Raw genomic sequence first — 70158 nt, 5'->3', positions numbered from 1 at the left:
CTTACTATTTGCTCCAGCAATCAAATGGTATTTACTCAAAGGACCTGAAATCTTATATCCCCACAAAAACTTGCAGACACATGTTTATAGTAGCTTTATTCATAATTGGCAACACTTGGAAGCCCAAAATGTCCTTCAGTAGGTGATGGATAGATAGATAGCTACCATTCACGGCTAAAAATAGATGAGATATCAAGCCACTAAAAAACATGGTGGTGGTGGGGGACCTTAAATGCATATGACTAAGTGACAGAAGCCAATCTGAAAAGGCTACGGACTGTATGATTCCAACTATAGGACATCTGGAAAAGGCAAAAACTGTAGAAACAGTAAAAAGTCCAGTGGTTGCCCAGGGTGGTGGGTGGAGGGATGAAGAGGTGGCACATAGGAAGTTTTTAGGGCAATAAAACTACTCTGTGTGGAGCTTCCCTGGTGGCGCAGTGGTTGAAAGTCCGCCTGCCGATGCAGGGGACACGAGTTCGTGCCCCGGTCCGGGAAGATCCCACGTGCCATGGAGCGGCTGGGCCCGTGAGCCATGGCCGCTGAGCCTGCGCGTCCGGAGCCTGTGCTCCGCAACGGGAGAGGCCACAACAGTGAGAGGCCCGTGTACCGCAAAAAAAAAAAAAACCAAAAAAACCAAAAAAAAAACTACTCTGTGTGATTCTGTAAGGATGGACACAAGTCATTATACATTTGTCCAAACCTATAGCGAGCCCAAGAGTGAACTCCGACGTAAACTGTGGCCTTTGGATGATGACGATATATCAGTGTAGCTCATTGACTGTGACAAAGGTACCACCCTGGCGGGGATGCTGAAGCTGGGGAAGCTGAGCATTCTGGGGGGAGGAGGTATATGGGAACTCTCTGTGCCTTCCCCTCAGTTTTTCCGTCTTTTTTAAAGTCTTTTTTAAAAAAATCGATAAAGGGTCCACTGAAGGCAGGCGGTGTGGTGGAGGTACTGTGAATCAGAAGAGGGTGACAGTTCCGAGGAACGCCCCACGCCCTGCCCTCTGCAAACTGAAACCCATCAAAGTCTCTTACGGGAACTGGAGCAGGGGGGAGAGAGGAAGGTGGTCCAATGTGGCTCCCCGCGGTGCAGCGGCCATGGCTGGGATGATAGCCAGTCAGAGGGCCCCGGACCCCAGTTTGGGGGCCAGGAAGTGCTAAGAGGCCCCCTGAGGGGTGTGAATGGAGTGGGGGTCTCATGTCGGGTGATCTGGGCAGGAGAGTGGCCGCCAGCCGTGTGACATCCAGGACTGGGGTGTGGGTCTCCTCAGCAGCTGAGGTCCTCCCTGACAGTAGAGTCATCTAATAGCCCCCGAGAACTGAGGGGAAGGGGGACATGCCTCTCCAGGTGGCCAAGTTCAGATCCTAAGGCTGCCACGTTTAAAGCCGAGAGTAACACAGTCACGGGAATGGAGCATGGTCACTGCCCTGAGTTTCTCGTTCATTGGTTCAAAGTGGGGACCTGGCAACAGAAGTGGTTAAAGCTGGGACTTCCCTGGTGATCCTGGTTCAGACTCTGCGCTTCCACTGCACGGGGCCCAGGTTCGATCCCTGGTTGGGGAACTAAGATCCCGCATGCCATGCGCTGTGCAGCCAAAAAAAAAAAAAAATTGGTTAAAGCTCCCTGATGACTCTGAGAGCAGCCTGAGTGAGAACCTGGATCTTTTCAGCGCTCAGGGCCATGACTCCCACGTGGTGGGCTCAGAAGCATGAGGTCTGCCCTCCCCATACCCATACCTGCCAGCTTTGCCAGGGCCCATAGGTGACTTGGGGGTGCTCCAAGCGTTGGTTCAAAGCAAGCCCTTCTCCTCTGCAGGCTTCCAGTGCAGGGTGGGCCCTTCTGGAAAAATGCAGGGGGCGGGGCAGGGGCACAAGGGAAACACACCAGGTGCGCACAGGAATCTGGACTGGTAGCCAGTCCTTCCTTGTAACTTTTCACTCATTTATTCAGGTATAAGAACCTATTAGTTTCCTGTGGCAGCTGTAACAAATGCCCACAAACTGGATGGGTTAGAACAACAGAATTGTATGCTCTCAGTTCTGGAGGCCAGAAGTTTGAAATCCAGGGTCAGCAGGGCCCCCCTCCAAAGGCTCCAGGGCAGAATGGCTCCTTGCCTGTTCCAGCACTGCTGGCTGCTGGCCTTCCTTGGCTGTGGCCACGTCACACCAGCCTTCAAGGGCAGCATCTTCAAGTGACCCTGTTCCATCTTCACATCACCATCGGTCTACCTCCCTCCCATAAGGACACTTGTGAATGCATGCAGGGTCACCCAGATAAGCCAAGAGAATCCCCCATCTCAGGGTCCTTAATGTAACCACATTTGCCATATAAGGTCACAGAGTCCAAGGTTAGGGAGTGAGCATTTTAGAGGGCACCATCCTGCTGCCCACAGCCATCTAAGGCAACTCAAACCCTATCGGTGGACATACAGAGCCAGGTGAAGGAGATGGGGATGCGAGTGCAGTTTTCAACAGACCCTTGTCTGTGTGCACCCCCCTGCCAAGCGCCAGAGGGAAGTGGGCAGGGGCGGTGGTCCCCTCCACACCAGCAGCCTGGGACAGGCAGTCTGAGTGCCCCAGAGGGAGGGAAAGGGGGTGGCCTGGAGCCTGGGAACGCAGATCCTGTGTGGGCACCACTGGCTCTGCCGGAACACAGGCAGGGGCTGGCAGGTTCCTCTAGGAAAGTGTAAGCCCTCTGGCTGCTGTGTGTGAGTCCCTTCTACCCTTGAGGGCTGCTTTGTGCTGGGTCTGGGGTCTGGATTCTGATATCTGGGTTTCTTTTCCTTTGAGAGATGTGTGTGTGTGTGTGTGTGTGTGTGTGTGAGAGAGAGAGAGAGAGAGAGAGAGAGAGAGTGGTGGGGGGAAGGAGGAAGGAGAGGAATTAGGGGGAGGGAGAGAACGCAGCCGAACAGTGTTCCCACCCAGGTCTGCCCGGCTCCATTGCCTTCCTTGAGGGCACTGACCTTGTCTCTAAGTCAGGAAGCGGCAACCCCCAGAAATGCCTGCCCATGTGGACAGACCTCAGAACAGAGCTGTCAGGGGCGTCTGGCACTTTTGACAATCGCACCAGGCATATGAGAGACCATGTGGGACCTGTCCAAGGCATAGCCCAGAGCTCAGAGCTACCTACACCTGTGATCAACTTAACCCCCTTGGAGTCTTGGTTTTCTCATCTGTAAAATGGGGGTAATGATGTCGATTTCAGGGGTTACTGCAAGGATCATGTGAGGGTGTGTTTGTAAAGTACAAACCCTCAATAAATGGCACTGTTCTTATCTTTTTCTGGGAAAAGCATGTGAGGGATGACCCACATGCACTGGGCCATAATCCACCCATCACACCTCCTTTGCACATGAGTGCTCCCTCCTCCACCTGGTGGGCTCCTACTCACCCTTCAGGACCCACTATGAATGGCCCCTTCCGTAAAGCCTTTCCCGGCTACAGGGCTTCCTCGCCAGGACACCACTTTGCTCTCTACACCTCACTGTGCAGCAGTCTTCACACTAGACTGTCACCGCCTGCTTGCCCGCCGGGGTCCTGCTCACTATGGGGCCTGGGGTGGGTCCATCCACCGTCTTTGTCATGCCCAGCACGGGGCTGGTTCCCAGGAGGCTTAGCACAGGAAGGCACGGGCATGAGACCTCCTGACTGAAGGCGGGTCCGGGAGGAGTAAGCCTCCTGTGAAGATGGTCAGGAAGCGGGCAGAAGTGTCACCAGGGGTTGGGGTTTGAGGGAGCCTCTCAGTCTCCCTGGGACACGGCAGCAGGTTTGCCTTGCGTGGCTGAGAAAGGGCTTTGAACCCAAGTGGAGGGAGATTCGGAGAATTCCTGCACAGAACAGAATGTTCTTTTCTCTTCTCAGAAATCCCTTAAGCGTCTCTTTCCCAGGCCATATTTTTCACCATGAGTTATTGTCATATGTATTTTCCCACCGAAGGATGGGCCAGGCAGATCGTTGTTGGATTTCCTGCTGCAGAGACTTTGCCAGGCTACTTCTGTGAATTGCGTGTTTGACAAATGCACGTGTGGGAATTTCTGTTCTGAACTACGGCACATGTCCTGGCTGGATGGTTGGAGCCGTGGCTTTTTCAGGATGAAGCACCTGCAGGGACCGTATGACCCCAGCCCCTTCTGGAAGCTGAGGCCCAAGGAGGCTACGTGGGTTGGGAAGGACAGAACCCAGACCCAGCCTGTGGTTCCCAGCTACCCCCGGCCTGCACCCTGGGTGGCGTGTCCTGGTAACCCTGGGGTGGTCGGCACATGGGGGTGGGCTTACCCTTATGGGAAGTGGGCTGGAGCTGGAGCCTGGATGGTGTCCAGTAGGGGCTGTGAATGTCACAGATCTCCCCTCATCACCTGTGTCAGTTTCAATGCTTTGTTTGTCCCCTTAATGGTTTATTTATTTAACTGTTGCATGAGGGCCCTTGGCCTACAGCTTGGGGAATAAAATGGCACTGCGATTCAGGGTAAAAAATTCATGGCAAGTATTATTTGCCTATTGGTCAGGCTTAAAATGTAGCTATAATCTCAAGGAGGCTGGGAAGGCCCTGAGGACAGGTAGTGGGTTGAATAGCACCCCCCAAACTCAGGTCCACATGGAACCTCAGAAAGTGACCTTGTTTGGAACTCGGGTTTTTGCAGGTGTAATTAGTTAAGGACCTGGAGATGAGATCATCCTGCATGATGCAGATGGGCCCTATATCCAAAGACCAGTCCTTATAAGAGATAGAAGAGGTGGTGACAGATGTGGAGGTTGGGGTGACGTGGCCACAGCCCAGGAACTTCTGGAGCCTCCAGGAGCTGGAAGAGGCAGGAAGGATCCTCCCCTGGAGCCTTAGGAGGGAGCGGCCCTGCCAGGATCTTGATTTAGACTTCTGGCCTCCAGAACTGCGAAAGCAAACAAGTTCTAAGCCCCCAGTTCATGATAGTTTGTCTTGGCAAACAGTAAGGGCGATAGCTGTGTCCATTCTACCTGGTCTCTCGGGGCCGTTAAGCCCCGCCCTGGCTTCAGTAGCGGAGAACTAGGGCTGGTTGCCACCTGCTTCTTGCCCTGGTGGGGGGATACGGGAGGGTTGTCTGTGAAAATCCATCCAGCTGTCCCCCTAGGCCCTGTGCCCTTGGCCGCAGCGCGATGCTGCACTTCAGTGAGAAGATGTAAAACTGCTTCTCACTTCCTTGCAACTCACATGCTCCTCCTTGTCAAACATGGGCCCTTCCCTCTTCTGAGCCTCGGTTTAAACACCAGCCACACGGGAAGAGAAACAACGGCCCCCCGCCCCAGGGTGTGGGAGACCAGAAGTCTGAACTCCAAGTTCAGCGAGTGGTGATTGGAACTTGGGGGGATGTTTGTCGACTGCCTCTCGTGGGCGCCCCCAAGCTCCGACAGCCTCTGACTCAAAGCCCAGCCTCCCCTACTCCCATGGGGGCTGTTTCAGTCCAGGGACATCCAGCCCGGTGTCCCCTGCACAGAATCACAACCTCCTGCAGATAGCAGGACCGGGGGAGGGCACTCTGGCCTAACCTCAGGTTGGAGAGACACCTGCCAGCTGTGGGCCGGGGGACCAGCCACTCTCCTTTGGACCCCGGGTTCTCATCTATAAAATGGTGATGGGAGAAGGGGTGAACACGTTTCAGAGCGACAGGAAGCGGGCGGGCTCCAAACAGTGTACCTGAGAGACCTGGGTCCCATCAGTGAGGTGAGGGGTTCATGGAGCCCCTGCCAGGTGGGTGCTGGGTCTGGGGTCCCCTTGGGGCTGCTGGGAGGAACGATTCAGCACACGCTGGGGGTAAAGGCAGATGCTTCTTCCTCGAGCCATCAGATGAGGCAGACAGAAAGCAGGAAGTGGGCGCAGAAAAGGGGCTGGACATCCCGCCTAGGGACTGGAGAGGGTTCCACAAAGGGGAAGTATTCAGGGGCCTGACTCTGTGTGACAGCCAATGTCTCCAGATCTGAATGTTGTCTGTGCGTCCCCAGGATGCCGTGTGTGGATGGGTGAGTGCGCATGAGGCAGCCGCAGGTAGAGGGACGTCCAGGGCAATTCCAGGAAGAGCCACGCCGGGGCCAGGGCCAGGCCCTGGGACCAGGGCTGCAGGGAGGGCCCAGCAAGCAGCCGCCAGGTGGGAGGGTTCTGAGGTGAGCAGCTGCCGGCCAGACCCCAGGCGTCACCCCCGAGCACGGGCGGCTCTCCGGCCTTCCGTGCTGGACACCCTCCCCGTCACCTTCCAAGGACACTCCTCAGGCAGCAGGAGCTGGGCTGCAGGGGTACCGTGCGCAGCAAATATTCTTTTAGAGATAAGACTCCAGGATGGCCAAGGTGCACCACGACGGGCCCTCCTGCTGGAGGAGGGATGAACCAGTAGAACCTTTCTAGAAAGCAAGTTGGCTTTCAGTGCCAAGTCTTAAAGGAGTTTATATCCGTGACCCCGTGACTACTCCTACAGGACTTCCCTCCAAAGACACCATCACGATGCCTGCAAACATTCACGCCCGGGACATTCACGTGCGAGGAGGCGGGGTTGACTGAACAGATGACAGCACCCACCCGGCTGGGTGACACGTGGCCACCTAAAGCATGCTTTTGAGAAGGTTTAACGAAGGGGGAAGTGGCCGCTCTGTGATGTGAGCCGATAAACGTGACGCACAGCCACGATGGGAGCATCCACTACGCACACCCTGCCCTTCACTGACCCGGGCTTCCCCAGCGCCCCTTTGTCTTCCCTATATCCACCCTACGTCTGGGGGAGAAGACCCCTTCAGGGCTGCCAGCTGGCTTCCGGCTGGGCTCAGCTCCCGGGAGAGTGGGGAAGGGACAGGGATCCCCAGATCTCCCCCAGCTCCAGCCAGGGGACCCCAGAGCTTGGGAACCCCCTTCCTTCCTCTGCCCCCAGGGGTGGAGGTGGCTTCGTGCACTGTTGCAGCTTTTCTGTGCCTCCATTGCTGTCCCGTGACTAGTGCCTGTTATTCATCACCTGTTTGAAATGCCGAGACTGGTGTCTGTTTTCCCAGGAGGATTTTTTTAACATTTTATTTTGAAATAATTATTGATTTGCAAGAAGTTGCAAACATAGTACGGAGAGGTCCCATGTACCCTTCACCCAGCTGATTGCATCTTATGTAACGACGGCACAGAAACTGGCGTTAGAAGGTGTGTGTATGTGTGTGTCTGTGCCACTTTATCATGCAACCACCTTGCAGTCAAGACACAGAGCTAGTCCTCGCCCACAGCCATTTCCCTACGTCACACCCTCCTCACCATCCCTAAACCCCTGCACCCACGAATCTGCTCTTCGTCTCTGTGATTTTGTCCTTCCAAGAAGTTTACATAAATGGATCACACAGTATGTGAAGCTGTGACACAGACTTTTTCCCTCCACCTGATGTCTTGGAGGCCACCCAAGTTGTTGTGTTTGTCAGTGGGTCCCTCCTTTGTGTTGGGAGTGGCGTCCATGGTGTGGATGGGATGGACGGACACACACAGTTGACTTAGCCATTCATGTAAGTCGTCACTTTGGGCCACTACCCAGAAAGCGGCTCTGAAGGATTATGTGCAGGTTTTGTGTGAACACGAGTCTTCATTTCTCGGGGATGAACACCCAGGAATGCGATAGCTGAGTCCTACATATAGGTTTAGTTTAGGTTTCTTTTTTCGTTTAAGAAACTGCCAGATTATTTTCCAGAGTGGCTGCACCACTTTACACGTCCTGACAAGATTTTGAGCGAGGTGCACGCCTCGGAGAAAAACACAAACATGATTGTTATCTCTGGTTGCCATCGTCAAGTATAATGTTTACTCCTTATGTGTATATTTCTGTATCTTCCAAATTGTATGAAATACACACGTATTTTGTAATATACATTTGGCCGTCAGAAAAAAGTACATTCTGTGAAAATTACTGGATAAAATGAGAAATTTTTCATGAAACCCTGTTTTTTAAAATGAAGATACTACAAAGTCTGTCCGTACGATCTAAATTACATAACAAACTCACACACACATACATGCCTCAAGACTCAAGGCCAGAGCACAACACCCCACCTGTCAACCAGGGTCCACCCTGACTGCTGGGGTTGGAGTCAGTATTCATTTCCTGGACCTGCCATAATAAAGTACCATAAATGTGGTGACTTAAAAAGATAGAAATTGATTCTCTTACTGCTCCAGAGGCCAGAAGTCCAAATAAAGGAGTCTACAGGGCCGGGCTCTGTCAAGAGGCTCTCGGAAGGGGCCCGCCCCCTCCATCTTCTGAGGGCTCCAGGTGTTCCTGGGTTGTGGCCCCATCACTCCAATCTCTGCCTCCCTCTGTGTGGACATCTCCTCCTCCTCCTCTGTGTGTGTGTTTCTTACAAAGACGCTCGTCACTGGATTTAGGGCCGTCCCAGATAACCCAGGGTGAGCTCATCTCAAGACCCTTAGCTCAATTACATCTGTGAGGACACTATTTCCTTTTTTTTCTTTTTTTTTTTTTGACTTAGTTTTTGGCCCCATCAAATGGCATGCGGAATCTTAGTTCCCCGACCAAGGATCAAACCCGTGCCCCCTGCATTGGAAGTGCAGAGTCTTAACCACTGGACCACCAGGGAAGTCCTGACCCTATCTCCAAATAAGGAAGTTCACTGTCACAGGGTCTGTTGTTTTTTTTCTTTTTAATTTTTATTTTATATTGGAGTATAGTTGAATAACAACGCTGTGTTAGTTTCAGGTGTACAGCAAAGTGATTCAGTTATACACACACATGTATCTATTCTTTTTCAAATTCTTTTCCCAGTTAGGTTATTACAGAATATTGAGCAGAGTTCCCTGTGCTCTACAGTAGGTCCTCGTCCGTTACCTACTTTATATATAGTAGTGTGTGTATGTCAATCCCAAACTCAATTTATTCCTACCAGTCTGGGGGTTCAGACTTGGCTATACCTTTTTCAGTGCCACCATCCAACCTACTATGATGGGGTAGCTTTAAAAACTGTCTGCCCTGGTGGCACAGTGGTTAAGAATCTGCCTGCCAATGCAGGGGACACGGGTTCCATCCCTGGTCCGGCGGGATCCCACGTGACTTGGAGCAACTAAGCGCATGTGTCACAACTACTGAGCCCGTGTACCACAACTGCTGAGCTTGCACTCTAGAGCCCACGAGCCACAACTACTGAAGCCCTTGTGCCTAGAGGCCCTGCTCAGCAACAAGAGAAGCCATCGCAATGAGAAGCCCACGCACCGCAACCAAGAGTAGCCCCCGCTCGCCTCAACTAGAGAAAGCCCACACGCAGCAACGAAGACTCAACGCAGCCAAACATATATATGTACATATATCAATAAATAAATTTTAAAAAACACTTAAAAAAACCAGTCTGCCTATTCTTTGCTACTTTCTAAATGATCCACAATAATATTTTATTATTAGAAGCACCAGTAGGAATCACAATACTATAAGAAATGAGTTGCACAATAATAACAGTTACTTTTCCCAACTTGAGAGAGAGACAGAAACAGAGAGACAGGTGAGAAGGATGGATAACAGAGGGCCAGACCCTCCTGGGTGTGCAGACATGCCCGTCCCCCCCTACCCCCGGCCCTCCCCGCCCATGGCAGAGGGCTGGACACTGCCTGAGTGAGTGGCTGTGTCGGCGTGCCCAGGTGACATCATCACACAGGCATTTCCCCAGTGTGCAGGAACAGAGCGGGGGCCCCGTGGCCCGAGAGGACGGGGACATGGCGGGGTGATGCAGGTTGTCGGGGAGCAGCAGATGGAAGGCCGTGAGCGTGTTTACTGAGCACTGTCCGGGCAGCACTCTGGGGAGGTCACCCTTGACCCCACTGGGGAAGTTCAGCATAGTCACCCCCGCTTTACAGGTGAGGACACAGCATCTCAGACAGTTGGATCGTTGTTCACAGCTGAGAGCTGGGGAGTGGCAGAGCTGCGACTTGCACAGAGCACGTGGTCTCAAGGACAATTTCCAATGCAGACTCTGGCCAAATGCAGACTGGAAACTTGTCCCTTGGCCTGTCCCAGCAGTGTATGCAGCGGTGCTCAATAAATGTTCCTGGACCTACCTCCTCGAGGGCAGGGCTCATGTCTATTTTGTTCCTGTGCAGCCAGCAGCCGGCCTGAGGGGGAAGGACCCCTTGGGGGGGGTGGCTGAAGGGGCAGGAGCTGTAAGGCTCTGAGCCGTGAGTCCACGTCCCCACTGTGCAGCTCACTCGTGCTCTGATTTGGGCGCAGTTCATGCCCTCCCTGGGCCTCAGTTTCCCCACTTGTACAGTCCGGGTGGGTGCTTTCTGAGACCCTGCCAAGCTCTGCTCTTCTGGTCTGTGGTAGCAAAGGGAAAAGCAAGTTTTTGTCCCAGGGAAACTGACCAGCACTGCTCTCTCAGCATCCTGGCCCCTGCCCAGACCCTGCTGGAGGCCATGGGCCTCCCCCCTTCTCCTCCTCCCTTCCGGAATGAGTCCCAGGACAGGAAGTTTGGGAAGAACTCTCTTCCTGGTCCTGGGAATGCACCTTGGGGACCAGGATTGTCTGCTGGGCAGGACAGTGGCTAGAGTGTAGACGCCAACACACACCCAGGCAGAGCATGCCCACACACACTGCACCCAGCACACACACCCTGCACACGCACACACACGTACACACATATGCATGCATCAGCACACATAGGTGGGCACCTGCACACCCAAAGCAATACACACACCACATCAACACATACACACACGTGCACGCACACACATTGCACATACCTATACATGTGCACACATGTGCGCATACACACATCTCCATGAAACAACTATTAAAAGTTATACCCTCCATAGGCGTCAATGGAGAGAAAGGCAGTAAGTCAGAAAGAGAAAAATAAATATTGTATATTCACGCATATATGTGGAATCTAGAAAAATGGTACAGATGAACCGGTTTGCAGGGCAGAAATAGAGACACATATGTAGAAAACAAACCTATGGACACCAAGGAGGGAAAGCGGGGGTGTGGGGTATGGGGGGGTGAATTGGGGGATTTGGATTGACATGGATACACTAACTAATATGCATAAAGTAGGTAACTAATGAGAACCCGCTGTATAGTACAGGGAACTCACTTCACTTCGCTGTACAGTAGAAACTAACACAACCTTGTAAAACAACTATACCCCAATTAAAAAAAAAATCATCAGGGTCCCTCCACCATGGTGCACATGTTAGATAACTTCCTTCCAGATTTTGATAGAAAGATGTATAGGCATACATCCTAAGTTTTACCAAAATGGCATCATAGGGCCCCTCTGGGGTGTGACCTCTTTTGTCACCCTAGGAGGTAAAGTGACACTTTCCACTTGCTCTGAGTGGAAGTCTGCATACCAGTGCCGTGCCCCATGGCACACCATCCCTCAGACCCCCTGCCACGTGGCGTTAAGTCACGCCTGGTTTTCAGTGTCATAAATAGCGCCGTGGGAAGTATCACAGCTCAGAATTTGTGCAAAGCCTTAACTGTTCATGTCCTCGGGATACATTCCTAGGAGCCTGTTGTGAGCAGCATTTCGCCTGTACAAGAATCCGTCCCTGTCCATCTGTCTGTCCAGGTGTCCCCGTCCCCCAAAAACACCCTGCACAGGTTCAGAACACAGAGGGCACTCCCAGATGAAGCGGGCGCTCCACTTGGAGGGAAAGCAGTGTGGGCAGATGCCTGAGGGTGAGCACTGCCAGCCAAAATCTCCCTAGGTGGCGCAGAGGTGACAGACATGGGATGGCGGTGGCTGACTCCATCATAGCATGAGGCCCTTTATTACCAGTAAATGAGGGTTGGGTCTTTTCAATTTCGGTAAAATAGATATAATATAAAACTCACCTTTTAGATCATTTTTAGGTATACAGTTCAGTAGCATTAAGTAATGTATAATGTTGTGCAAACATCACCACCATCCATCTCCAGACAGATATGTCACTGCAGGGAGCCTGACCAAGCTGGGAGGCAGAGAATTGGGGGCTGCAGGGCCCCAGGAGAGGGAGAGGAGGGGCCTGAGCTACACCCTGAGGAGGCCCTGGAGCCCAGTCCACGCACTGGAGCGCCAGGCCTGGAGTGGGAGAGGGGGAAGGGGTGCGGGCAGGGGGCATGCCTCGGAGGTGAGGTCACCCAGGACGGCTGGGCCAGAGCAGGAGCCCAAGTGCTGTGTCTGCACAAAGTCAGGGAGGGCTGGGGGGTGATCAGAGCTGGCCTAGCGCTGGGGCCTAGCGCTGGGGCCTCACAGGGGACAGGGAACCTCGGGCCCTGAGGCTGAAGCTCCCGGCCCATCCTGCAGGGAAATTATAGGGGCCCCTGGCCGCACGCAGGATGAGAACAGCCTGGCAGGCTTTGCACGGACCGTATCCCCACAGGGTGCTAAGGTTGAAGGGGCATCGTGTCTGCAGCTCAAAGTGCCACAAAAGTGCCGAGCCCAATGCTGGACACCACTGGGACGCAGCCTGGATGGGCACGATCCTCGCTCAGCCCTGCCTCGCCCCTCCTGGCCACACAGCGGCCAGTGCCACCCTTCAAGGACACACCTCAGCTAACCCTCCAGCCCCTGTCCCCCAGGAGCCCTGCTTGGAATCTTCGGCCAGAGCCCACCTCTCCATCCCTGCCCACACTCTGGCCACAGAGAGCCTCCTCTAGGTTTCTCCAGGGGGTGGGACATTCCAGCTATGCTGGTGGGGACGTCCACGCCACCATCAGTGCCCTCTGGCTGGGCCTGGGAGGCAGGAGCTGCGTCCAGTCCCAGGCAGCACGGCCCTGGCCATGGGCACTCTGCCCAGAGTCTGGATCCTGGGAAGCACCTGGTGCCCCCGTGCTATGAGCAGCACCTCCGTCTCTCTGCACCTAGACTCCCTCGCTGGACACACTTACTACTAACAGCCACCTGGCAGCTCACAGGCAGAGCGTCGCCAGGTGGGAAGGCAGGTGTGTACGGTGGGGCGGGGCAGTGTCCCTGCCTATCTGCCCAGCTGGTGGTGAGACACGCTGCACACAGTGACATGAGCCTGCCACGGGGAGGGCGAAGAGGCTGCCTGGGTCCCAGTGCCGGGTTCAGCACCTCTGTCCCACCCCTGTAAGCTGCAAGCCTCGAGGGCAGCGTTGCTAATGAACCAGTGTCCCCAGGGCGCTGCAGAAATGCTGTGGATTCTTCCTGGTTTCAGATGTCAACTCTGCCCCTTCCTGGGCTGGGTTCCCAGCCTCACCTCAGGCTGGACACTCAGACAGTCTGACCTCTCACCTCAGCCTGCCTTTGGTCGGGTTCCCCAGAAGCAGACCTGAGCCTTTGCTCACTGTGTTGTGGATATGCAGGGGGTGTCCCTGTGCTTAGGACACGCACACCGAGGAATTGAAGGTAAAGAGATGTCATGTCTGCAACTCGCCCTCAAATATTCCAGGAGAAAATCTGTGCCAGAGACAGAGAGATAGAGAGAGACAGAGGTAGAGAGACAAAGAGAGACAGAGACAGAGAGCAAAGAGGAGAGAAAAGGCCTTGCGAGGACTTCTTGAGGAATGGACACTAAGATCAGAGCCGCCCAGGGAAGGGAGAGGAAAATCCCCAGGACGATGACTGACTCCAGAAAATGGGAAAGGTTAGGCCTGGTCTTCTCCAGAGGGTCTGGGACTCAGAACTGTTGCAGAGGGGCACGTGAGCAGGACACGCGATGGGCAAAGTGCTGTATAACAGAGTGGGGAAGGGGAGGGGGTGTCAAGACCACTCAGTGGGGAGAGTATAGTCTTTTAAACAAATGGTGCTGGGACCACGGCATCCCACATGTGAATGAATGAAGCTGGGTCCCTACTTCACACCATATACGGAAATTAACTCAAAATGGATCGTAGTCCTAAATGGAAGAGCCAAAGCTATAAAACTCTTAGAAGAAAATGCAGGAATAAATCTTTGTGACCTTGGGTTACAAAGGCTTCTTAGATATGTGAGGGTTAGGCAGAGGCTTCTTAGATATGTCACCAAAAGCACAAGCAACAAAAGAGAAAATAGACAAATTGGACTCCATGTTAAAATTAAACTCTGGTGCTTCAAAGGATACCAGTGAAAAGACAACTCACAGGATGGGAGAAAATATTTGCAAATTATATATTTCATAAAGGGATTTTATCCAGAATATATAAAGAACTCTTATAACTCAATAATAAAAAGGTATGTAACCCAGTTTAAAGATGGGCAAATAATCTGACTAGACATTTCTCCAAAGAAAATATTCAAATGGCCAATAAGCACACGAAAAGATGCTCAACATTAGGGAAATGCAAATCCAAACCACAAGGGGATACCACCTCATCTATAGTAGGATAGCTATGTTAATTTTTTAAAAGACAGAAAATAAAAGGTATTGGCAAGGATGTGGAGAAATCAGAGCCTCACTGCCGATGGGAACGTGAAATGGTGCAGTCACTTTGGAAAACAGTTCCTCAAATGGTTAAACACAGAATTACCATATGACTCAGCAATCCCACTCCTAGGTATGTACCCAAGAGAACTGCAAACTTATGGCCACACAAATTTACATATGAAAGTTCACAGTGTTTTCCATAATGGAAACAACCCAAACATCCATTAATGGATAACAATGGGTTACAAATGGACATTCAATATGTGGTATATTCACACAATGGAACATTACTTAGCCATAAAAAGGAATGAAGTACTGATACATGCAACAACATGGTTGAACCTTGAAAATGTGATGCTCAGTGAAAGAAGCCAGTCACAACAGGACCACGTGCTGTATGATTCCATTTATATGAGTTGTCCAGAACAGGAAAATCCATAGAGACAGAAAATAGATGAGCAGTTACCAGGGGCTGGGTGAAGGGGAAATGGAGAGTGACAGCTGATGGGTACAGGGTTTCTTTTTAGGGTGATGGAAATGTTCTAAAATTAATTGTTGTGATGGTTGTGCATACTTGTGAATATATTGAAAAACCACTGAATCGTACTCTAAAAGGGTGAATTGTATGGCATGTGAATTATATCCCGATGAAGTTGTTATATTTGTTTTAAAACCAAGGGTGGGGGGGAAATTCTATGGCAGTCCAGTGGTTAGGACTCAGTGGTTTCACTGCCGTGGCCCAGGTTCAATCCCTGGCCGGGGAACTAAGATCCCACAAGCCACATGGCACAGCCAGAATAAATAGATAAATAAAATCAAACCAAGGGGGATTAGAAACTGAGAATTCGGAGGTGGAGAAGTTTCTGGTGATATAAGAGCCGGGAGCAAGGAGGGCTGGAGGAGGAATTCCCTGAGGTGAGGAGTCCTGGGAACAGGTCGACGGATGTGCTGTCACACAGTCACTCGGTGGGGATGGGGACTGACGTCCAGGGTTTGGGAGAGAGGGGAGGGGTGGGCTCGAGCCAGGGGAGTGGATGAGAGTCAAAGAGATGATGGGTGGGTGAGGGGCGTGTGTTTAGGCTGGAAACCGTCATCCACAGGGCTGGGAGTTGTGGGGTACATTTAGTCCTGAGGTACTTAGAGGAGGCGGTACCCAGGCTGAGAGGTGGGGACAGGGCCCTGGTTCTTTGCCACCTGTTCAGCTGGTTACCTGGTGGCAGCTGAGAGCGATATAGTGCACAGGAGGGTGAGAGCCAAGTGTGCCCTTTTTTAAAAAAAATAAATCTACTTATTTTTATTTTTGTTTATTTTTGGCTGCGTTGGGTCTTCGTTGCTGTGCGCGGGCTTTCTCTAGTTGCGGCGAGCGGGGGCTACTCTTTGTTGTGGTGCACGGGCTTCTTATTGCGGTGGCTTCTCTTATTGTGGAGCACGGGCTGTAGACACGTGGGCTTCAGTAGTCGTGGCTCACGGGCTCTAGAGCGCAGGCTCAGTAGTTGTGGTGCACGGGCTTCGTTGCTCCATGGCATGTGGGATCTTCCCGGACCAGAGTTTGAACCCATGTCCCCTGCACTGGCAGGCGGATTCTTAACCACTGCGCCACCAGGGAAGCTCAGCGTGCCCATTTTAAGGAGGAGGAAACTGAGGGTCAGAGAGGTGAAAGAGCACTGACACAGTCACACAGCAGGACGTGGAAGAGCCTAGAACTTGAGCTTGGAGCCCCCTGCATCCTGGAGCTGGCTCATGGCTATACCATGCGCTGCCTCCCAAAGTGCCAGGCGTAGGCCATGCCCATGCCCCCTGCAGGGATACTCAGAGCCAGCTAGTGATGCTCCCCTGACATGTGCGGTCCAGAGAGTGCCAGTGGACTTGGCAGGCTGGCTACGCGTGGTGGGGTCCACAGGGTGGGGAGCCTCATGGCCTCCCAGGTTCTGGATGTCCAGTGTGGCCAGGCTCTGGGCTCCAGCACACATGCAGTGCCTGGGGACTGCCTAGGGGCAGAGAAGGGCATGGACTCTGGAGTCAGACAGACCCAAGTTCAAATCCTAGCCTTCGGTGAGACTCGGTGATCTCTTGGTCTCAGGTCCTCACCTGCACAAAGGGAACCTTGTCATGGGGGCATAAAAGAGACAGTGCCCAGCAATGGCAGGTACTCTGTAAGTGGCAGATGCATAACCCCACCACTTGGCTGAGCTCTCTTCTTGAATCTATGTTTATTGTCAGGGTCTGGCTGGGCACAGCCCCTGTACAACAATCTAAGTTGAAGGTAACTGCAGGAAACTCAAATCAAGCTGACTTCAACATTACAGAGTATTTACTGGATCAATCGACTGATAGCTTAGAAACAACAGCTTCAGGCATGGCATGATCCAGGCTCAAGACCAGCTTGCTTTCTCTCCTTTTCTCAGTTCCACTCCTCAGTTAGTTCCATTTCAAGGCAGACTGTCCCCTCAAGGTCATCAGATGGCTGCCAGTCCCACTTTTCCTGGTTCCCACGCTGAGGGAAAGTGTGTAGAAGGAAACGTTTCTTCCTAACAGTGTCAGCGAATGGATTATGTGGATTGGTTCTCGTTGGGTAAAGGACCGACCCCTGAACCAATCGCCATGGAAGGGGGTTGGGATATGCTGACAAGCTCAGCTGATCAGGGCTCACCCTTGAATGGCACTGGGTTCAGACCCACCTGAGTTTCATGATGGAGGACAGAAAACCAGGCTCCAGTTGATTGGGAAAATGGGAAGTGGTTCTCAAAAAGCACCAGGATCTGCCTCCAGAGCTTATACTGTCACAGGGTGGGTGCTGGGAGGTCTGTCCTGGGTCCAGGCTGAGAGGCTAAGGTAGCCGCGGGGAGCCCGGCCTGGCAGGAGAAACATGGGTGTGAGGTTCTGCCAGGTCAAGGAACAAAGGGGAGTGGGCTGCCCTGGAGGGTGTGTGGGAGGGGCTCCCATCCCTGAGGGGGTGCAAGCCCATCAGAAGGACGCTCAGTGGGGACTCTAGACTCTTGTGGGACTCCCTCTGGCCCGGAGCAGCTCATCTTTCTGATTGTGTGACCTAAGCCTCCAACTGGCCACCCACAAACCAGGGCCTAGCTGTGTGGCCCGCCGGTCAGCACCCAGGTCTGCCGTGCCTGGCTGTGTGGCCCTGGGTGAGTCACTTCACTTCCCTAGGCCTGAAACATGGGGATGGTTAAGAGTTTCTGCACAGGGACCCCCCGGGGGTTAAACCACACATGGGCACAGAGCGTGGTGGGAACGGGTTTCACGTTAGGACCATTGACGGGGCGGGGAGGGGGGGGTGTCTAAGGAGCACCTGTGTCCCATTAGCAGCGTGAAAGCTTAGAGCAGAGCCCCAGAGGGCCAGCAGGCGGCCTCCTTGCCCTCAGTTCTGAAATGCTTCCTCTTTGGCTCACCTTCAGTCTAGCAGCCCGCTGGGACCATGTGGACACAGCTCAGGGGTCCCAGAGAGCAGTGTGGCCCAGGGGAGAGGGGAAAGGGGCGCCAGATCCCTGCCCATCACTCCCAACAAGTCTGCCCATCCTGACACCCTGGATGGCCAGAGTGACTGTTTCTGGGCATCAACTTGCCCCCCAGCTCCAGCGAGGATGGAGAAGGGCCTCAGGGGCTGAAAGAAAGGCTGGCGGCTCCTCAGAGGGTGGACAGAGGCCCAGCAGCCTCCAGGACAGCTGCTCCGTTGGCTGGGGGTTGAGCCGGCTGTCCAGGGAGGGTTGTCTTGCTGGACAGGACGGACAGGATGTATCCTCCCAGGAGTGGGGTGAGCCGCTCTGGTCCAGGGGGAGGTTCACGTCCAACCCCTGTCAATGTTGAGGTGGGGCAGGGTGATTTCCAAGAAGGGCTTGGGCTGCAGACAGTCAAACCTGAGAATTGTTGTCTTAAAAGAAGGGAAAAGGACCAAGCCCTGCTGGCCGGGTGGCTCTGATTTCATCATTTCAATCAGCCAGGACCCCTTTAAGACATCTGTCCACTCCTTCCTATCAGCTTTCCTTGCCTGGCCCTCATGCAGCTCTGCTGGTTCCAAACCAGCTTTTGTAGGAGAGGCACGTTGCCTGGGTTCCAATCCCGATTCTGTAGCTCCCTTGCTCGCTGTGTGACCTTGGGCAAGTTATTGAACCTCTGTGCCCTGCTCTTTTCATCTGTGAAACGGGCATGTCAATGGGAGGATGTGGTGAGGACCAGACACAGATGCTTTGTGCTGTTACGTAGTAGAGGCTCAATCATGTGACCTTTTGTTAACAATTAGCCTGGCATCTCTGCAACCCACCTCCCCTTCTTGGGCCTCAGTTTTCCCTTCTATAAAATGGGCATGGAACAGAAGTGTGGTGCTGGGGTAAGAGCATGAACTTTGGGGTCAGACCCAACTATTTTCTAACTCTGGGTCCATTGCCTAATGGCTTTGGGGTCTTGGGAAAGCCACTGAACCTCTCCTAGCTTGGTTTTCTGCTCCCATGAGGTGGGTGTAACTAGCGCCCGCCTTGTGGTACTTAAAGAAACTCCCCGAGATGGGGCAGAGCTGGGTCAGTAGGTGGGGCCCAGGAGTGGCTGTCTCCAGGGCTGGGATTTGGCCCCAAGGACTGCCTCCCCTCCTCCAGGCTGTTGTCCCCTCCAGCGGCTTCCCTTGACTTGCTCTCTCTGTCCCCTCAGAGTTAACAACACACTTACTCAGCCTTCACCTCCTGTATTCATTTTCTGTGCCGCAAAACAAATCACCACAAACCTAGTGGCTGGAAACAACGCACATGTATTGTCTCATGGTATCTGTGGGGCAAGACTCTGGCACGACTTGGCTGGTCCTCGCTCAGGGTCTCACACAGTGTTGGCTGCCTGCAACCCCGACTAGAGGCCCAGCAGGAAAGACATCTTCAGGCCCTTCAGGCTGTTGGCAGAATTCATTTCCTTGCGGTTGTAGGACTGAGGTCCCCACTGTCTTGTGGGCTGTCAGCTAGGGACCACTCAGCTCCTAGAGGTCACCCCATGTCCTTGCCTTGTGGCCCCCTCCATGGGTCCCTCACACTTCCAATCTCTCTACACTTTGAGCCTCTGCCTTCAGGAAGGGCCCAGGCCCTTTTAAGGTCTCACCTGATTAGGTCAGGCCCACCCATACTCAAGGGGCATATGAAGGGTGTGTACACCGGGGTCAGGAACCTTGGGGGCCATCTTACAACCCTACCTACTGCCTCTGTTGGTCCTTAGGAACCCCAGGAGGAAGTTTCCTTCTTTTCATTCTCTAGATAGATAGAAAACTGAGGCCCAAGGTTACAAGGGAACTAATAGAGAAGCAACGTGATGACCAGCCTTTGATGTTTGCAGCTTTATTTTTTTTCTTTATTATTATTATTATTTAAAATTTTCTTTACTCTTATTTTTGTTTTTTGGCTGCGTTGGGTCTTCAATCTTCAATCTTCATTGAAGCGCGCAAGCTCAGTAGTTGTGGTGAATGGGCTTAGTTACCCCATGGCGTGTGGGATCTCAGTTCCCCCACCAGGGATCGAACCCACAACCCCTGCATTGGAAGGCGGACTCTTTACCCCTGGACCACCAGGGAAGTCCCTGCAGTCTTCTTTTGTAGATAAGGGAACTGATGTTTTCTCCACAGTCTCCTGGGGTCCAGCAAAGTCCAGAGGTGGGAATTACAGGAGCAGCATTTAGCTCAATCGAAGGAAGAACATTCTAACAACGGGAAGGATTGCTTTGATGGATAGTGAGCTCCCCGTCACTAGAGGTGTGCAAGCAGAGTGTCCACCTCTGTGAAGGGAATGCCCAGATCTGCTGGTCTCAGTCACTGTGCAGCTTCTTTCAGCTCAGTCTCTGAGACTTACCTTCCTGCCTCCTGGGACTGTCATCTGGTTGGAAAATGCTGAGCCCAGCAGGGGGTGATCATAGCTGGACTGCAGGCAGCTCCTGCCTCTGCTGCCTTCGTGATTGGGTCAGGGATGGATGTGAGAACCATCATAAGACATGCTGAGACTTTTGCTGGGACTGCAGGGGAAGAGGCCCCTTAGAGGATGTGAGTCTGGTTCTGCTGGCAGCCATACCGCAACCCCTAGAGCCTGAGAATGAAACCAGCGCCACGGGGAGCACATCCCAGATGGGCCGGAGGACACTGTGAGTTCCTGAATCAGGCCATACCTGACGTTAGGTCACCTTGCACCTACCAGGAAGGTGCACCAATAAGCCCTCTTTTGCTGAAGCCAGTTGGAGTGGGGCTTTCTGTCGCTTACCCGCAAACAACTTGGGGCCAAGGCATCACCTTGCACCTGTATCTCAGCAGAATCCCCCGCCAGGTCCCTTACTTTTTGCACACCCCCTTCTGGCCAATCCAGGCCCTCATGTAGCCAGAGCAAGCTGTCTCAGAACAGCTGACCATGTTGTGCTGCTACTTTTCCTCCTCCAGGGGTCCCCACTGCCCTAGGGAGAAGGCCTGCCTTCCCTAACCCTGCTGGCCCCCTTTGCACCCCTGAACCCTCTCCTGGGGTTCCCTGTCTTCCTGCTCTGTCCAGCAGACCCCTCCCCAGCATTCAGAGCCCACTCAGGGAAGGCCCTCCTTTCACCTGGGCCCCAGAGTGGCCCCCGTCCAGCCCCCAGGCTTCCCTCTGTCCCAGCATCCTCCGTGCGTGCTGTCATGGTGTGGTTGCCCTGAGACAGTGCAGCGAACTGGCTGTGGGCATGCGCTCTGGAGCCATACACCCTGGGTCCATATCTTGCTCTGTTTCGGGCAGGCCCTGTGCCTTTGGCCACCTTACCCCACCTCTCTGTGCCTTGGCTGCCCCACCTGCAAAATGGGGATTATAGTAGCACCTATTCCCCAGGGTCCCCAGAGCAGTCCTGAGTGCTAGCTGGTGTCTGCCCCTCCCCCTCTGCCCCTGGAGGCCAGGGGCCAGGGAGGACACAGGGGTGAGGAGGGAACTCTCTCTCTCAGAGAAACTCACCTCCTCCAAGTGTGGTAAGGGCCAAGGGGCTGGGGGCTGAAGACAGAGTGGGTCCCACCCACCCTGATCCCCTCCCCACCCTAACCCTGTGCAGGGGGCCCACCCTCTGAGTCACCCACTAACACGGGCTGACGAGACTTACTGCAGGCCGAGGTGTGGTCGGGATGCGAAGTCCTCAAAGTGACCTAAGTCATGACCTCATCCAATGTGAAGCCTTAGACAAAGTTCAGGTCAAAGGGTAGAGGCTTCCCAGAGCTTGGAGAGCTCGACCCGCGGACCAAGGCCCGGCCGGCTATCCAACTCTGTGCAGAGAGGGAGGCCTGGGGTGGAGGTCCCCCAGGGCTCCCGCCTGGATGGACTCAATTCCATTCCGATCAGTGTAAGTAACCTTGGCCAACGCCCAGCCTGGCCAGCACTGGGGAGATGAGACACTGTCCATCTCTGCGAGGGGCTGACATCTGGAGCGGAGTCAGGCACGACCCAGATGGTGACCATACCCAGATGGTGACCAGGAGGCAGAGTCTGCAGGGAGCACGACTGCCCTCCGCCCACCGCTCGCTGCTCTGCCGGTGCTCAGGGATGTGCCAGGCAACCCCACGGGTCTCCCCGCCTGGGTCCTTGGGTGCCAGGCTATGGGGAGAATGCCTCGGTCCCCTTGGCTATGTTTTGTTAGAGGGTCCCAGAGCAGAGTGTCTGGGGCCCTCGTTGACATGGTTCTGATGGCCTTCAGTCCTCATGGCCCGCTCCCCTCTTCTGGAACCTTCTCTCCCTGCTGTGTTGTGTGCCAAGGGTCACATGGGCTGACCCAGCCCATGCACTGAAAGGTTCGTGGAGCTCTTTCCCTGCGGTATAGTGTGTTACATGGGGAAGGCGTTCTCATGAGCGAGCAAGGCAAGTTCTCATCAAGTTCAGTATCACATGCTCCTGTTCCTGAATGAGGTTCTAGGATGTTCCACCAAGCTTGGGCACTTACTGCAGAGGTCCCCTGCTCCCCCTGGGCCAGTCTGAATCCCACCTGCTGAGGAATGGAGCTTCTTGCAGGATCCCTAGTCTGGCTTGACCCTCATTCCCAATGAGAGCTATTTTCTGGGGAGCCACACGGGACCGGCGGTGGAAGGTGTCAGGCCACCCTGCAGAATCCTTTCTGAGGCTCCCTGGGGACACCTCTTTCCCCTTAGTAGTGAGAAGTCAAGCTGCTTTGGAGTAATGGCTTCTTTCTGCAACACGGACATCACGTTTCCATCTTTTCCTTGGCTACCAGGAAGCTGGGAGCCAAATTTATGGGCATGCGCTAAAAAATAGCATCTGTGACAAGAATTTGTATATTAGCTCCGCCTCTGGCTTCCCATTATTTTTCTATCACTCTTTTTTGCTTTACTTGATTTCTCTTCCTTCCTTTTTACCTTGTTCTTGTTTGTAAAAGGCCTTAAGTACCAACAGTGGGGGGTAAGGGGGAGTAAATATAAATGAATGAATAATAAATAAGAAGAGCCTTCCTTGAAGCACCACCTGGGAGCATCCTAGGCCTCTGAAGGCATTCACCCACAGGCGGGGAGACTCAGATCCAGCGGGAGGGGCTCCTGCAGCAGGCGCGGAAGCCAGTGACGGTGCCCTGGTTTGCACCCAGAGGCAGGATGGAGTGGGAGCAGCAGGGGGCGCTGCTCCCTCCGTCTCCCTGGCAGCTGCACTAACATCTGGAAACAGATTCCCTTTTTACCGACAGAGCACTCTGGGCCTGGGGCCAGCCATGCTCACTGCAGCCTCTATGAGAGGGGCCTGCTTATTTCAGGCAAAAACAAAGGCAACCCCAGGGACTGCACCCCAGTTTCAGAGGGGGAAGGGAAGCGACGGATGGGTCCTTTCACTTTGGGCCTCAGTTTCCCCATCTGTACAAGGGGAATAAATATCCCCTTTGCCAGACAGTTGTAAAGGTCAAACCAGGTGACCGTTGGGGGCAGTGTGGTCTTGAGGGAAGAGCGTGGACTGAGTCCCAGGCTGTCACACACTGTGACCCGTGCATCCCAGAGCCTCCTTCAAGGATCGTGATACCCACCTCCCAGGGCAGCCGTGAATATGGCATCAAATCATGTAAGCAGAGCACCTGAACAGCCGTAGGGCCCAAGAACAGCAGGCGTTGTCCCGTGTAAACTGTAGAGGGCTGTGAGAGCTCTGGTCTGCAGCTGTGGCCAGCCCAGGACCTCTCTGAGACTCAGTTTCCCCACCTGTAGACAAAAGGTTTAGAAGAAATGAGCTCTCGGTCCTACCCAGGTCTCTGCTTTTGTGTGCACTGGAGCACCCTGGCAGGGTTGGGTGTCTGGCATGCCGAGGCCCCCCAAGGAGCCTACTCTGGGTCATGGTGCCCCCAGGACATTCTGGGCCCATGGGCCACTCCCTCTGCCCTTCAGGCCTGCACCCTCCCTAGAGGAGAGACAAACCAGGAGCCCTGGCCAAGGTTGGGGGAGGCCCAGACCAGCCCTGTGGTCCCCCACCCCTGGCATTCTGGGTTATTACAAGGAAGGCCTGAAATTCTCCACATCTTCAAAGCAAAATGCATTTCCAGTTTTTTGAGGCAGAAGTGCATATCCCATTGCCCTTTGTCAAAGGGCCTTTTAGAAAGGGAAGACCCAGGCTCCTGCAGCCCGTTCTCCTGCTGACCTTCAACTCTACGCTCATGGCCACCACCTCTCAGGGCCCCCAGCTCCCCTTCTGTACCCCAGCCTGAGCCACTTCCTCCAGCGAACCTGTCTGATGGGCCACATACCGTCTGACCTCTCAGCAGTGCCCAGTCCTTCAAGGACGCCAAGGCCCTCAGGGACCAGACACAGTCCCTCCCCCCCGCCCCCAGCTCCCTCTCCCTCCTCTGAGCCAGAGGTTCCTAACCTGGGTGTCTGAAAACTTGGATGAAAAAAAAAATCTTTATTTTCATCATCCCCTCCCCTGAAGCCCAGCATATCTTTCCATGGTGAAGCAGGCCCAAGCCACAGGGCCCCTGTGACCCTGTCACCGAGAGGAACACAGGTATTTCCCCCCATGCTTCAGCGGCTGCAGGCACCTCTAGACCCCCTTGTGCTCTGAAATCTGGCCGGGTGTCCCACTGCTGGCCAGATCTTATTTACGGGGTTCACAGAGAAGCCATGTACATACCGTGGATTTATATGTTTAAATAACTGGATTAATAAGAGCATTGCTGTGCAGCTTGTTTTATGCATTTAAGAGACATCATTCCGAGCAGGGCTCTCCAGACTTCAGCAGGCAGCTGAAGGGCCTGCCAGAGAGGGTACAGACCCCTAACTCCAGGGTCTGCAACCTGAGGGCTTTCGCTGCCTAATGGGTCGCCACTCTGACTTGCCTTTGTTTCTGGACCCTTGGCCCAGGTGGGGCAGAGCTCCTGGCTTGACCCCGCCAGCCCCCAGACCCATGACCGCATCCAGACCCTGCACCCTCTTATTTATTTATTTATTTATTTGGCTGCGCCAGGTCTTAGCTACGGCATGCAGGATCTTTAGTTACGGCATGCAGGATCTTTAGTTGCGGCATAGGGGATTTGGTTCCCTGACCAGGGATCGAACCCGGGCCCCCTGCATTGGGAACGCAGAGTCTTAACCACTGGACCACCAGGGAAGTCCCAGACCCTACACCCTCTTGAAGCTCACCTCCAAAGGAGGGTTCTGCCCTCTCCCCGGATCACCACAGCCCTTGTCACGCTGATGACATCATGGTCGCCAGGCTCTGGGCCCTCGGGCAGGGCCTGGGTCTGAAGTGGCTTTTCAGAGACCGTGGGTGGAATAATCAGGAGGATGGAGCAGCCTCCCGGTCCCGTGGGCCAACTGCGTGCCACGCACAAAGTGCTTGCGGACATTCCTCCACCATCCACTGTGTGGGACTCTCCCTACATCCTATGAGGCAGCAAGTGCTATTCCTTCCCCTTTCGTGGAGAGGAAACTGGGGCACAGGGCTGTAAGACAACTGCCAGGGCCACAGAGCACCGAGAGCCAGGCTGCCACCAGACAGGCCCTGTCCAGAGCCTGGGGGAGCACATCCTCCAAGCTCTAAAGACTGAGGACAATGGGGTGGGGGCGGCACCTTCTGAAGGTTTGTCCCCAGTGGAGGTGGGGAGCCAGGAGGGGTGACATCCATCCCTCCCACCAACGTGGATTGGTCGGGGCCTGTCCTGAGGGCTTCCTGGCTGAGGAGGCCCGTGGGGCGGGGGAGAGGGAGGGGAGGCAGGCCGGGAGGACGAGCCTGGACGGCACATTTCTAGGAGGGGGAGGGGAGGGCGAGTAGCTGAGGTCACTGGAACTCAGTCATGAACTCGGCTAGCTCAGGGATCCCCAGGGGTGCCGGAGGCCCGCACACTGGTGGCTCCTCCTCCCCAAGGCCCCTAGCCGGGGGCGGGGTCACAGAATATCCATCACACTGGTTTCCCAGAGCAGGCAGGCCCAGCTTTCGTCCGCGGGTGGGTCCAGGCCCGGAAGGCCGGGCGGGGGCGGTTGGGCCGGGGCGGAGCTGGCGGAGGGGCCGGGCCGCCCCCTTCCAGCGAGGGCGGGCGGGAGGCCGGCGCCTTTAAACGCGGCGGGGCCGGCTACCCACCACCGTCTGCCCAGAGGGAGCGGGCGCCTCCCCAGTGCCCCGCGTTCTCCGCGCCCCGGGCATGTCTCTGCGGTCCCGGCGCCCGCCCGCCTGAGCCGCCGGCGCGTGTGGCCGCGCTCCCGCCCGCGTTCCCTCCGTCGGCGCCCGGAGCAGCGGCCTCGGTGCGCCCCTGGCCGGTCCCCCGCGCTGCCGCCCGCCGCGGGCCCGTCCGCCATGCAGGCGCGGGGGCTACTCCTGGCCGCCCTGGTCGCGCTGGCGCTGGCCCGGGAGCCCCTGGCCACGTCGTGCCCCGCGCGCTGCGACGTGTCGCGGTGCCCGAGTCCCCGCTGTCCTGGCGGCTACGTGCCCGACCTCTGCAACTGCTGCCTGGTGTGCGCCGCCGTCGAGGGCGAGCCGTGCGGCCGCGCCGTAGACTCGCCGTGCGGGGAGAGCCTGGAGTGTGTGCGCGGCGTGTGTCGGTGTCGCTGGGCGCACGCCGTGTGCGGCACCGACGGGCACACCTACGCCAACGTGTGTGCGCTGCAGGCGGCCAGCCGCCGCGCGTTGCAGCTCTCCGGGACGCCCGTGCGCCAGCTGCAGAAAGGCGCCTGCCCATCGGGTAAGCGCTCGGTCGGGCTGCTCCGCTAGCACTGCGGGGGGTGGAATGAAGCAGTCTCCTGGGGAAACAGGCTCAGAGCCAGGGCGGAGCCTCAAGGTCCACACTCCCCGGGCACAAGTGATGGTTTCTTTGAGAAATCATCCAGCCAGCCTTCTGGTCTTCCAGGTGGGGAAACTGAGGCTGGGAGAGGTAAAATGCTGTCCCCAAGGGCACAGAAGTAGTCAACAGTGAAACCCGGTGCTCTACTAGCCACCCCGAGGGGCCTGGTCTAGCTCTACATCTCTCCAGCCTCTGGCCTCATCAAAACTTACCCATATTGTGTCTCATTTCCCTTGGTCCCCATATCCCTCCCTGCCTGGGTGTTGGATGCAAAGCAATCTTTCCTGGCCTTAAATATCCAGTCTGGATATTCAAGAGACGCCAATTGAGTGACATGTGGTGTTTCCTTTCTTGTTTTGCACTGTGCTTAAAACGCATGTCACCTGAGGGCTGTTTAGGAATGGGGAGCGGGCTTGTGGAGCCTCTGGACTGCTTGGAGCTCTGTGGGGACCGGCCGTCGGGGTAGGAAATTTCTCAGTCCCGTCAAACCTTAGAACAGCCTCCCCTAACCTGGACTTGGCTCTGGGTTGCTTCTTGCCACACAGGTTGACCCTGTGGAAGAAAATGCTGGAAAACCCTGCTGTGCCCTTATTTGTTTGGGGTACCTCTTAGGAATGCAGGCTCCGGCGTCGGTTCCGCAGGTGCTCTGAGTGCAGCAACCTGCGCTGGGCCCGGAGTTCACGGTGATGGAGTTGTCAGGCCCCGTTGTGTGCCCTCAGCCCGCAGCTGCCCACCAGGAGATGCTGACCACCAGAACAGGCTCTGCCGTGGGGAGCACGGCTGCCTGGAGTGCCCGGAAACCTTCAGGGGTGAGGGGCATCTAAGCTGAATCTCCAAGGATGGGGACACGTCTTCCAGGTAGCGGAAGGGATAGGCTTTCTGGGAAGAGAAGACAGCATGAACCACCACGTGGAGGCATGTGCATGGTGAGCCACGGAGCCCAGAGCAATTGTTGTGCAGGGGATGCGTGTGTGTGCGCGTGCGTGCGTAGGCTTGTGAGAGACACCCAAGGCTGGGCGGCTTGGCTGGGACAGGACCACAAGTGGCCCATAAATGTCGTGTTTTAGGCTTCATCCTGTAGGCTAGGCTTCATCCTGTAGGCCAGGCTTCCCGAATCATGTCTGGGATTCTGAAAATAAGTGTCCTGTGGCCCCAAAAGTTTGGGAAAGTAAACGCCAGCCCTGCAATGGGGATTCGCACTCCGCTTGAGTCTATCAGAGCTTCTGAGAAAACCTACAGCAAGGAAAAAAAAAAAAACAAACAGAAAATGATAAAACCCAGGGTTTTCCAAGAGAACTTCAACAGAGCTCTTTCCTGGCAGAACACACGTGACCTCCTCCTGGCACACCGGGGTTCCGGGGAGCCTGGTTTGGGAAGCGTTATGTGGGATTAGCCATGATTATACGGGAGAGCCATTGAAAGGTTTTAAGAGAAGTGAGGGTGATGAGGTCAGTCTTGTGTTTGGACTGTGCCCAGGAGACTGGGAGCATGGTGCCACTCGATGTCATGGAGATGAGCGTTATCACTTCTTGAGCACCCACTGCACCTTCTGACTTGGGGCTCGGAACCAGCCACCTAGTGGGTCTGGGAGGCGGAGGGCTCAGGGTGGGCCTGGTGCCTGCCCACTGCAGCTCGGTGGTATCTGTGGGCCCTTTCCAGTGCCAGCTCTCCCAAGTAGTGGATGCTGTTAGAATCAGGCTCCAGGGTGCCAGGGGTCAGCAGGGAGGTTGGAGGTGGTCTAGGCATTTTGAAACCTTTATTCTTGACTGAGGGAGTCCACGCCTGTGAAGCACCTTCTCTGTGTGTCCCGCCGGCCATGGGCTGGTAACAAGGCCCCTGTAATGAGGCAGACCCCATCTGTGTCCTGGAGAAACTGACAGTGGGGGAAACACAGGAGGGTGAGAAGAGGACAGTAGCTCAGTGACCACAGACAGACGTCTGTCCAGCACCTGGGCTCAGTAGGTGCTGTGGAATGAAAGGCTGGCCCACGTGGTGGGTGTCCCTCCTTGCATACCTCCAGTGATAATGGGTTCACTACCTATCCATGGAGCTCTTGTGTACTCCCGTGTCTGTGCTAGGCAGCTACTACACGGTGTGGGTGAATATCTATCAATGGGAGAGTAAAACCCAGAGAACTGTGTGCAGAGGGTCTGCGTAGAGCAGAGGTGTCCCTTTTCACAGCCTCTCTGCCTACAGCTGCAGACAAATAGGCCTTCAAGCGTGCAGTTAAATCAGAATCTCAAGCCCTGGGTGGTTCACAACGTGGCATTTAATCATCAGCTTTTATTGTTCAGCCTCAGTGCAGGTGCCAACAGAGTCTGTCGGCTCTATTTATTTAAGCGCTTTGTTGGCTTTCGATTTTTAATCCTCTTAGCAGCTTCCTGGGGCCTTGTGGGTCTCAGAATTCTGTATTCAGGACTCATCAGGCATCCCCACTCCTCTCACTCCCCCTGCCCAGACAGCAGGGCTGAACTGCAGCATCTGGTTGCTCCTGAGGACTCGTGAAGAGCCAGGAGTCCAGCCAAGAGGAGCTTAAGGCCCGGGGTGCTGTGCAGCTGTCCTTTTCCCTCCAGGGCTTGGCCTGGGAAGCACCCTCGCCCTCCACACTCACTGAGCTGGTCTGGAGGTGTACTGGGATCCCACAGCACCCGGTCCAGTCTGTCTTCCCAGGCCTCTCCCCTTCCCATGCACCTCCACACGGTGGCCTGAGGGGGCGGGTATGAGACGCACATCTCCCCAGCCCAAAGCCCTGCTGTGACTCTGGGACCACTGCCTTTGGGACCAAGCAGGACTTCTGATGCAGCCTGCAGGCTCAGTACGTCCTGACCTCTGCAGCCTGCCCACCATCACCACCACCAGCTGAGTCCTTGTGAAATCCCTGATCATCTGTGTTGTGAGGGACAGATGACAATGTGTGGAACTCAGGGGAGGGAGAACCCCCTCCATCTCCGGGATAGGGAGAGACATAGATCAGGGAGGGCTTCCTGGAGGAGGTGGCATCTAAACAGCCATGGAGAGGTTGATGCAAAGAGAGCCTGTGCTGAGGAGGACAGCAGGAAATGCTGAGCATAAGCTGGTGCCAGATGGAGGAGCTGTGAGGGTGACCCATCTTTAGGAGGTGAGGGACCCCTGAAGGCTTATGGGTAACAGGTGTGCAGAGTGGGTACAGGGGCCCAGCTAGTGCGAGTCTGGTGCCCTGAGGAGGAAGAACTGATGAGGCCTGAGCTAGGGGGGCAGCCGAGGGGGACAGGCTCCAGAGGCATTAGTATCTCATGACTGATGGGGGTAGGGGATCAGGGTGGGTGGCGGGGCCTCTCCTGGAGCAGCGGGTTCGGAGAGTTGTGATCAGGTTCTGGCGGGGGGCTCTGTCGTGGAGGGTGTCTAGTGGGGCACGGGGTTCCATGACAAGAACCTGGCTGATGAGTGGCCCTGTCCATGTGTTGGTGGCAGTATTGCTCTGTTTGTGTCATTGAGAAGGGGTGGCCTAGGTTTGGGACAGGGTAGCAGGCTCATCACCTCTCCAGGCTTTGGGGGCCCCGCCATGACCTGTGAGGCCTGTGGAGCTCCACCCCCACCCAGCCCAAATCCAGGTCCGTCCTTGCCTTCAAGTCCACATCCGAGGGGACCCAGCAGAGACACCCAGCCGCTTTGGGGATGAACTGCCCTGACTTGGTCACACTGCGAGCATTGTGCTGGGTGAGCTGGAGCAAGGGTGTGCCAGACTCAACTCACTGGCTGTGTCCACCTGGCCTGACATGTACCTCTCAGCTGCCGGGAGCTCTGGGGAAAAATGAGGCCAAGCAGAGATTCACTTGGCCTCCTTGGAAACCTGGGGTTCGTGCAAACTGGATGACGGAGTAGCCGGCGGCTGACCGAGTGAGCCGGTGTGTCCTGCCAGAGGGTCTGAAAGCGGCCTCCTCCTGGGCCTGCTCTGAGGGTGAGAAGCCATCAGGTTTTACCAGGGTCAAGGGCGAGACCTTGTGCTCTGGGCTAAACACACATCGTGTCTGGGTGTTTTTGTCACGGCCGTTTAGAAGAAAAGACTCATCAAGGTGTAGTGGGCTACCCGAGGTCACCAGGTGGGGAGGGACAGCTGTGCTGAACCCGGGTCCTCCTGACTGTGCATCTAGTGCCCTATACCCCGGGCAGGCCTCCAGCACCTTGAGGAAGTGGCCTCCCTGCTTGGTTTTGATAAGGGTGTTGAATAAACAGGTTGGAAAGAGAATAAAATCACAGGCCCCTTGTCCTCAGTGTAGCAAAGATGTGGCCAGGACGTGTGGGTGTGTGCGCATCCCAAACTTAGTGCCCGGTCTGGTGCAGAGGGCAGCAGTACACAGCCTTCCCAGCTGTATTCTCTAGACCCTCTAGCAAATGATGGGCAGAGCCACAGCCGAGACCCAGTTCTGTTCCCGGCTGCTCAGGGGTAGTCCCAGCTCTACCACTTCCCGTGGAGAGACGCTGCAAATCTGAGCTCTCCATGCCTCAGTTTCTTCATCTGTGAAATGGGGACAACAGATCCTCCTCACTGGGTCATTGACAATCGATAAGATAATGAATTTCAAGTGCTTTGCACGATGTAAGCGTTAATAGGCGTTAGTGGGAATAAACCTAAATGTTGACAAGTGGACGTATCTGACATAAGTGGAGTTTGTGAGAGGAAGGTGGGGCAGTGGAGGACGGGAAGGCTCTGGAGGGCAGTGTTTGTGGAGCGGCTGCCACGTGCCAGGCCCTGCCCACGGGGGTTCCACTGGCCTCGTTCAGTACCCACGTCACAGCTGAGGAGCCTGAACCCAGAGGAGTCAGCTGATGGACCAGTCAGGGCAGGGAGGGCTTCCTGTAAGAGGAGGACCAGGGGCTGACCCCACCTTGGCTTCCGTGGTTTGGGCGGCCCTGTGGGCAGCCCGGAGTCCTGCCTGGCCTGTGGGGCCCCTTTGACAAAGCACAAACGAGCTGATAGCCGAGCCCTCTCCTCCACAGGGTTGGCTGCAGCCCCAGTGGGATTCACAGCCAGAAAAGCCAGGCTGGCCCTAAGCTGAGGACCGGCCAAGGCTGGGCTCTCCTGGGGGCGGGACAGCCAGTCACCCTGGCTGAGGACCAGCACGGGGAGAGAGACGTGCCGGGGGTCGGGTCTGGGACCTGGCTGCGGGCCTTGGCGGGTCTCCTGACCTCTCTGAGCCTTTTTCCTCACCTGTAAAATGGGTGAAGATTCCTGCCCTGCAGAACTGCTGTGAGAACTCCCTGCTATCATAAGTGCCTGGAACCCAGGCTGGCATGGCCCACGGAGAGGGAGGCCCGGCTGCAGCCCTCAGCCCTGGGTTCCAGAGACGGGAGCCTGGGGGTCGCAGACAGCAGCATCGCCCCCCGGGAGCTGTAGCCACTGTCTTTGGCTGGGGGGAGACAGTTCAATCGGGGACAGGCATGTTTTCAAGAAAAAGAAAAACACAGGCAGGGAGCCGTCCTGGGAACTAATCAGACCCGGAAGGCGGCTCTTGGGACTTCAAAGCCTGCCCCTTGGTGGTGAGTGAGGCCTGGGGTGAGGGCGAAAGGCTGTGGAGGAGCCCCTGGTAATTGCCCTGCTCCCCTGCTGCTCTCCACTCACCACTGTGGGTCAAGGGCGCCCAGCCCACGGGGACAGTCTCAAAGGACAGGTCTGGGAGGGGTCACCAGGTGCCTTGGGCCCCAGACGAGTGAACTCAGTCACTGAGCCCACTGAATCAGGGCAGGCTCCCCGGGGGAGGTGTGTTGGCCTGGGCCTGGCGGTGATGAGGGAGGGACTGATTACAAAGGTTTGGGGGGGCACTTCAGAGCACACATGCTTGGGGAACCAGAGCCGAGGGTACCGGGTCGGGGGCGTGCGGCAGTAGCAAGGCTACAGATGTAAATGGGACCTGGACACCCAGGTCCGTGAGCCCTGCTGAGAGGTTGCCATCTGGCCTGCAGGCTGTAGTCAGCGTTGTGGACAGATGGCCGCAGCCTGGGACCTTGTGGGCACCTGCGGATGGCCCCTCCATTCCCAGCTCTTACCTAACTACTGGGTGATGGGGGAGGGCGGTGTCTTCTGATTGCAGGAGGCAATAGAAGAAGGGGACAGTGAGGGCTTCCCTGGTGGCGCAGTGGTTGAGAGTCCGCCTGCCGATGCAGGAGACACGGGTTCGTGCCCCGGTCCGGGAAGATCCCACATGCCGTGGAGTGGCTGGGCCCGTGAGCCATGGCCACTGGGCCTGCGTGTCCGGAGCCTGTGCTCCACAACGGGAGAGGTCACAACAGTGAGAGGCCCGCGTATAGCAAAAAAAAACAAAAAAACAAAAAAACGAAGGGGCTGTGACCTCAGAGTTAGAGGAAAGAACTGGGTCTCAGTCCTGGCTCTGCCCATTGTGTGCTGGACGGGTGATGCATACGGTTGTACAGGTTGTGCACTGCACAGTTCCAAGGGAGGTAGTCACGCTGTGATGCTTGTTAAGAATGGTCTTGGAGTTGTGCAGTACACAACCCGTGCAGCAGTGTCAGTGGCCCTGTGGGGTGTCTGGGCCAGTCACTGTCCCACCCTGGGCCTCGATTTCCCCATCCATTCCGTGGCAGTTGTGACTGTCCAGAGCTGGCACATCATAGGTCCTCTTTCAGGGTCTGCCGCTGTGCCGGAAGCCCTGACACGCAGAAATGTGGGAGGTGGAGCCCCGGGCCCCACCTGGCTCCCTGCCAGCCCTTCTCCCCATCCCTTTCCGCCCTGGCTGTGCCCCTTCCTCTTGCGGGAGGGCGCCACCGCTGGACACCTGGCCTTGTTTGCTTTGCTCTGTGTCAAGTTCTTCCTGACTAGAACTTCCAAAGCCTGTGGATTACAGCTTATTTTTGAAAACAAACAAAAAAATGCTAACAGCTGAATCTGGTCAAGACTGACTGTTGACTTCAGAACTTTGGCTCCAGGACAGTGTGAGGGCGGGGATGGGGGTTGTCAAAACCCCCAAATAAACAGAGTCTGCCTCCCAGACGTGGGGCCCAAGGTTTTCATGTGGAAAGAGGCAGTGGGAACCACGTCTTCCCTTCCCACTGATTCATGGGATGATTCATCTGTGTGTGGGGAGGAGGACCAGGAAGTAGGCCCTGCCCGCCTCCCACCTCCTCCCCGCCACCCACCTCGCCAGCTTAAAGGGACAGGGCCTGGCCGGGCCTGTGTCACTAGCCGGCTGACCCAGGAGCTCCGCAGGGGAGCCCCAGGCCGTGGGGTCAGGGTGGGCGCGGGCTCTGAAGTCCATGGGACCTGGGGCTAGCTCCAGGCCTGTCTCCACCCTAAACCATCTTTGTCTCCGGCCTGTTTCCTGGGACACACTGACACTGCTCTTGTGAGGCTCCTGCCCCCAAAACCTGGTTAACAGGCTGAACAATGTTCTTTGTGGTGGTGTTTGCAGACCTACTGTGTGCTGGGCCGGATGGGGTCAAGCAGATCATCCTTGTCCTTGGGTTAGGGTTAGGGTTAGACCCTCCCTCCCGTGCCCCCTCTCAAGGGCTGCCTTGGGGGCTCACATATGCTGGCTACAGCTGGGCTATCGGGGGATCCGGACATGTGTGTGTCCCAGAGGAGCTGGTGCCTGGGTGGGAGGTGAGCCCAGCCCGGCTTCTCCTTGGAGCTTCCACAGCCCGCCAGTCACCAGGGCCCCGCAGGGGATGGTGGGAGACACAGCCCGGCCTCCCGCTGTCTCACACCCCAGCCCAGCTCACAGCCCGTCCAGGCCTTCCTCTCTCCCTTCTGTTTCTTTCTATACCTAACTTGCTTACGGGAGAACATTTGGAGAATGCACAAAAGAAAACAAAATCACTCATAACTTTACCTCTGCCCCCGAATATCCACCATGAAATATTCTGATGTGTTTCCCGCCAGCCTTTGGCCTGTGAATACTTTACAGAGGGTTTTTGTTTTTAAATCCTCACATGAAATTGAGTGTCGCCTATTTAAGTGATCTCTGGAGAGGCCACGTTGGAAAGAAAAGCATTTAGAGGGAGGCCGCTGTGCTGTCCAGATCTGCGGGTGGCCAGGTCAGCTCCTCGGCTGCTTGGGCAGCTCGGGGCGCTCAGCCTGCGGGACCTGGGCTGGGTCAGCCAGGGGCTGGACAGACGCGCCTAAAGCTTTGGAGACACTTAGATCTGGGATCGAGTCACGTGGCAATGCAGCCTCTTCTGATCAGATGTTTTCACCCCTCCTCTGTCTTATTCACACTGGGCCCAGTTTGGAGTCGGCCGAATCCACCCATAGCTGCCCTCGTGCGTGATGCTGTGTCTTTGCATCTCTGTTCCCCTCCCGATGTGCTTTTCCAGGCCTGGATAGGGGTGCCACTGGACTCCCCCATCTCACCCTGGCCCTCCCCTTGTCCCGTCACTGGTCACACAGTGCTGTGCCTGGCTGGTCACTGTCCTGTCCCCAGCACTGAGCGCACACACGGAAGGCACTCAGCATCCCTATGAGAGCGAGTGTGGTGGGTTTGGCATTATTCTGGGAGCCCCAAGGAGGGCTGGAAGAAGATTGCCAGGGGGGCTGCCTGGAGGAGGCAAGATTTGAGCTGCACCCAGGACAGGCCAGAGCATTGTGATAGGGAAAACTGGGGAGCGGTCCACGTGGGAATGGTGGATGATGGAGCAGAGATGGGGGGTAAGTGGCCCCCATGGTTTACAGAGCAGGGAGGGGTGACACCTGGCCTCACCTGCCTGGGCTTGCCTGTTCCAGCATGGCATGGTGGGCACGAGGCTTGGCCAGAGTATATCCTGGCCTGGTGCTGAGTCCTCCCCACTGCCTGGGGTCCTCTGGGACCTTGGTGATGTGGGGATTGCCTGGCAGGGGAGCTTTCTTGTCAGAGATCAGAACCTGGAAGGGGCAACAAGGTTGGTGGCTGGCTTCCTTCCCTGTGCCTTTAAGATAGAGCATGAATGCAGGTTCCCAGTGCCCTTGGGATTGGGCAGGCAGAGCTAGGCTCGGGCCCCACGGGCTAGCTGACAGGTAGCTTCTCCTCCAGAGTTTCAGGGACTGTTGGCTATCCACGTGGAAATAAATGTGCCTGGCACCTACGTTTGCTCGGAGAGGCAGAGCCGTGGCCTGGCTGCCCACAAACACAACCTCTGAATCTCAGACGCCACCCCTCCACTGGGCTTTGCCTCTGGGAGGAGGGCTCTGGGCACAGTGGTCCCTGGCGGCCGCAGTTTGATCATCAGGGAGCCACGAGGTGGCCGGCAGTGGGCCACGTCTCCCAGCCAGTCTCCAGCCACCCCGGATAGGCGGCCTTTGATTCAGGCTGACCGCAGGGGGCTGGGCCTGCCGTGACCGGCGTCCACAGGCTGGTTGAGAGGCAGACATCACAGGATCCGTGGGGTGGACCCTGCTCGCCTCCCCGGACCGAGAAACCCAAGGCAAGCTTTCCTCTGGGCCCCGAGTCCCAGCTCAGGCTTAATTCACAGTCAGGGCCTTGGGGGGCCACGGTGGGGAAGGGAGGGCCCTAAGGAAGGGAGCCCTGCAGCCCCTGTCCAGAGCCTGGTTCTCCTCGAACTCAGCCTCAAGTTTCCCCACCTTTAGGATGGAGCTGATGACCCCTGCCCTGGCTGCACCCCTGGACAGCTGGGGAGATGAGTCGGGCTGTGGATGGGACTGCATTTGTCCACGATGTTTATGAGGCAGCGACTGTGGGCTTGCACCCTGCGCCTGTGCTGCACCCAGCCTGCTCCCTCCCGTCCCTTTGGAGAACCAGGAAAACCAGATTTTCTCTAGATCCTGATGCTCAGTCACTTCCCAGAGACCATCAAGAGACACGAGCTGCAAAGCTGGACCTTACAGGCCAAGCCCTCTTTGTTCACCAACATCAGGGAGCAGGGTGGGTGGTGGGCTCCCCCCTTACCCTCCCACCCCTGCCGAGGCAGGGAGCATTACAGTTTGCAAGTCACAGCCTATTCCCACAGCTCCCTGAGGGATGGGGGTGGAGAGGCACCTTTGGTCTCACATTTCAGGTGAGGTGTCGAGGCCCAGAGAGGGTAAGTGATTTGCCTAAAGCCACACAGCTGGAGCTCAGTGGTGCTCAGCCCAGTACTCATTTCAGGCCCTGGGAGCCCTTACAAGCAGAGCTGAGCAGCATGGGTTCCAGACAGCGCCGGTCTCTGGCGGGGACCTGGGAGACCCCAGCACGTGCCCGAACAGGGAGACCAAAGGGGTGTGGGCCTTGTGCCACCCACACATCTCAGGCCTGTGGTCCTGGCGAGCAGCAGCTCCACTGCTGACGGCAGCAGAAATCTGAGCCGGCAAATGTTCCAGGGAAGGTCGTGAGCTGCCTGGCAAGCCAGCCTGGGGCCTGGCTAAGTTAGACACAGATCAGGGTCGGGGAGGGGGAGGGGGCGGGGGAGGGGGCGGGGGTGCCCTGGCGACTCAGACAGGGGCAGCCGACCTGGCCCAGATGGGGGCCACACCATGGCCAGGAGCGGACAGCTCAGAAGGGACCACCCAGGGGCTTCTGCTGTAACCTGTCCAGCCACTGCACTAGCCCAAGGCCTGGAGGGACAGGCCAGAGCTGGCAAGGGGAAGGGTCAATTTCCTCACGCCAGGACATTGCTGTATCTGAGAGAAAGGGCAAGGGCCCAGGGGGACTAGCCCAGATCCAACCTGAGCGTCACGTCAGTGCTGTGTGGCCCAGGGCAAGTGTTATGAACTCTTTGAGCCTCCTGGCCGGCCTGGCGATGTGAGGTGAGGAAGCTCAGCATTAACCATCCTTGGGGCAAGTGAGCCCCCCTTCCCAAATGTCTGGGCCTCACTAAAGCACCTGGTTCTTCCTGCCAGTGCAGGTCTCCACCAGCTGACCAGCCCGCGGTACAAATTCAACTTCATCGCTGATGTGGTGGAGAAGATCGCGCCGGCCGTGGTCCACATAGAACTCTTCCTGAGGTACGTGAGCCCCGCTCGCCCCTCCAAGGTCTCCCCTGCATCTGCTGGGCCCAAAGTAGACTCAATTCTAGCATTGGAGGACAGTAGAAACCAGAGTGGGCGTGGGGTCCGGTGGGCCTCGCTCAGACTGCCGGGCTGCTGTTGCCCTTGCGGGGGTTGCCCCCTCCCTGACTCTGACCTCCTCACCTAAGGAGACAGAAAGCACCTCTCAGGTGACCGGGCTGTGGAACGAGTAGGTGCAAGGTCGGGGGTTGCTCAGGTGTCACAGGGACACTGCAAACCGCTGGGTCCCGTGGAATCCTGGGGTCTAGTCCCAAATTGACTTATACCCCACAAAGAGAAGACATGAAGAGCATGACTTTTGTCAAATTTAAAGTGTTTCTTCCATCCAGTTTCCTAACCTTTTGGCCAGTAGCGTCCCAGATGAGACACACAGGGTCAGAACCCCACTCCATCCTGTTGGGATCGGAGGCAGCCAGGCCCCTGTGTGCCACGCTGCCCAAGGGGTCGGTCACTGAGGCCTCGACCACGACCCCAGGGCCTTGCTTGACTTCACAGCACTCTCCCCAAGTGGTGGAGGCCGGCTGGTGTCATGCCCACCTGAGGCACAGAGGACCAGGTGGCCCTGGGGGTTCCCAGGAGTGGGCAGAATTGCTCACACCCTGACTCCTGGCCCCAGCACAGGGCCCCCTGCTCGCCGGCCGTGGAGCTTGAGTAGTGGGAGCCCTTGTCACTGGGCAGGACTGCCCCCCATCTCTGGAGGGTAGGGACCGTGCTCACCACTGAGCGCTCCATGCGGGGCGGGGCGGGGGAGACTAATGGTGTGAGCTCAGCAGTGTCCTCAGACGCCTGCTGTGTGCCCATCGCCGCATGGGCTGCCTTTCCTACAGTTCCTATGCTGCTCCAAACAGCCCTGCTGTGTGCCCGCCTCCTAAAGGAGAGACCAGGACCAGGCAGCCTGTCCCTTAGCGCTCACTGACAGCCTATGCACCTTCCCATGAATCCATAAGGCGGACTCCCACGTTCCCATTTTCTGGATGTGGAAACAGAGGCCCGGGGAACTGCCCCAGGCTCAGAGCTGCAGAGCTGCCCCAAGTCTCTTGGACCTCAGAGCTGAGCCCATCCCCCTGCGATACGCTGACCCCTCACTGTCCTTTCCACGGGCCCCAGACCCTGAGACGTGTCATTAAGGAAATGACAACTGGACATGTGAGTGGCATGTCCCTGGCCTTGCAGGTGGCTTGGAGGGGGCAGCATCTTTCCAGAAGGCCCCAGGCATCAGACCTCCAAACCAGCAGGGCAGGCGGTGATGCCATTTCCACGTCAGCCTTGGAGGCTGATGTCCGCGTGGTGAGGCCAAGGCGGGCGAGATCCCAGACACCAGAAAATGATTCTCCAGCACAGGAGCCTCTGGCTGTGACCCTGGAGGTGGAGAGGAGGCCCTGGGCTGCCTGGGGCCCTTCTGCAGACACTCGACAAATCCTACACATGGCAGCCCCACGGGGCTCAGGTGCGGCTGCCACTCAGGGGCCCACATGGAACTAGGCGGGGGCAGAAGCTGGTTGCTGGCGTGAGTGGACAGATGCTCTGGTCACCCTGCAGAGGGGCCAAGTGACCAGGCTGCCTGGTTCAGACCCCTGCTGTGCCCTTTTCCTGCCTGACCCGGGCAGCTGGTTCATGTCACTGGTCCTGTTTCCCCACCTGCGAACTGGAGGCCTACCTACCTTGTAGGGCAGCTGTGAGCGCGAAATGACTTGGTCCCTGGCTCAGAGGGAGCTCTTGGTGACATTAGCCGTCCCTGGTCCTGCTGATGGTGAGGTGGTGTTTCTGCACCTCCTAGAGACCCACTCCCCGGAGACGTCCCTGCCATCCCTGCTCCTTCCCTCCCGTTGTCTCTCCCAAGCAGCCTCAGGCCCTGATGATCTGCTCAATCCAGGCCCTGCACTGGGGTCCCAGAGGTGACCGACCCCCCTCCCGGGGTAGGTCCCAGGCTGTGTCGGGCATCCTGGGAGCTGAGGTTGCTACTCAGAGGGCTCCAGCCGTGGCGGGGTGTTGTCCCCCACCAGGGAATACTGACTGGGGCCCCATGCCAGCTGCATCACCTGTTCCATCCCATTTTACGGAGGCAGATGCTAAGGCCGGCGTCCCTGCCCTGCCACGTCCAGGGCTCGCCCTGTAGGCGCGTGGCGTGGAATTCATGGAACGGAGCCTCGCCAGCTCTGCCCCTCACGCCGTCTGGGGCTTCAGGGTAGGCAGCAGTGGGGAGGCGCCAGAGGAAGGTGGGAGCACGCTCCCCTCGGTGTTTAGACCCTCTCTCTGCGCAGCCAGAGATCTGGGACACTGACATTCCCTGGGGACCTGCTGTGTGACAGTCCACGGAAGCCCGGTGCATATCCCTACATCTTCCCTATGCCAGGAGCAGCCCTGCTTGTTGACCAACTGCCTGCAGGCCCCGGGCTCAGTGGAGCCGGTGTTGTTAGCCCATTTCCTAGATGGGGAGACTGAGGCTCAGAGGGGTCGGCCTCCTGCCCACAGTCAGGCAGATGTACGTGGGGACTGGACTTGAGGTTAGAATCCTGGTCTGTCTGGCTCCAGGGCAGGAAGTGCCTGCTGTATTGTCATGGGTCTGACACTCACGGGCCTCCTGACTCATCCTCGCAGATGGCAAGTCAGATCATGGGCCCCTCTTTGTGGCTGTGAAATGGGTCTAGACTTACTGACCTGGCTGAGGCCACAGCCAGGAGGTGGCACAGCTGGGATTCGACCCTGGGCCTGGTGGACGCCAAGCCCAGGCCCTGGCTCTGATCCTTTCCCCCCGGCCCACTGCGGCGGCCGACCCCCAGCCCAGTCCTTAACCCCCCCGCTGCTCGCCTCCCCGCAGACACCCTCTGTTTGGCCGCAACGTGCCCCTGTCCAGTGGCTCAGGCTTCATCATGTCGGAGGCTGGCTTGATCGTCACCAACGCCCACGTGGTGTCCAGCACCAACACCGTCTCGGGCCGGCAGCAGCTCAAGGTGCAGCTGCAGAATGGTGACACCTACGAGGCCACCATCAAAGACATCGACAAGAAGTCGGACATCGCCACCATCAAGATCCACCCCAAGGTGAGTGGGCGGCGGGGGAGGGGGGAGCCCTTCCCGGACCCCGGGGCTCTGAGACGCGCTGGCCCAGCCCTCCCGTCGGACACTAGGAGGAACTGAGACCCCCAGGGACCGGCGATGTGTCCCCAGTCTTGGGTCTAGTCAGACTAGAACCCGGGCGTCCGGACATCACCCTGCGCTTCCCCTGAGCCACCCATGCAGGGCAGAGCCGGCTCTGTGCTGCCCATAGCCACTCCCACACGGAGGGTCTCCGAGGCCCAGGACACTTCCGTTGTCCCCCCCGGGCCCATTCCTGGGGATGCCGCTGTCCCCGTGGGGGTGACAGAGGCCAGTGGGGAGCACTTGGGATACTTGTCCCCCTCCATCCCCCCACTTGCACACCGGCACCCCAGCTGAGCAGGCAGACCTACCCCAGGGCCACAATGCTCCTCCGTGGCTACCACGGGCCATTTCTGGGAGGCCAGCCTGTGCACACCCCCCAATCCCCACCATAGCCCTTGGCGGGAGGGACGCCAGTGTCCGGCTATTTCAGAGGGGAAACTGAGGCCTGGGGAGTCAGGTGATTGCCCGAGGTCAGTCTAACCAAGGGCAGGTTGGGCCCACTCGGCTAAGTTCTAGACTCCCTCCAGTGAGCTTCTGGTCGTCCAGCGCTGTGGTCACGACTCTGTGGGCCACTGCGGGCTCACCTACGGTGACCTGTGCCCTGTCTATGCCATGATGTCCCTGAGGGCCGGGCCCATCTGGGCTGGCGAGTCCAACTTGGCTGAGTCTGAACCTGGCTTCTGCTCTTTCTGAATAAAGTTGCCAGCACTTGAGATGATGGGTCTTTTGCAAGGAGGTGTCCTCTTGCCCCATCACGGGAGAGGAGGTTTAGTGGCTCCACGCCACTATCCTAACGGAGACCCTTGCCCACTTTTGAGCCCTTTCCCCGTAGTTACTGAGTCTGGGAACACCACCTCCATTTTAAAGACGAGAAAACTGGGGCTGGGGGAGGAGGGATGTACTCAAGGACAGAGGCTGGCGCACTTTCTTTTTTTTTTTTTTTTTTTTTTTTTTTTTTTTTGCGATATGCGGGCCTCTCACTGTTGTGGCCTCCCCCGTTGCGGAGCACAGGCTCCGGATGCGCAGGCTCAGCGACCATGGCTCACGGGCCCAGCTGCTCCGCGGCATATGGGATCCTCCCAGACCGGGGCACGAACCCGTATCCCCTGCATCGGCAGGCGGACTCTCAACCACTGCGCCACCAGGGAGGCCCTGGCGCACTTTCTGTGAAGCGCCAGGTAGTATATGATTATACTTCGCGGGCCCTGTGGTCTCTGTAGCAACTGCTCTGCACTGGACTGGGAAAATAGCCACAGGCCAGACGGCTGGGCTGTGGTCCAAGAAAAGATTATTTACAGAAGAGGCTGCTGGATTGGGCTGGATTTGCCCAAGGGCCACAGTTTGTGACCCCTGCCCAAGGACCGCTGTGGGGAGAGGCAGAGCTGGATGAGACCCCAGGTCTGGCTGTCTCCGGGTCTCTCCCCTTCCAGGCACTGGAATCCCAGGGGGGGCAGGGGTGCACCCCAGCAGCCACCTGGGGCCAAAGATGCCAGGAGAGTCAGTAAGACCCAGGTGCCCTGGTGCCCAGAGATGCCCAGCGCCTGCAGCGGTTCTCCTGACAGCAGGTCTGCCTCTTAGCCTCCGAGCCCTGCACGTGGCATCAAACCAAGCTTTGGGGAAAGCTGCCGACCCACGTTGTCCCTCTGGGTCCTCACCCCGATTGCAGCGCCTGGTTCCTCCACCTGGGACCCTTTGTGCCACTTACTGTGGCTTCGCCATCCAGCAGCACAGAAGGTGGCGCGTCGAGACCCCACGTCCCCACGTGGGCACAGCTGCTTGGTGTCTCCTTAACCTGCCCAGAGGTCCCCTCACTCCGTTTACAGGCGTTTACCTTTCCACCTTTATCGAGAGCTGCTATGAAAAACGGGAAAATTCTTATTTGACGTGGTGGCACTGAATAAAAAGGGGAAACTCCTGACATGGGAGCAGAGAGCAGAGGCCAGATGGAACCCACGGTGCCGAGGGTGCACAGTGCGGAATCCTGCCCCCCGACTTCCAGAGTTAGCCGAGGCCCCTGTGATCTGAGCGCGGCCATCTTTGGGGCTTTTCTTCCTTTTTCCATTGTGTAGTTTAGAAGCTTTACTCCGCTGCACAATTAGCACATGGATTTCATGTTATTTAGTTCACCTGGAAGTTTGCTTCCTGTAGTTGCCTTTGTCACTGACACACCATTGGCGGGGAAACTCCAGCACCTTGTAGAGAAGACTTTTATCTGGAAATAAGAACAGACCCACAGGAAGCTGCAGAAGTGGTGCTGAGGGGTCCCACATGCCGCTCCTCCCCCCGGGGTGACATCTGACATGAGGGGTGCAACATCAAAACCAGGAAACCCTCCAAGTTCACGGGCATCCCCTCCTCTGAGCTTGCTCCCTGCAGCTTCCAGAACATGGAGACAAATAAGGCATGGCCCCTCTCAGAGCTCCCAGTCCAGCTGCGGAGTCAGACAGACAGACAGACAGACAGACAGACAGACAGGCTCTGCTGGCTCCAGGAGTAAACAGGAGAGGAGAGTGCGGGTGTCCTCGGTGTGCAGGGGCGGGATGGGGATGCAGAACGTGGTTAAGTCGCTTTATCTGTCTGGCCTCAGCTTCCCTGTGTGTCTGTGTTGGGAGATCAGGCTGAGCTGCATCGGATTCCAAAACCAGTGTCGCGGGTCCCCACTGGGCTCCAGGGCTTGAGCAGACCCCATTCCACACATCAGTGTGTGCATTTTCCGGGTGCTGCTGTCCATGGCTTTTGTCGGATTTTCAGAGGGATCTGGGACTATTGAACCACTGGGCTCAGTGACCTCGGAGGCCGTGCCCGGCTTGACCCTCTGTGCGGACCCCTGAGGCCTGCCCTAGGGAGACCTATGGTCACTGGGGGGCTGAGCCTCTGCTCTGTGAATGCCAGCCCTGGGTCTCGTGGCCACCACGGGGCAGCCAGACTTGCCTTGGTCTGCAGCCCTGACGGCTCTGCCCAGCTGCTCCAGGGACCACCCTGCCGGGAGCCTGGACGTGATCTGGCTCTGGTCCCACCAAAGGCCGACAGCTGAGCCTCCCTCCCCGTGTCCTCCCCACCTCCCCCCAGAAAAAGCTCCCGGCGCTGTCGCTGGGCCACTCGGCAGACCTGCGGCCCGGCGAGTTTGTGGTGGCCATCGGTAGCCCCTTCGCCCTGCAGAATACCGTGACCACAGGCATCGTCAGCACGGCCCAGCGGGACGGCCGGGAGCTGGGCCTCCGGGACTCGGACATGGACTACATCCAGACGGACGCCATCATCAACGTGAGCTTCCACCATAGCCACGGGGCTCTGTCCCCAGAGCCCTCTCCATCACTGGATGCATCCAGTGGCTAGAAAGTTCTTTCTTTAGGTTAAGTGGAGCTCTGACTCCCTGTGACTTCTACCCATGGGTGCCAGGCTGGCCCTGGGAGTTAGAGGCTGCTGCCCTGACCCGGGACAGCCCTTCAGGGATGTAGAGGCATAGCCAAGGCCCCTGAAGTATCTTTGCCCAAATGCACACCCCAGTCAACATTGATTATTACTATTATTACTTTTATGTTGGACGGCACCTTTTGCATTCACAAAGCACTTTGATGCCCGGCGCCTGCCTCTCTGGCTTTGCCGTGGTTCATACCCTCTTCTGGAAGCGTTAGTCTTTGAGAGACTCCTCGAGGCTGGTGGGATGAGAAATGGTGCCCCATCCTGCATTCGCCTGGTGCAGCCCCTCCTGTGGACGTGAGGCTGGAGGGAGTCCATGAGGTCTGTGCAGACAGCACTGGGCAGGTCAGACCCTGATGATCAGACGGCCGTGCACTTGGCCTCTGTGGGCCTCAGTTTTCTTATCTATGAAATGGGGGACAGTGACGAGTCCTTTCGACGTTGTCCGGGGATGACATTCAATTACATGTTTCTGTGCTGGTTGGAATGGTAGTTGGAAGAAAAAGCTTCAGGAACCCTCGGGGTCGGGGGGCTCAGGGCACAGCTAATGTCGAATTTCTTCCCCCTGCAGTACGGGAACTCCGGGGGACCGCTGGTGAACCTGGTAAGTGTCCCCTAGAGCAGGGGCCTCGAGTTTTCGGGGGCTCTGCTCACATGGCGGGTGAGGCACAGCCTCGAGGCAGGCGTGGGACCCAGAACACAGCCAACAGCCTGGAGGCCCAGAAGGAAGATATGACCCCGAGCATGTGCTGCCCCGTGCCCCCAGGGGAGCTGGGCCTGTCAGAGGAGTGAGGGACGCCCCGAGAACAGCAGCCCAGGCCGGGGCTGTGTGCCTGTGGTGGACCTGGGGCAGGGGACACAGGTTGGGGACGAGTCACCCCCTCTGGGTCCCCCTGTTGTCATGTTGACAGGAGACGAGATGGGCATGTCATCACGCACCTCGGCGCCTAGGCTCCCTGGGTTTGGTCCCTGCGTCTGGGCCGCGTAAGGATAGACCAGGCCAGCTGAGGTCCAGCCCTCTCTAAGACACAGATGCCTGTTCCCCAAGTGCCAGATCTCAGGGGAACGCCTTAGCCTTGCCATTCAGGCAGTACTCGGGAGGGGGTACCATCCAAGGAGGGGGTCAGGCAGGGACACACCCAAGCACAGTGTGAGGAGCAGGGAGGGCTCCAGAGGGACATCGGGCCGGGGGACCTGGCAGCTGACGTGGGACCAGGGAGGGCTTCCTGGAGATGAGAGCATCTCATCTGGGCTGTGGAGATGGAGGGTTTGGGTGGATGGGGACATGCAGGAGAAAGATATTCCAGGGAGAGGGCAGAGCACGGGCACGGCAGGGAGGTGTACAGGCAGGTGTCGCTGCTGGAGCAGCAGGAGGGAAACAGTGCAAGGAGGCTGGTGCCATGTCCTGACACGGAGGGTGCGTCTCCCCACGCCCTGACAAGCCCTAGGCTCTTCCAGCAGTGCTGAGGCCATAGCGCTGGTGTTCAAGAAAGCTCGAGTGGGAGGACCTTAGGCCGGAGGTCAGGAGGCCACGCCCTGTGGTCCAGGCGGAGGGGGATGGGCATACAGGGCCGATGAGGGACTCTCCGACCCTGGATCCTCTCCTCGCCTGGTCCTCCCACCTCACGGCTCCTGGGGAACAGGTGGGGATGGGCACTTGGGGGACCAGGCAGGCGAAGCATGCCTTTGTCCAAAGCTCTGCGGCAGGTTCCAGAGGAGACCCCTGGTGACCAGGCCAGGCCTTGGCCTGGGTGTCGTGTGCAGGTGTCACCCCCGAGGTGAACGGGAGAGCCAGGGCAGGGGTGCCTGCCAGGCTGAGAGAGGGGCTAGGTCCAGGAGAGAGGCCTCAGGCTGCAGATCCAGCCAAGCTGCACCAGCCTCGTGGCGGGCAGGTCAGGTCAGGGTGGGAGCCCAGCTCCAAAGGGACAGAAAGGAGGGGGGGATGCTGGGGGCGGCCCTGGGCCCACTTGCCCCACCCTGCTTCTAGAAGGAGGGGATGGGGGGCGTCCCACAGTCCTCATCACGTCCCTCTTGGCTCCAGCCCCTCAGAATGCTGCCTGGGGGTGTCCCCAGTCAGCGGGCTCTGCTTCTCAGGGGCAGACTGCAAGCTTCCCCGGCCGACACTCTCCAGCGATGGGGGCAGGGTCAGCTTTGGAGGCAAATGGCGGGAGAGGTGGGGGTCCCTGACCCAGGTGTGAACCCCAGAGCACCTTTTCGTAGCTTCTCAGGGAGGGTGCTGATGGCCAGGGTCACCTCTGGGAGCCGAGCCGCGGACACGCTGCTCTGCCGCTGAGGGCAGAGGTCGCTTGGGCTCCCCGAGTGACCACCTGCTCTGATCACCTGCCCAGGACGGTGAGGTCATTGGCATCAACACGCTCAAGGTTGCGGCCGGCATCTCCTTTGCCATCCCCTCAGACCGCATCACGCGCTTCCTCACGGAGTTCCAGGACAAGCACGGCAAAGGTACGGAGCTCCAACGTGGAGGCAGGGAGGCTGTCCCGGGGCTGAGCCCACAGCCTCCAGCTGGGCCAGGAGATCCTGCGGTGCTGTGTGCCCACGCTCACTCCTGACCCAGTCCTGAGACCCCCGCCTCGGGATACCTCAGCCTCTTGCAGGTCTTCCACTTCATGGCCACGTTCACCCCTACCCCTCCAGGCTGGCCCCTCTGGCTGGGGATCATCAACCTCACCTCCCACCTCCAGGGGTTTGGCCCCTGGGCTTCACTTGTCTGGGCTGCTCCGTAGTTGTCAGAACCCAGTGCTTCCTTCCTTCCATCCACTCACCCAACCACCCACCCATCTGCCCATCCACCCACCCATCCCTTCACCCACCAACACACCCATCCCTTCACCCACCAACACACCCATCCCTTCACCCACCAACACACCCCATCCAATCATCCATTCTTCTGCCCACCCACCCATCCATGCACCCACTCATCCATCCATCCATCCATCCATCCACTCATCCCTTCATCCATCTATCCTTCCTTCCTTCCTTCCTTTTCCTTCTTTCTTTCCTTCCATCCCTCCTTCCTTCTGTTCATCCATCCACCTATTCACCCTTCCTTCCTTCTACCTATCCACCTGCCCATCCACGAGTCCTCCCTCTTTCAGCCCTCTGGCCATGCAGACTGCCAGGCAGCGTAGCCTCTCCTCCGGGGGAGCGGAGCCCGAGGTCCTGATCCTTGGACATTACCCTCTTCTCATCCTCCATCTCCTACACCCATCCACATAGGCATGTCCAGCCCACCCTGCCTGCTTCCAGATGGCCACTAGCATCCATTTGGGAGAGGCCTTGACAAGGCCAGGTGACTGTTCCCTGTCCCTGGTAAGGACAGGCCAGCTGCTTTCCCAAAGTCGGTAGTCACGGCCACTCTCCAGAGGAGAGCCACGTTTCTGATCTCAGGACCTTTCCTGGCGGCCTCCACCTTCCCACCATTCTCTTCACCTGAGCAACTTCTCCTTCTGCCCAATTTGTCTCCCATGACCCCTCCCCTCGTGGCCAGTGCCCAGACCTGACTCAGCCCTACTGCTCACACCTTCACATTGCTCCCTATCTCCTCCCAGCCCCTTCGCCAGCAGTCCACTGAGGGCAGGGGGACTTCTTCATGCTTGCCCCATCCTGCACGCCCCCACCAGCCAAGTATACAGACTCTAGTACAGCCCAGACCAGGGCTAAGAGGACTGGTCCCATGAAGAACTGCAGTTGAGGACCCCGTTTGGTTCATCCATGTCCCTTATGTGAAGACAGCCTGAAGCCAGGGCACAGCTGGTCTTCCCTAAAGAAGCTGAAGGCTTCTGTTGGCCAGGGGATCATCTCACCTCTTGAGCCCTTTTCTCCTTGGCTGCTAGGAAGCTCAGAACTTGATCCAGGGCTGCACCTTCATACCACACTTGGTTTTTTTCTCTAATAACCAAGTTTTCCAGTTAAATTTTCCTCTGCTCCAGGGGTGCGTTTGACTTTGGCCACCTTCCTGGAAATCAGTGGGGCTGTACTTGGCACAGATTGAGCTGTGAGGTGACTGATTTGTTGGAAATGGGGTGATAAGATCCTCTTCTTTTTTCTCTCTTCCTCTGTTGTTGTACAGGGACTGTCCCATCCTTTGTTGTACGGGGACTGTCCCCATCAGCACTGACCTCACCCCAGGCCCCAGGGAACACTCGTCCTCTGTCCCCAGAGCTGTCACCTCCCTGAGGACATGTGGATTAATGAAAGAGCCCAACAAATTTTAGCTGAATGACTGAATTTATAATTTTAAAGCCTTCTGAAATTGACTGATGTTCACTTTTAGGTTTTTTTTTTTTTAAATAAAAATACCAAATCATCCAAACCCAGTTAATCTAAATTTCTTTAAGACTAGCCATCTTTTTATTATAGTGAGGAGATGTTAGTTAAGGTGCATTTCTTGTTTCCATCTAGGGGTTGGAGGGCAGAGGCCTCCGGGGGACTTTCAAGGTAAGAGTGGCCCCAGGAGTGTCTGGGGGTTCAGCCAGCCTTAGGACTAACGTGTACCCACAGCGGGTGATTGAGTTAGTGGGCTGGGCCATCCTAGGTGTCCACCCAGAAGGTGCTCAGATAGTACACAGACTTATGCCCAGGACTGAGGAGCAGAAAAACAATGGTTCAGCTCAACTCCCTGAGTCATGTGTGACCCTGGACTATTCCTGTCCTTCCTGGAAGCCTCAGAGACTTGGAGAGGGAGGAAAGGGAAGAGGGCCAGTTATGTTTACACATAAGTCTAACCCTGATCACACTCGCCACTGTCATTCAACATGGTCTAGGAAGTCCTAGCCATAATAATTAAATAAAAAAAATAAGAGGACTCTAATGGCAGAGGAAAAAGGAAAACTGTCACTCTGTAGATGACATGATACTCTATATAGAAAATGCTGAAGGCGACACCCAAAAACAAATAGTACCTGTCAGAAAACTCAGTTAAGTTGCAGGATACAACATTAATCTACAGAGTCCATTTCGGGGAGACAAGAGTCGATGCCGGAGACCAGTTAGGGGCCCACAGCAGCCTTTCTGGTGGCCAGGCTCGGGGGTGGCAGGTGTGGGGTGAGGGCTGGTTGGGTCCGGGATCTATTTTGAACTTGGAGCCAATAGGACCCACTGGACCGTGGGGTGTCAACTATAAACCGACACAGCGAAGGCCTGAGCAAGCGGGAGTGAGGGGCATTTCCTGGGATGGGGGCCCTGGGGCAAATCAGAGGTTAGTCTTGATGCTGAGAAGCCCAGATGTGAGCATCACTCTCGTGTCTGTTTGCTTGTTGAAGTGAGAGTCAGTTCATGTGGCGTACAGTTGACCATGTGAAAGTGTACCCTTGGGTGCATTTCTCCTTCCCCGGAGAGCATCCGCCCCCTTCAGGCAATCACTTCCCCTCCCCACCCGCACTGTTGTTTTGTTACCGTCTTTGATGTACTTGCCTCACTTTGTATCAGCGTGGTTCTGTGACATGTTTAGAAAGAAACAGGGCACCCAGCCTCCCTCCAAGCCTTGTTTCCAGCATCGGACACGCATCACATAGGTGTTTCCAATAAGGACGGGAAGACGAAGGGTTGCAGTTACGATTCTGTTTCTGGAGACCCGCGAGTGGGCGGGGCCCGCTGCTCCAGGGTCGGTGGAGGGTGAGGAATCTCCTGCCCCAGGAGATCTAACAGGACAGCCACTGGCCTCAGGTGACCCTGGGCTACGCTTCTCGAAGCTGCGGGTTTCTTCCTCTCTGGTAAGCATGACCTTGGGACTGTGAGCGAAGCTGACCAGTGGCCAGTACTCATGCCGGGAGCAGGATGGAGGGCTGAGGCCTCTGTGCCCGGGCCCCACCCCTTTCCTCTGAGGACCTCATCCAGTCTTGTGGATTTAAGTGCCATCTAGAGAGTGACTTCCCCAAATTTACATCTCCAGCCTGACCCTCTCCCCAAACCCTAGACTCAGATGTACAACTGCTTGTCACCCCCACACACACACACAATCTGTGCGTCCCCATCACCATTCCCCTACTCAGTTACGGCAGCTCCATCCTTCCAGATTTTCCACCTGCATCCAATCCATCAGCCAGCCCCGCTGGCCCTACCTTGGGGATCTGTCCATCCCCTACTGCCCTCTTACCATCTCCAGGTCCACCCCCCCAAGCCAGCCACCAGGGACACTCACCTCCTCTCTGCTCTTCTATCCCTGCCTTTGCCCCCCACAGACTCTTCCCACTGCCAGAGGAGCTTCTTTCAAAATTTAAGGCAGACCGTGGTGTGTCTCTGTGCAAACCCTCCCCAGGCTCCACCTCACTGGGAGTAAAACCCAAAGCCCACCAGATCGATGGGGTCAGGGCTCCCACGTGCTCTGACCTCATCTCCCATAGGGTTCCACCCTCTGGGACATCCATCAATCTTCCTTGGTGAAATGTCTGTTGACATAATTTGCCCATTTTTAAAATTGGAGTTGTCCGTGTTCTTAAGTTTTGAGAATTCTTTATACATTCTGGATAGGATCTCTTTGTCAGATAAATGAATGGCAAATATTTTCTCCTGGTGGCTTGTCTTTTCATTCTCTTAAGAGCAGAAGTTTTGTAAATTTTGATGAAGTCTAATTTACCAATTTTTGTAAATGGATTGTGAGTCTAGTGTTATATCAAAGAAATCTTTGCTAACCAAAGGTCCAGGAAGGTTTTCTCTTACATTTTCTTCCAAAGGTTTTACTTTGTGAGGTTTTAGACTTAGGACTATTATGTGCGTTGGATTAATTTTTTAAAATAGTGCCAAATATGAATCAAGTTATTTTTTCTTTTCTTGCTTTGGATATTCAGTTGTTCCAGCATCATTTGTTGAAAAGGCTGCCCTTCTTTACTGAATCACCTTTGTGCCTGTGTCAAAAACAAGATGAGTATATTCTGTTCCACTTGTCTTTTTGTCCCTCTTTATACCAACATTACTGTCCTCTTTACTGTAGCTTTACAATGAGTCTTGAAGTCAGTCTTCCCGCAGGTCTTCCTTTTCAAAGTTGCTTTGGTTCTTCTAAATCCTCTGCATTTCCGTACAAATTTTAGAATCAGCTAGTCAATTTCTACCCCCCCCAAAAAAACCCCTGCTGGTATTTTGATTGGGATGTGCTGAATCTATAGATTGATTTGGGGAAAATTGTCATTTTACCTATATTAAATCTTCTGGCCCCTGAACAGAGATACCTCCTCACTATTTAGGTCTTCTCTGATTTCTCTCAGCAGAGTCTTCTAGTTTTCGGAGCACAGGTTTTACACATCTTTCATCAGATTTATTCCTAAGTATTTTGTAATTTTGATGCTATTCAAAATTATTCTTCTATATTTCAATGTCTGATTGTTTGTTACTAGAATATGCAAATAAAATTGATTTTTGTATGTTGATCATAAGAGATCCTGCAACTTTGATAACTCACTGATTAGTTCTTTTTAGTAGATTCCATCAGGTTTTCTAAATAGATGATTATGCAGTCTGTGAATAAAGACAGTTTTACTTCTTCCTTTCCAATCTGAATGCTTTTTTTTATTGCCTGGCTAGACCCTTCTATAAAAATATTGAATAAAAGTAGTGAGAGTGGACATCCTTGCCTCCTAACTGGTGTTAGGGAGAAATCTTCAGTTTGTCACCATTAAGTATGATGTTAACTAAAGGCTTTTCATAGATGTTCATTATCAGGTTGAAAAAGATCCCTTTTATTTGTAGTTGTTACTAGGAGTAGATGTGAGATTTTGTCAGATGCTTTTTCTGCATCTTTTGAGATGCTAGTTTTCCTTTTTAGTCTGTTAATATGGTAAATTTCATTGGTTGGTTTTTAAATATTAAACCGTCCTTGCATTCCTGGAATAAACCTCACTTAGTCATGACGTATTTTCCTTTTTATATGTTGTTGGATTTGATATGCTGAAAACATTTAAAGATTTTTTTCTCATGTATCTTCATGAAGGATATTGATGTAGTTTTCTTTTCTGGTTTTAGTATTGGGATAATGAGTTGAGAAGTTTTTTTTTTTGGGGGGGGTGGTTATTAGTTTCTGCTTTATAACAAAGTGAATCAGTCATACATATACATCTGTTCCCACATCCCTTCCCTCATGCATCTCCCTCCCTCCCACCCTCCCCATCCCACCCCTCCAGGCGGTCACAAAGCACCGAGCTGATCTCCCTGTGCTCTGCGGCTGCTTCCCACTAGCTATCTACCTTACGTTTGGTAGTGTATATATGTCCATGGAGTTGAGAAGTTGTTTAGGAAAAAAATTCCCTCTGTCAGTCTCTTCTGCTCTCAATTTTCTACTGTGATATTATTTCACTTCTAACACATCTGGTCAGCAGTGTGCGGGGTTTCCCCATGCCAAGCTGGGTGCCTTATAATTTAACTCAGTTCTGACACTGTCTACCTGGAGATAGCATCAGACCCCACAAGTTAAGGGCTCAGTCCTACAAGACTGCCCCTCTACCCTGCTTTCAGATGCCAATTGCACACCTGTGACTATAAATCGGAATTACCCATGATGCCCTTCTCGGGTTGGATCATTTGCTAGAGCAGGAAAACTGTTTACTCACTAGATGACCAATTTATTATGAAAGGATATGTCTGAGGAACAGCCTGATGAAAGAGATGAATAGGGCAAGGTATGGGGGAGGGGTATGGAGTCCTTGCTCTCTGGGTGCACTTTTCTCCCTGCATCTCCACATAGCCACCAACCCAGAAGCTCTTTGAACCCATCTTTTTGGGGTTTTATGGAGGCTCCATGACACAGGCATGATTGAATAAATCATTGGCCATTGGCAATTGATTCAACCTCTAGCTCCTCTCCCCTCCCCAGAGTCAGGGTAGGGAAGGCTGGGGCTGAAATTTCCAATCCTCTAATTGCATGGTTGTTTCCTCTGGCAACCAGCCCCCATCCTTAGGAGCTTTCCAAAAGTCACCTCATTAACATAAAGTCAAGTGTGATTGAAAGGGACTTGTTATGAGTAACAGAAACCCATTTCACCTTTATTGTTCTGGAACTATTTCAGGAACTGAGAGCAAAAGATGCCCCCTGTAGCCCTAATCACTTTAGGAACTTCCAGAAGTTTTAGGAGCTATGTGTTAGGAACTCTGGGCAAAGACCAAAATATATATTTCTTATCATAAGTCACAATGTCACAGAAGTACCATTTTCCATTTTCTAGAGCCACTTGTGTAGAATTGATATGATAGCTTCCTTAAACATTAGTTAGAATTCTCTTGTGAGACCATCTGGGTCTGAAGTTTCTTTGCAGAAAGATTTTTAACTACAATCTCAATTTCTTTAATAGATATAGGGCTATTGAGGTTATCTATTCTTTTTTTTTTCCTTTTTATTTATTTTTATTTTTTTTTTTGCTTTATAACAAATTTAATCAGTTATACATATACATATGTTCCCATATCCCCTCCCTTTTGCGTCTCCCTCCCACCCTCCCTATCCCACCCCTCCAGCCGGTCACAAAGCACCAAGCTGATCTCCCTGTGCTATGCGGCTGCTTCCCACTAGCTATCTACCTTACGTTTGGTAGTGTATATATGTCCATGCCGCTCTTTCGCTTTGTCACAGCTTACCCTTCCCCCTCCCCATATCCTCAAGTCCATTCTTTAGTAGATCTGTGTCTTTATTCCTGTCTTACCCCTATGTTCTTCATGACATTTTTTTTCTTAAATTCCATATATATGTGTCAGCATACAGTATTTGTCTTTCTCTTTCTGACTTACTTCACTCTGTATGACAGACTCTAGGTCCATCCACCTCATTACAAATAGCTCAATTTCGTTTCTTTTTATGGCTGAGTAATATTCCATTGTATATATGTGCCGCATCTTCTTTATCTTGAGTGAACTTGGTAGTTTGGAAATTTCAAGAAATTTGTCCAATTTACCTAAGTTGTCAAATTTATTGACATCGAGTTGTTCATATTAGTCTCTTATTATCCTCTTATTACGTGTAGAATGTGTAGTGATGTCACCTCTCCCATTCCTGATATTGATCATTGTGTCTTTTCTCTTGTTTTCCTAATCAGTCTGGCTAAAAACTTATCAATTTTATTGATCTCAAGGAATCAACTTTTGGTTTTCATTTATTTTCTCCACTATTTCTGTTTTCTATTTCTTTGATTTCTACTCTTTATATAATTTCTTTTCTTCTGCCTGTACTAGATTTCATTTGATCTTCTTTTTCTAGTTTTTAAGGAGAAAGCTGAAGTTATTGATTTGATATCTTTCTTTTTTTCTAATATTGGTACTTTAGTACTATTAATTTCCCTCTAAGTACGACTTTACCTACATCCCACAAAGTTTGGTACATTGTATTTTCATTTTTATTCAGTTTAAAATACTTTCTAATTTCCCTTTTGATTTATCTTTAAAGATGGGTTATTTAGGGCATCCCTGGTGGTGCAGTGGTTGAGAGTCCACCTGCCGATGCAGGGGACACAGGTTCGTGCCCCAGTCCGGGAAGATCCCACATGCTGCGGAGCGGCTAGGCCCGTGGGCCATGGCCACTGAGCCTGCGTGTCCGGAGCCTGTGCTCCGCAACGGGAGAGGCCACAACAGTGAGAGGCCCACGTACCGAAAAAAAAAAAAAAGATGGGTTATTTAGAAATATATATTTGGTTTCTAAGTTATTGGGAATCTTGTAGATACCTTTCTATTAGTGATTTCTAGTTTAATTCCATTGTGGCCAGAGAGCATATTTTTATGATATGACATTTTAAAAATGTACTGAAACTTGTTTATGGTTTAAAATATGTAAATTCTATTTCTGGGTCTAAGTCACAGGCTGGAGCAGCTGGGGGCATAGAGGTACCATCTTAGCCTATTATGTGTATAGTGCTCCAACCAGAGGGCCTGCCACATGGTTAGAGCTCACTGGGTATTATCAATTAATATATTATTTATGGAGAAGGCTGGGGAAGGTGACTAGTTCAGACCGGAGTGAAGTGAGTTTGGGGAACCTGTGGGATGGAGGCTGGAGAGAAGAGCCCCACTGTCCGCTGGGGTTTGGATGTGGGGCTTAGCAGGAGAGCAGATGTCAGAGCTGAGGTGGTTGGATGGTGTCTGAGAGGGTGAGGATGGGCACGAAGCCACAAGATTAGAGCCAGGACGTCTCCCAGCTCCTCAAGAGCAGCCAAGTGGAGAGAGGTAACTCTAGGCGCCTGATCACAAGGGGGCTGGGCTGGTCCAAGCAAGGTGGCTCCTGCTGCCCTTCTACTACTGCTGTAGGGGGTGGGGGAATTCTACCCCTGCCTGGCTCTTTGGCGGGGACAGAGGCTTTCATGGTGGCTCTAACCAAGTCCTGACATGCTCGGTTTCTAGACTGGAAGAAGCGCTTCATTGGCATACGGATGCGGACCATCACACCAAGGTGAGTGCTGAAGGACGCTGCCCCCTGCCACCCCTCCATTCTCATCCCTCACCTCGAGCTTCCTCCCAGACCCTGGCCCCGACATGCCCGGCCACCTGCAGGTGCTCCAGCAGACCAGACACACTCAGGCTTCCGAGCCTTTGCTCAGGCTGTTCCCTCTGCCTGGAATGCCTTTCCCCCTTTGCCTGATAGGTTCCTTTGGCTTCCATAGGACTCCATTCAGGTGGCCCTCCTCCAGGAAGCCTCCCAGATTAGCTTCCTGTGGCGTCTATAACAAATTACCACAAACTCAGTGGCTTAAAACAATAGAAATTCATTCTCTCACAGTTCTGGAAGCCCACAGTCCAAAATCAAGGTGTCAGCAGGGCTGCGCTCCCCCCGGATGCTCCAGGGGCATCCTTCCTTGTACCTCCCAGCTTCTGGTGGTTCCAGGTGTTTCTTGGATTGTAGTTGCATCACTGCAAGCTCTGCCTTTCTCATCGCATGCCGTCTTCTTCCTGTGTGTCTGTGTCCAATCTCCCTCTTATTTCTCCTATTAAAACACCAGCCATTGGATTAAGGGCCCACCCTAAGTCAGGCTGATCTCATCTAGAGATTCTTAACCAACCACGTCTGCAAAGACCCTATTTCCAAACAAGGTCACGTTCTGAGACCCTAGGTGGACATCAATTTTGGGGGTGCAAGGGACACTATTCTACCTCCCCAGGCTACTCGAGTCGGGGGAGGTGCCTCCTCTTTGCTTGCAAAGCTGTGCTTCCCTCGCCAGCATTGCATTGGTCCCATGGTGTCAGAATTGCCCATCCTCCACCTTGACCATGAGCTCCTTGGGGGCAGGGACTGGGTCCTGCTCATCTGTCTGCTCCCCACCCCTCCCAGAACTCGGTCTACAGCAGAGTGGGTGCCTGGAAATACTAAGTGAGTGAAATAGAGAAGGGGGTGGGGAAGAGGAGGGAGAGGGAGGAAGGAAAGGAAGCTGAAGGGAAGAAAATGCAACGTCAAGTCCAAGGTTTGAAGAAGGAAGAGGTCCTGCACTGGGGAGCTCTGGGAAGAGATAAGCTCACCTGACTGACCCTCCCACCCACTCAGTCCCTAAAATGACCTTCTTCCTGTTTCAGCAACTGTTCACCTAGGGAATAAGTCTGAAAGCAATTTGGAATCAAGACCAATATGCCAATTTATCTTCTGAAGGTGTTCTTTCTCTCTTCCTATCATCCATCCATTCATCCATCACACCATCCATCCAGTCTTCTGCCTCTCCACAGCATCATTCACCCATTGTCTGTTCATCCTCCTCTACCTTTCCTTCCTTCCTCATCCTTCCTCCCCCATCCTCCCATCTATCTGTCCATCACCCTCCCCTCTTTACACTTCTAACCATCCACCTTCACCAAGGTTTCTCTTGAGGAGCCCATGTTGAGTAGCGGACACAGACAAGAATCAGTGACAACGCAGAGTGGTCAGTGGCAGGACAGGGCAATGTGGGAGCCCAAAGGAGACGCCTGGTCTGGCCTGGGTGGTGGAGAGAAGGAAGAGTCAGTTTAGAGGCTCAGAAGAAGTGCCTTAACAGTGGAACTGCCTTTTCAGTTTGGTGGAGGAACTAAAGGCCAGCAACCCAGACTTCCCGGCGGTCAGCAGTGGAATTTACGTGCAAGAGGTTGTCCCAAATTCACCTTCTCAGAGGTAGGCTCCACCAGAGGAAGCAGGGAGACTGGGCAGGTGGGTACAGGGCCTGGGCTGGACTTCACTGATTTGCATGACCTTTAGATTCCTGGCAGCATGACGCAATGTGGAGTGGCAGGTGGGATTCTGGCCAGTCCTCTGAGCCAGAGGCAGGCTGGAGAGGTGAAGGCCGTGCCCTTCCTTGGCCCAGAATGTCCTTTCCTTGCGTCTGGGGAGATAGAGTAGCAGAGGTCACCCCGAGCTGAGAACTCTGCGTCAGCCTGGCTCTCACCAGCCCAGTGGGCCAGCCTGGGTCTGTCTGGGCCAGTGTTCTCATCTACAAAATGGGCATGATTCAGCCTACTCTTCCTGTCCCATGAGACATTGTCAAGATCAAATGAGATAAAGCCTCGTTTTCTTGGAAACCATCAACTACTAGAGAAAGGTCAAATGTTGCAGCACTGTGAGCTGAGGCAGGCAGTGCGGTGGGTGGGGTCTGACGCACTTGCATGGCTGATGCTGTGCCCTAGACCAGCTCTGAGCAAGCGCCCGCCCCTCCTCTGCCTCAGGGCTCCATCTGTGCAGTGGGCGGGCTGCATCAGATCCTGCTTTTAACTGTAACCCTGGGAGCTGGAGGTGGTCCACACTGAGGTCTTGGGCTGCTGGAAGGGGTGAGGGCAGAGTGCGGAGTGGAGCCGGGCAGGTGGGCCCCCCAGCCCCTGTGGCCCCTTCAACCCAACAGGACCCACCTCTCCTTTCTGTTTTGTGTGCTGGGCTGGAAGACGCGGACCCCTTGTGTCCTTCCGCCGTGAACACAGCACGCATGCTCAGCCCGCAGCCGACCTGCAGTAAAAGTTGTTGAAATACCGATCCATGAAGCCAAAGAATAACCACCGCAACTCAAGCTCTTTATTCCGAGTTGCTGCACCCCAGTGATTCAGCAGACAGCAGTCACCAACAGCGGCCACACGCAGGGCACCCCAAGAGCCAGACAGGGGAGCTCGGTGGTGATGGTGGCTGCCGCTGACCAAGGCTGCATGTGAGCTGTGTGTTCCACATGCATCATCTCAATTAATCCTCACTGCAGCCTGGGACACGCAGGCTGCTGCTCTCGCCCCATTGCTCAGGTGGGAAGACTAAGGCTTGGCAAAGTCACTCCTCCGAGGTCACACAGCCCACACATGTGGATCTGGGCGCCATCACCCATGCATCTAACCACGGTGCCACCCTGCCCGCCCTCTGGGTGGAGGGGAAGGTCACAGCGAGTCAGGTGCAGAAAGGGGGGGCCAGCCCAGCTCGCTCTGTCTCTGATGGGAAAGTCTTACGTCAGTATCAACCCCCTGGACCTCGTAATTTGCAAAGCATGTTCCCACATAGGGCTGTAGATGTGGAAACTGAGGCTCGATGGGGCAGAGTACCTGGCCCAAGGCCGCCCAGCTAGGGAGGCGGCAGCCAGAGCGTGACCCCAGCCCTTCTGATGTATAGAAGTAGACCGACAAAGCGCTAGTCCGTCGTAGAACAGTGCTTTCCGTCTGGTGTGAGAGCCTTGCGGTCAGGGCCCTGTCGAAATGAATTTTCTTAATGTGCTGCTGTTAAAGCCCACTGTGCCCAGACCCGGACCCGGGCCTCTCGGGGCGGTGCTGTGACCATGTGTCTCTCCTGTTGGCAGAGGGGGCATCCAAGATGGCGACATCATCGTCAAGGTCAACGGGCGCCCTCTGGCCGACTCGAGCGAGCTGCAGGAAGCCGTCCTGACCGAGTCCCCCCTGCTGCTGCAGGTGCGGCGGGGGAACGATGACCTGCTCTTCAGCATTGTGCCTGAGGTGGTCCTGTGAGGGTGGGGCCCCCTCCCTCCATCGCCGACCGGAGCCTGCAGCCGGGACAGGGGCCAGCAGACGGGCTCCGCCCAGAGCCGCTGCCTCCCATGGGGTCAGGACAAAGGACCGAGGTCGGTCCTCAGCAGAGCCAGAGGCCTCCTCCCCGCCGTGCAGGGCCAGAGCCACGGGCTGGGCTTGGCCAGGGGTCCGCATCTCAGCCTGGGAGGATTGGCTCCAGCATCACGGTGCCCCTGGGGGCAGTCCAGTGTCCCCCCGCCCACCAAATGCTCCTGAGGGCCCTTCCAAGTTCCCAGATCTAGAAAACTCTTCTATTTTCCCGGAGGAAGTCCCATCCTCTCTCCCGCCTTCCTGCCTTTGCACCTGTTGATAGGATACCTCTCTCTGGAATGCCCGCTGCCCCTCCCCTCCCCTCACTGACTCTCACCTGTTCAGGTCTCAGCCCCCCAGCCTCCTCCTCTCCCAGGTGCGCCTCCCTGGCCTCCCACACCCAGTAGCACAGCGCCCACCACGTTGAATGACCAGGGCTGTCTGCCCGGCCAGTCTGCTCCCCTTGAGGAGTCAGGTGTGACGGGTCTGGCCCGGAGCTGGCACCGCGGGATGTCCCCTGGCTGTCCAGCCAATCCCTAGGGCTTGGCGATGAGGTCCGCCTTCCCAGGCGCAAGAGAAGCTGGCAGGGAGCAGAGCGTGTCTGACCCCCTGGAAGGCCGCCCGTCCTCTGGGAGAGGCCCCTGGGGTGGAGGGCAGAGGGCAGAGGAAGCTGGGACCTGCAGGGGGAGGGGAGGGGAGGACTGAGCCGGCTGCACCTCCCCTGGCTGTTCTGTGTGGAGCGGGACTCAACGGCATCGCCCAGGAGCAGGCAAGGTGCTCCCCTCTCCGCGGGGAGCCTGTTTCCAGGTGGCCCCGTGAGCTTCACTGTGCAGCCCGGTCCCCCATGTTGCTTGTACTGTATGTTTCTCTACTGTATGGGAATTAAAGTTTACAAGCACACGGTCCTGTGCCAGCAGGGGCGTCTGGGGCAGCCCACTCGCCGCTGTGCAGCTTCTCCTGACCCAGAGCTGACACATCAGTGGGCACGGAGACCCGGAGCCAACCTCCTGGAGCAACCAGGCATCGCCACGCCCCAGCCGCCCCACCACTCAGCCCTGGCTCCCCACTTACTCCCAGCCCCCCAGTCCCTGGCAAGACCCCTCCCTTCCCCATGCCATGGCCTCTCCCCCCAGGCAGGAGGGTCCTGAGACCACCGACCTTCTGGCAGTTGGGCAGAGCCCTTGGAGAGGCACCTGGCTGGCAGCGGCGAGTCCGCTGAGTGTGCAGTGTGTGCCCGGCTAGGCCGTGTGATAAAGGCTTCCCTGCATCTGTGCTGTGTCATGCTCACTGCAGACCACCCAGCAGCAGGGAATGAGGCAGAACAGGAGGGACAAAGCTCGCTGCCCCGGAACACTGCAGGGGCTGCCCAGGGATGGCGGGAGGTGTGAACTTGCCCAGGGCCAGCTCCGAGGGTCACAAGTGGGGTTGTGAGGGTGAGGGGCACCCATCAGGGCTGAGAGGGAGGGGTCCAGCCCTGTGTGCTGGACCACCGGCCCGGAAGGATCAAGGCCCCTTGGTTCCAAACCTCACAGAGCGGCAGGGTCTGCCGCCAGCCGGCCTCTGTGTGACCGCGGCCACCTTCTGCCTCGGGGGTGGGGCGGGGTAATGACCTCAGACTGCAGACTGCAAGCTTTTCCGAGCTCCGAGAGCCTGGGGTTCAGTAGGTCCAGACTTAAATGACCCGCCACGGGGCGAATTTCAGGAGATGGTCTCAGACGGCCATGGCGGCAGCCGGAATCATGCTCAGTACCTAGGAGGGCTCACAGGAGATGCGTGGAGACAGGCACGCCGGGCGCTGGAGATGCTGAGTGTGGCCAGCTGGCTGGATGGAGGAAGGGAAATCGGACCAAAAAGCACTCAGCACCCACACTCAGAAAAGAACCAGAAACTGTCACAGGCGGCTTTTTAATGACGGCTCTGGGATCTGGTTCACCATCCCAGTTTTGCAATCCCAGGGCTCAGATGATCATGTGAGCTGAGCACCCTTCTCAGTCCCCACCCCTGGGCCGTACCCAGGCCCTGCTGGGGAAGGAGGGGGCCAGGCACAGAGGCAGCCCTGCAAGGCACCTCCCAACCCCTATCGTGCCGTGGTCCCCACTGCCTGCCGGTCCGCCCGCCCCCTCCTGTCCACCCCGAGCTGGACTCCACAGTTACAGCCCACCCCGGTGCCAGCATCCTCCGAAAACGCCAGAGCACGGCCCCAGAGCCTGGTTCAGCCCACACCGTGGGGCTGCACGCCTCCCAGCCAGCCCCCATCCCTCCCCTCCCATCCAGAGTGGGCCACAGCGTCCCCACAGAGCAGGCCCCGTGCCATCCCACCCCTCAGTCGAGAATAGCCCGAACGTCCGAAGCCTGTCCACCCTCTGAGGTCTCTGCTCTCGCTCCCACCGGGCAGGCCCCCTGCTTTGCACACTTGCAACGGCCCGCACAGCGTGGTCCTTGCTCTCCATCTTCAGCCGTCCCGAGCACATGCCCAGCGGCCACTTGGTCCCCCCCTGAGAGTAAGGAGGCCGGGGCCGTGGAAGCGGCAGTCCAGGACATGGCCGCTGGCGCGTGGGCCTGGACTTGGGCAGAGGGTGAGCTGGAAGCAGGGCGCTGAGAGTAGAGCCTCAGACTTGACCAGGGCCAGGCATCTGAGAGGGATCTAGGGTCCAAGATCAAGGGGATCCATTCGGTTCCTGGCGGGAGCGGCTTCCCAGCTGCAGAGGCTGCTGCTTTCTGTGTGCACACATGGTGCGGGGGGCTGCCCATAGGGCTGGCAATCCCACCATGGAGTCCCCACCCTCACCGAGCCCTGCTCAGCCCCAAGGCCCCAACTCTACCTACCATCACGCTGCGGATAGGGCTTCAGCATATGAATCAGGGGGACACAATCCAGTCCTTAGCACAGCAGCAGGGGTGGGGAAGGGAGAGAAACCAACTGAGGCCTGCGGTGTTGAGCTTGTGGGCTCAGGCAACGGGGCGGACCCGGCTGAGACCCTCCGAAGAGCTGTGCAAAATGGAAAGCGGGGTGGTCGCCCGCAGACCCCACCCTCCTTCATTCCAGGGGGCGGAGCTAGTGTCCGCTATGCCCAAAGGGAGCCCCCAGGCCAAAGGCAGAGGGACGCAGGCCCTGGAGGTAATGCTGACAGCGAACCCAGAACTGCCCCCCCCACAGCTGCAGGTGACCTCAGAGGTGGGACAATGTGGGGGAAACCAACAGCCCCTCCTGCCTGAGACTTTGAGAGACAGACGTCGGGCGTGCCCAGCACTTGCCCAGTAGATCCAGTCGGATCACGCGCTTGCAGTGCCCCAGACAGGTCGCCGCCGGCTCCCTCTGGGCATTTCATGGAGCCGTCTTCCCCTGAGGTGTGGAGCTGGGGTGGACTGGGCTCCCTGAGCGTGGCCTCTGCGGGCAGCAATGGTGACCAATTCATCAGCAACCCCCCTTCTCCACCGCCACCCAGATACCCTCGGGTTTGGAGGAGAGGGAGGAAGGGGGCAGACGTGGGACGCAGCCCCACTGCTCAGAGAGGGCGGGGTGAGACCCATCTGTCCCTAAAGCGGCTTTGCTGAAGTAAGTGCTGGATTAAATGTCACATAGGGCACTTCCCTGGCAGTCCAGTGGTTAGGACTCTGCGCTTTCACTTAGGTGGCCTGGTTCCATCCCTGACCCGGGAATTAAGATCCTGCAAGCGGCATGGCACCGCCAAAAACAAATGTAGAAACAATAAATGCTGGAGAGGGTGTGGAAAAAAGGGAACCCTCTTGCACTGCTGGTGGGAATGTGAATTGGTACAGCCGCTATGGAGAACGGTATGGAGGTTCCTTAAAAAACTACAAATAGAACTACCATACGAACCATCAATCCCACTACTGGGCATATACCCTGAGAAAACCATAACTGAAAAAGAGTCATGTACCAAAATGTTCATAGCAGCCCTATTTACAATAGCCCGGAGATGGAAACAACCTAAGTGTCCATCATCGGATGAATGGATAAAGAAGATGTGGCACATATATACAATGGAATATTACTCAGCCATAAAAAGAAACGAAATTGAGCTATTTGTAATGAGGTGGATGGACCTAGAGTCTGTCATACAGAGTGAAGTAAGTCAGAAAGAGAAAGACAAATACTGTATGCTGACACATATATATGGAATTTAAGAAAAAAAATGTCATGAAGAACATAGGGGTAAGATAGGAATAAAGACACAGATCTACTAAAGAATGGACTTGAGGATATGGGGAGGGGGAAGGGTAAGCTGTGACAAAGCAAAAGAGCGGCATGGACATATATACACTACCAAACGTAAGGTAGATAGCTAGTGGGAAGCAGCCGCATAGCACAGGGAGATCAGCTTGGTGCTTTGTGACCGGCTGGAGGGGTGGGATAGGGAAGGTGGGAGGGAGATGCAAGAGGGAGGGGATATGGGAACATATGTATATGTATAACTGATTAAATTTGTTAAAAAAAAAGTAAAAAACAAACAAACAACAAAAAAAAAAAAACAAATGTCACACAGCAGGTTCCTGACTCACAGTCTGGCCCCAAAGTGCCCAAAATGTCACTTCACGTCCGCTTGCTCCCTGCCACCAGCTCCCTGGGTGACATGGCTCCCCTACCCTCCGTGACCTCAGGTTGTCCACGTGTGAAATGGGAGGCAGGAGGTGGGGCTCGTAGCACAGGAGTCAGCTGGGCCGTGGTCTCAGCTCAGCCCCTCCCTGGCTGACCTCTGTCGGGGCCCTTGACTCCACACTTCTGCATCCAGGGAGGCCTATGGATGCCACCTCCTGGGAGGAGGGACCCCTCGCCTGATGCTGGAGGCTGCCTGCTTGCCCACCCCCGCTGGCCCTGCGGTGATGGACTCTGTGGCAGTCAAAGCCTCTGTCCTCCGCCAGCCACTCAGCCCTGACCGCCCCCCGCTGGGCAGAGCTGGCCTCTCTGCGGCTCCTCCAGCTGCTCCTGGAGAAGAACAGCTTTCTCAGAGCCCGCCAGCTGCCGCCCAAGCCGAGTGCAACCCCCAGGCTCCTGATGCAACCCCTGGTGGCTGAGCTCACAGCCCACCCCATACTCTGCGTCCCAGGAGCTGTAAACAAGGTGCTGAGAAGGTCAGAGCCCCGTGGGGAGGGGGACCCCCACTTCCAGCCTCGGGGTCCCTTCCTAAACACCTGGAGTTCTAGAAGGATGGGACTGGAAGGGGCATCACAGCTTACCAAACAACCCATTGCACAGAGGCTGAAACTGAGGCCCAGAGAGGCGAAGGGCCTGGGGTCACACATGAGCTGGGGGCTGGCCTGCAGGGGACAGGGCTGGGCCAGAGCAGACAGCTGTGGCCACAGCTGCAGCCACAGCTGCAGCAGAACAAACATCCATCTGCCCGAGCACGTGGGACCGGGCCAGGAGCTCCCAGAGCCAGTGTTCCAGGGTAGGATTGCTGTGAGCAGCAGACCTGCAGGTCGTGGCATCTTCCTCCCAGAGTTCCCCTGCGGCCCCTCAGGGATTAGTGGATCCAGAACACAGTGACCAAAGATGGAAATTCTGGAATGGGTCAGGTGCGACGGAAACAGCAGAGGACTGGGCACTGATACCCCAGCCTTGAGCAGTGCCTGGGGGAGACCAGGCTGGGGCCCACCTGCCAACACTGCCCAGCTCTGTGTCTCCATAGGGCGGGTCCCGCCTCCAGTCACCCCCTGCCTTCCACCACAGGCGTGGACACTCGCCTCCCCGCCTCCCCGCCTCCCCGCAGCCCCCATGGCTGCCCCGCCCTTGCTGCATGTTTATCAGGTCTTTCGGGATCTGACTCTGCTCTCATCTCCCTCTGCTCACTTGCCCCCGTCCGTCTTTGTGCGAGCCGCTCTCTCTCCCTGGACGCTCTCCCAGGCTGCCCTGTGCCTGCTTCTTTCTACTGACCATCCCCTCCATGGTAGGCTGAAAAATGGTCCCACAGGTGTCCACGTCATACCCCCCAGAACCTGTCATGTCACCTCACGTGGCCAGAGGGACCTTGCAGCTGTGATCAGGTGCAGGATCCTGAGATGGGAGGTCACCCTGGATTCTCCGGCGGTGGGGCACGTGACCACAGCGTCCTTATAGAGCGAGGCCGGAGGGTCAGACAATGGATGTGAGGTTGGGGTGACATGAAGGGGCTGAAGGCTGTGGGAGCCTCTGGAAGCTGGAAAAGATGGGGAAGTGGATTCTCCCCTGGAGCCCCCAGAGGAACCAGCCCTGCCCACACCTGGAATTCAGCAGTGACACTGACCCTGAGAACTTCGACAGTAAGTTGCATTGTTTTAAGTCACTGCATTTATGGTGATTCGTGACAGCAGGAACCTGAACCCTCTCTAAAGCCCATCTATCCTCTCTCTCCAGGAAGCCTGGCTGCACCAGTCCCCCAGGGAAGTCCCTGCTTCCCACATCCAGTCTGTCCCACTGTTCAGTTGTATACTGACCGCTTCCTTTCCCAGAAGGCCGGCTCCAGGAGTTTGTGAATTTCTCTGAAGTCCCAGCCACGTCCCCAGAGCCAGCCCGGTGCCTGCAGCAGAGCAGGTGCTCAGGGAAAACACTCCACTCAGGTGGGGCTCATGAAACCGAGGTCCTCTTAGGTCTAACATTCGGGGGCCTGTGCCTGCTGCGTCACTGCAAGCCAGATCCCCAAGTTCCATATCAGGGAAGGCCAGATACCCAGGGGCGTGGAGACTTGGGGAGAGAAGGGGAAGAGCGATGGGTGGGGGGGGCAGGAATGGCCCCAATTTCCTCATTGCCACGGATTTCTCTGAGCCCCGGGAACAAGCCTCCCTACACCCGCAGGTGTCCACTCTGATGGAGCAGACCACGTGCTGTCCCCTTACCCACCCAGAGTCACCAAGCTCCACCAGGGACTCGCTCCAGGCTCTGGGGACACCTCCGGCCAGGAGAGCCTCCCGGGGAAATGGACCGTCCTCCTCAATTTGGCCTCCATCCTGTTCCTTCCCCTCACTTCACAGGAGACCCCCCCACTCTGGGGCCACCCCTCCAGGGCTCCTCAGAGGTGGTGAGCCTCTCACCTCACCCCTCACCCCTCATCCACTGAGAGGGGCCCTCCTCCCTCCGGCTGCCCAAGTCCTCTCTGACGTCCGTCATCTCTACATACGGTGGTCACAAGCCAGACGCTGTCCCACAAATGGCTACCCTCTGTCTTCTCAGGTCCAGAGGCGAGGCCAGAGTCTGGCCCTGACCCACCTCTGCAGACCCTCCCAGACTCACAGCCCCGGCCCCTCCAAACCCAGGTAAACGGAACAAGATGTGACAGCACACGTGCTCACACTGCACATGCGACTATGCACACGGCCACATGTAAATATACACACACAGGCACGTGTGCACACACACAGCACACGTGAGTGTGCACAGGGCACACGTGTAAATATACACACAGACATGTGCACGCACACACAGCACACGCACGCGACCGCCCTGCTCCCCATCGCACCTCTGTCGGCGTGCCGTGTCCTTGTGCACATTTCTTTTCATTCCACGTGTCAGGATACCCACTTTTCTTGAATTCAATGTCGTCTTCTCCTATCAATGTCTTTTTCATTTTGGTTGAAATGTTCCCTCAAGGAAATGTTTTCTAAAAATGGCGCAGTGGGTAAATGGAGAGCTGACGTGCTTGAAACGTTTTTATTTTTTCAGAATCACGTTTCCTGTGAAGTGTGACACATAGAGAAAAGGGCCCACGCCTACGGTGGAGGGTATCATCTGAAAACAAACACACACCGCCAGCACCACCTTGTCAAGAACAGCAGCCTGACAGCCGCCACACCACCTGCAGTCCCTCCCGCGACACCCCCTCCTTCCCTCACTTTGTGGTCACAGCATTTCCTCCCTTTGCTTTAAAGTTTTACCACCTACGCCTGCATTGCTAAACACAAGTTGAGTTTCGCGTGCATCTTTCACTATTGAAAACGGGACCCTGGGCTTCCCTGGTGGCGCAGTGGTTGAGAGTCTGCCTGCCGATGCAGGGGACACGGGTTCGTGCCCCGGTCCGGGAGATCCCACATGCCGCGGAGCAACTGGGCCCGTGAGCCATGGCCGCTGAGCCTGCGCGTCCGGAGCCTGTGCTCCGCAACGGGAGAGGCCACAACAGTGGAAGGCCCGCGTACCGCCAAAAAAAAAAAAAAAAAAGGGATCCCACGATGTGTCCTCATTTGTGTGTTTTACCAAATATGCTGCTTGTGAGCCTCATCCACAGTGATGTGTGGCTTTAGTTATTGATGTTCATCGTCACTGTAGAGCATCTGGTCCATGAGTACCTGTCTCCTGGTGACAGACACTTGGGCTGTTTCCGGCTCGGGGCTGTGCCCCAGCTCTTCCAAGCAGCCGTGAGCATGTGTGTGTGTCTCCAGCGACTGGGCAAGCATTTCTGCTGGGTGCCTGTCTAGGAGTGAAACAGCTGGGTCATTGGATGCATGTATATCCCATATCCCATCTGGGTAGAAATATAAGCTTTTTGAAGTGGTTTTACTAACTTGCACTCCCCCCACCCCCCGCGTGGATGAGCGCTCTCACTGCTCCATACCCTCACCAGCGCTTGATGTAGCCAGCCTTGAATGTGAGGCATTCTGTGGCCACGGAGCAGTAGCTCTTGATTTCAGTTTGCAAATCTGTGACCCCTGGGAGCCTGGGCAGCTTTGCAAACACTTGCTGGTCATTTAGATGTGCTCTCTGGTGCAGGACGTTTCACATCTTGCCCATTACTCTCTAGAATAGCCTTTTTCTTATTGCTTGGTGGTTCTTTTATACACTGTAGAAATGAGCTCTTTTCAGGATTTTTGTACTGAAAATACCTTCTCTGTCTCTGTAGCTTGCATTGCCACTCTCCAAATGGTATCCTTTGATGAACAGAAGGGTTTGTTTTAATAGCCCAACTCACCCATCTTTTCCTTCTTAGCCAATGTTTTTTATATCTGGCTTAGAAAGTATCTTCCTACCTCAGGATCCCTACCTTCCTGATAGCTTCCTGAAGCTTTATTATTTTACATTTTACACTTAGATCCATAATCCAGCTGGAACTGACTTTTATGTGTGGTGCAAAGGAGAGGTCAAGTCCCATCCTTTTCCATCTGGACATATGGAGTTATCATTGTCCCATAAAAGGCGATTATTTCTCCCTTTGTCAGAGCCCAAGCTCCTATATATGCCTGGTCTGTTTTGGGACTCTTCTGTCCTATGGATCTTCCCCTCTATCCTTGTCCCAACACCATCCAGTCAAAATCACTTTAGTTTTATGATATATTTTATTATCGAGTACAGTAAAACCATCCACATTGTTCTTTTCCTACAAGGGTGCTTAGCTGTCCTTGACTCTTTGTTTTTCTGCATATATTCTAGAATAAGTTTGTCAAGTTCCACCTCTTGTGAATTTCATTAGTATGGCACTGGATCTACAGATCAACTTTGAGAGAGGTGACATAATATCCAGGCTTCTACTACATGAACATGGGTATTCCCCCATTTATTTAAATTTCCATTAATTTCTCCGAAAATGTCATATAGTTTTCTGTGTAGATAGCTTACATTTGATGTTGTAAATAGTATCCTTCAAAAAATTTTTTAAATTTTCTGACTATTGCTGATATATAGCCTTGTTTTTATGATTTTTTTCTTATTTTTCAATAATTTTGTATACTGGTCTTATATCCAGCAACCCTGTTAATTCCAACAATATATATAGAGGGAGTATTTTGGATTTTCTACATACTCAATAACATCATCTATAAATAATGAGTTTTGTTTCTTCCTTTTCAATCTTAATACATTTTACTTGTTTTTCTTGTTTATCTTGCCTTGTTGCACTGGCTAAAACCGCTAGTTAGTTCAATGTTATGTAGAAAAACTGCTAATGGACATCTTAATCTTGTTTCTGATCTCAAAAGAAGAGATTTCCACATTTCACCATTAAAAATAATGTTTCCTATAAGTTTTTTATACTAACTTTTATCAGCTTAAGAAAGTTTCCTTTTATTGCTAGTTTGCAATAATAATAAAAACTATGAATATTGAATTTTAACAAAAGCCTTTTCTGCTTCTACTAAAATGATTAAATGATTTCCTCCTTTGCTCTGTTACTGTACTGAAATACCTTGATTTTAAAATGCTATACCAACCTTGCACTACTGGACAAAATCTTATTATGGCATAATATCCTTTTTTAATATGTTGCTGGCATTTTGTTTGAGTTTTCTGTGTTCATTAGTAGTTGGCCTATAATTTTCCTTTTTCCGGGTGTTCACTTTGGAGTTTTCTATCACAATTATTCTGACCTCATAAAATAACTTGGGCAGTGTTTAATCTTTTTCTGTTCTCTGCAAAAATTTGTATAAGATTGACATTATTTCTCTCTTAAATGGTGATAGAATTTTCTGGTAATGACATCTATTCTTGGAGTTTTCTCCAAGAACCTTCTTGGGAAGGTCTGAACTATGGATTCAACCTCTTTAGTGTAATAGGGACAATTCAAATTTTCCATTTCTTCTTATGTCAGCTTAGGCAAGTTGTGTTTCTCTGGGAATGTGTTTATTTCATCTAAATTTTGCAAGTATTGACAAAATTGTTCATAATTTCCTCTTTTTATTTCTTTAATGACCTCTGTTTCTCCCATTATGTCCCATTTTCATTTTTGACATCACCATTTGTGCTTTCCCTCTTTTTATCCTGATTAGTCTTAGGGGGTAATACATTTTATTACTCTTTAAAGAAGATTTGACTTTGTTGACCCTTTCCATTGTATATTTGTTTTCTATCGCATTGATGCACAGACGTGTCTCAGTGTCCAGTCCAGAGTGGACACCCAGACCTGCTGTGCTCCAAATCCTTGTTCAGAAGATGAACCATTTCCAAACAGACTCAGCTCTCTTCTCAACTCCCCTTGGCTCACAGCTTTCCCAGGGCTCCTGCCCCAAAGCTGGTATACCTTTGGGCTGGGATGGATATGTCTGAGTCTCTGGGGGTCAAGCTTAGGCGCAGCTGTTTCCCCACGACCTGCAACCTGCTCACACACGTGGACAGCGTGCCATCCCGCCCTCCTCTCTGCCACCCAGGCCCCCCTCTCCATCAGCCAGGGCTGAGCTTTGAG

The 70158-nt window shown here is 55.1% G+C and overlaps 1 protein-coding gene across 3 annotated transcripts; it reads left to right on the top strand.

The window, feature by feature from the left end:
- Positions 1 to 25893: 25893 nt before the first annotated feature.
- Positions 25894 to 59115, top strand: HTRA3 (HtrA serine peptidase 3). Of its 3 annotated transcripts, none has more exons than XM_082644623.1 (10): positions 25952 to 26470; positions 37376 to 37475; positions 40357 to 40579; positions 43748 to 43942; positions 44670 to 44702; positions 46447 to 46561; positions 48521 to 48556; positions 55427 to 55475; positions 57060 to 57155; positions 58804 to 59115. In XM_082644623.1, exons 1-10 carry the CDS (start codon positions 26086 to 26088, stop codon positions 58967 to 58969), a joined length of 1398 nt encoding a protein of 465 aa, XP_082500749.1. In that variant the 5' UTR covers positions 25952 to 26085; the 3' UTR covers positions 58970 to 59115. The 3 variants fall into 3 exon arrangements, with proteins under 3 accessions (XP_082500751.1, XP_082500749.1, XP_082500750.1); XM_082644624.1 differs by having other exon boundaries at positions 57060 to 57191; positions 58804 to 58897; XM_082644625.1 differs by lacking the exon at positions 48521 to 48556 and having other exon boundaries at positions 25894 to 26470.
- Positions 59116 to 70158: the final 11043 nt, after the last annotated feature.

Source organism: Mesoplodon mirus, assembly GCF_964341445.2.
Source record: "Mesoplodon mirus genome assembly, chromosome: 2".
In the NCBI taxonomy this organism is placed as follows: domain Eukaryota; kingdom Metazoa; phylum Chordata; class Mammalia; order Artiodactyla; family Ziphiidae; genus Mesoplodon; species Mesoplodon mirus.
The sequence above is the reverse complement of the archived record's forward strand: the minus strand, read 5'-3'. Positions and strand labels throughout refer to the sequence as shown.

What these genes read in the sequence shown, in the direction of transcription:
- HTRA3 (XM_082644623.1), top strand. Translation starts at nt 26,086, where the DNA reads ATGCAGGCGCGGGGGCTACTCCTGGCCGCCCTGGTCGCGCTGGCGCTG. An exon ending in AGACGGACGCCATCATCAAC is followed by an intron (nt 43,943 to 44,669) that starts GTGAGCTTCCAC and finishes TTCCCCCTGCAG; the next exon opens with TACGGGAACTCCGGGGGACC. An exon ending in CCAAATTCACCTTCTCAGAG is followed by an intron (nt 57,156 to 58,803) that starts GTAGGCTCCACC and finishes TCCTGTTGGCAG; the next exon opens with AGGGGGCATCCAAGATGGCG.